We start from the raw sequence: 60,619 nt of genomic DNA, 5'->3' as shown, positions 1-60,619 counted from the left end.
ACCTCTCAAATCCTCTCATATCCGTCAACTTCGTATATTTAGTTCCGCATTCAATTTCTGTATTAGGCCATATCGTCAACGCGTGAATCACCGCCTTCATTCTTATTATTATCTTACTAATTCCGTTTGCTCATCTGATAAGGTGAGTATCACATTCCCCCTTTTTAACTCATTTTTGCTATTTTGGGGGCGTATGCGTTACTACATATTTTTCTATTATTTAATACGCAACTTGTAACTGTTAGTCATGTGTGTTTAACAATTTATGCATTATGTGTTATATGCTTATATGCTCTATTTGATTCGCATTCAAAGAGGTCCAACATAATCTCATAATAGTATGATCATACGACCGTCGTAATAGCCACCTCCCATTTCATCTGGCATCACACTCATCGACAACTTATTTACTTGCTCATTAGTTAAATTGCTTATCTCATTTGACACAGTTTGCACTTTTATTAATAATCTATATATTCACAAAATTTGGTGTTTTACTTATCAATCTAGTGTTGACAAAATTATTGTATTTTTAACGCATATCCTGGTTATCGTGTGATATGATTACCAAGTTTGTTTGAAGAAACTTAGGATTGCATGCTTGAGAGAATAAACAAGAACTTGAATTTTATTTTGTCTTTACTTATTTCATTTATGGATTATGTACTTTGGTATTTTATATTTGTTGGATTATTTAATTTGAAATAATATATATTATAGTTTTAATTATTGAATGATGGTACCTTGAGAGTTGTGAGCAATTAGCTCACGCCCCGGCATTTCTGCCGTAGGTTGGGGTGTGACATAGGCTTCCTAAGCTCTCCTTATAGACCAATATGTAGGGATGGCAACGGGGCGGTTTCGGGGCGGGGAATGCCAATCCCATACCCGCCCCGGTTTATAAAACTCATTACCAAAACCGTCTAAAAACCCGCGGGGACTAAACGGGGAATCCCCATCGGGGATTCGGGAAAACCGCGGGTATTCGGGGAACCCGTCTAGCATAAATGGTTTTTAAACGGGCTAAATTCCCCGTGGGGATCCCCATTTAACCGTCGGGTTCACCGTTTAAAACCCGATTGTAAGAAAATGATACAAAATTACAATACAATATTAATACACAAAAAGTTCAATATCCAAACACATTACACATACAAAAGACATTATTAATACATAAAAATGTTTATTTCTCCCATCACAACGGAAATTAACTTCATGATTGATCCTTCTTACACGTCCATACCGCACCCATTCAACCATTCAAACACTTGTCACGCCGGATTGCTATGATAATCAAACATTAACATATTAATTGGAAACTATATAAGAATCAATGTTAAACCATATTAAAATGTAAACGATAAACCATATATATATGTATTACCTCAATACCATCGTCACAATCATATTCAATAGTTTGGCAATATGCCTCGGATTCTTCTGAACAAGTTGCTATATTCATATCACAAAAGTCAAAAGTTTATATAGTAGCTAAGTTAAAAATAAAAAATAAAATGTTCTTTTATTGCGGGTATATTGGGAAAATAAATAATAAATAATATATTATATATAAATATAAAAATTATATTTAATTAAACGGGTTTTAAACGGGTATACGGGGCGGGTATACGGGGCGGGTACAGGCTATACCATACCCGCCCCGAACCCGATTAACTTAAACGGGGAAAACCCGAACCCGGACCCGTCCCCGATTAAGTGTCCCCGAACCCGCCCCGTTCGGGGCGGGTTTCGGTTTTCCCCATCGGGTTTGGGTTTTTTTGCCATCTCTACCAATATGCAAAAATGAGTCATAAATCATGAGCTAACACATTAGGAACGAACTTTGCCAACTTTTTCTAAGTTGGGCGTTTTAGACAGACTGTCACAAGAAGATACGACTCGTCTCATCATGTTGTCGCAAAATTGTAGACGGATGAGACACCCGTCTCAAAAGATAAATTAATACCCATGTTAGCTTTGATAGGAAACGTCTAACAATGAGACGGTCCGTCTCATGTGAATTTTGGAAAATTACAAATTAGCCACCTTTAACTTTAGCTTAAATACATTTTAACCCTTCAACTTTTAGAGTCGACCAATATGACATGAAAATTTTCACGGGGTTACATTTACACACAACACGTTTAGGTATAATTGTGTTTTTTAAATATATAAAATATGTACTCAAATTAAAGAAAATAAACTGCTCGAAGTTATAATGTGTTTTTTTTTTTTGTAAAATAGTATCATATTTACAAAGTTATCAAAGTTTTAAAAGTGAAGGATTCATGCCTAATTTAGGTTCTTGTATGAGAATAAAGTTTTATTTTACACAAAATTTAAGAGTTAGAAGTAATTATAAGTGTTAAAACACATTATAAATCTTATAAAAACATACAATAATTATTTTTTTGACAGAATTACAAATATTGTCCTTCAGATTCAAAATTGATATGTTTTATCCTTTATGTTTACATATCCAACAACGTTTGTCCTTTAGCCTTACACAGTTAGTTTTTCTCGTTAAGTTAGAGTCATGTGCCTTGCATATGAGAGAAAAAATTTCACTTATTTATTTAAAAACATTTTAATAATTGAAATTAAAAGATTAAATACTTTAGTATTTAAAAGAATTTTATATATATATATATATATATATATATATATAGGGGAGGGTTATCCTAAAAACAAGTAGTTTCCTAGGAAGATGAGGAATAAATCATAGCCATTGGATCATATCAATCAATGATTGAGATTTAAAATTACAAAAAACCGTCATAGTTTCCTACAATTACTCTTTCACCATTATAACCGACATAGTTTCCTAGGATTATTCTTTCACCATATGTTTTAATGCCAAATGTCAAAATTTTATTGGTTCTTACCATTCCTAGTAAACTTCTTATTCTTATTTGAACTCTTATCTATATATATATATAGGGGAAGGTTAACGTACAAATGAAATTAACATAATTACTCTACTTGTATATATAATTACTCTACTTGATTCTCACATTTAGCACGTTAATTTCATTTGTATTTGATCCATACCTTTATGTATATATATATATATATATATATATATATATATATTCTTTACATTCCTTCCCACTTCCCACCCCATACCACCCCATACCACCTCTAGCACCACCCCTCCACGGTCACCCCTTCCTGCTACAACTGCTCCTACTAGTCACAATTAATCACAATCTCCAACCCTTGACAAGTCTGACAAACAAACGATCTCCATCATCTGTTGATGCGACGATGGCTTATCCCCGTCATCGGTTTTTCTCCGACCTTCATCATCACAGGTCTACGAGCATTCAATCAATTTAGTGAATATGTTTGGCGAATACATACAGGTCTTCTCCATCAACTTCTTTAAAAATTTATGAGTGTTATTAAATTGATTTAAAAAACTAGGGTTTTATAGTGGTAGTTGCAAGTGGTGGCTGATGTGTAGCGGTGTTTGTCCCTGGTGTGCGCGCACAGAACTAGGGTTTAGATATAAGGCTGAGGGGTGTGGGGCTTCAACGGGGGCGCTAGAGCCCCTCCGCTCGCGCCCCCAGGCGCTAGCACCACACCCCCGGGGCGTGAGAGGGGCGCGAGCACGAAAAACAAAGCAGGCGCAAGCACCTTCGCGGGACGAATATGGCGTAAAGGGGCATGGGAAAACGTGAAAGAGCCGTTGGAGCTTAAAAATGTGCCGTTGGGCTCTTATTTAATAAAAAAAAAAGTTTTTTCTTTCTATATATAACCCATTTCAACTAAAACAATTATCACAACTTCAAAAAAAAACCCAAAATCAACCCATCTTCCAAACTTTTTTTTAAAACATGGCTGGAAATTGGTACCCAAACCTAGATTCAGATTATATTGACGACGATTTATGGTCGTCACCGGACCAACCGATGTTTTATTCGGAGCCGCAACAATCATCCGGCTTTCAACCATCCAACATACAACCGTCTCCTAACTTTGTTGTTCCGGAGACACAAGAATCACACGGTGAAGCTACGGGACAAAGAAGACGCGTCCACCGGAAAAAACAAGTTGCAACGGACGGGTCGGGACCGGCTTCGACTCCGAGGACGAAACGGAAAACCACTCCGTGGTCATCGGATGAGAAGGAAGCCTTCGACTCCGAGGACGAAACGCCGATATGATTTCGGGTCGGTGGTCCGAAATCAGAAAATTTGTCGGCTTGTTTACTAATCTTTTCAATAGGAACAGCGGTCGTATGAGACCAAGTGGCAGTGATGATTTGGCGGTTTACAATTTCACTGTCGAAGAGTGGAAGCAGGAGTGTTTGCGGAGGTATGGGACGGTGAAGACGTGGGACGATGTAAAGTTGTGGGAGAGGTTGAAAAGGTGTTCCAAGTGGGTTGAGCTGGTGGCGCCGAACCTTGATGCGGAAGTAGGGCCGAAACGGACTAAAACTAGTTCGTCTGGAGCGTATAGCACTTCCGCCGGGTCGGATTGCCGCGTTGGATTCGACCTAAACATTGCGGGGGAGGAAACGTCTTCACCGCCGAGGAGGCGGCCATTGGGACAGGACGCCAAGGGGAAAAAACCGGCTGAGGGGGAAGCCGTAAACATCGCCAATCTTGTTGAATCCCTCAATAAATTCAACAAAACCATGGAGGTGGTCTCTAATGACAAAAAGGAAAAAAGTCGAATGAGAGATTTGGACTTCCTTACTAGAGACTTCAGTAACCTAAATCCGGTCGATCAAATGCTAATGGAAAAGCAAAAGGAACGTATCCGAAAGAGGTTGATCGAAGAAGACCAAGCCGAAGAATAAGAATAATGTTTTTTTTAGTACTTTTATTTTTATTTTATTTTTAGATATTAATGTATCTTTTTTAATGTGTGTTTTTTTTAATAATTTATGAGTTTTTTTAATAATACGTTTTTTGAATATATTTATAAAAAAATAAAAAAAAAATCCGCTGGAGCCCCTGCTGGAGCCCCTCCACACCAGGGCCAGGGGCTCCAACGGGGGCTCCAACACCCCCCTTATCCAGTTTCTCTCTCTGCCACACGTCACAATATTATTGGCTGGAGCCCCCACTCGCGCCCCCATTAGAGCCCCCCACACCCCTCAGCCTGAGGATGGGGAGGTTGGTGGGTGTGTGTGGTGGTGAATGTGTTGTGGCGGTGGTGGTTGTAGATGATGAAGATCGGTGGTGGCTGGTAGGAATGGTGGTGATAGGAAGGGGTGGGGGTGGCAGTGGTAAAGAGCAATGTTTTTAAAATCGAATCAGCACCTGAACCGGTTTCAAGAACCAGATAACAACAATTTTAATAATATTTAAAATATACGAAAGATGTACATTCCATTTCTCTTTATCATCGAGTCAGTGGCTCATTTTAGTCTTATTGGGCTGGCCATATTCAATTCAACTAAGCGTTTTCAGAATTCAAAATCCACTCCTTAGGGTATATGGAAGTTTATTAGGTTTGTCTTCACCCAAGCCGTCGCTTCTCACAACCATTACCATAGAGAATTCAAAGTTCAACACTACACACGATCTCGTTATGCCTCTCTATGCGATCGAAATTCATATATAGATCGAAGGTGAGCCGTTCTATTTAGGCCGAACCACCATTTCTTTCTCGTCATCTCTTGAAGTTTGATTCTCCATTTCCGGTCAAACCTCTGATCCGGTTCTCCGGTTTGATCGCAAACCGCCCTTAATCGGCTGATTTTTTTTGTAAAATGAGCCAACTATGCATAACCAGGACTGCTTCACTTACTGATCTCCGGTACAACTGGTTTGACCGTCCGGTCTGATCCAATCGTGAAAACATTAGTAAAGAGAGAAGGTCCTTACGGTGGGTAGATACCCCCCCAATTTGACGTCACTTAGTTTCAACGAAACCCCCAATTTCACATTACCGTGAATTCCGACGATGAATTTGGTCGGTCTGCCTCCAATACTGATTATCAAAATTGTCTTATTGTAAATCGGGTGAAATTGTAAATCGACTGGAGGATTCGCATATGTGGTTGTTGAACGATGATCTTGTAGATGTGGGTGGGAAGCTATGGCGATGGTTTCTGGTGGCAAGGTGGTGATTTTATTCATCGGAGAAGACGGTGGTAGTGGCATGTCGAAGAAAAAGCTATGGTGGCAGTGACGGTGTGGGGTGGGTGGTGGCGGTGTTTGAGAGAGAGAGAGTTTTCTTGTGATTTTTTTATTATTAAAATATTTTCAATATGTTAAATGACTAATTTGCCCACACGTGCAAGGCACATGATCTGACTTAACGAGAAAAACTAACAAGGTAGGGCCAATGGACAAACATTGTTGGATTTGTAAACGTAAAGGATAAAACATACTAGTTTTAAAGATAAAAGATAATGAATGAAATCATATGCAAATATAAGAGACAATATCTGTAATTCTAACTTATTTTTTTGTTAAAGTTCAAACATTACTCATTGTTACTTTGTTGTACCAAATCTATGAAGAAGCAAAAGTTGAGAGACCATCTAATCTATAATGTAAGTTAAGTCATTGCAAGAATTAATTGTATAATTTAGATAATCATTTGACTAAGTAAGTTTTCATTTTTAAATCCTCGGCAAAAATAAGTTATATGGTTGGCTCTTATGGCAAATAAGTTGTAATGTCAAGTCAAATTTAATCGATCGAGCCAGCTCGAGTTTAATTTAAAGCTTAGCAGAGCCGATGTGAAATAAAGTTTGAGTCTCAACTTATTTGAAAGATTTAAGGTTTCTCTCCTATTTTATTGTTTGAAAACCTCTGGATCCTCTAATCTTGTTATAAATAAATATAAAATATATTAAAGTTTGTATTATCCAATACACCTCGGAGTCAACATATCTCAATTGAATCCCCCAATTAGTGTCTCCTCCTTTGGTGCACGCCTTTGTCCCCACAAAAAGGCAAAATAAATACTTATATTTGAATTAATTTTATAAACTAAAAACTTGAATTTTGGCAAACGATTATATAAGTAGTTACAGCAAAGGATAAAGTTAAATATTTAATTAATTAGCACATTGAACACGCCTCACCCTTGTATACGTTAAGGAGTATCATGAACTTCTTAGTTACAGACACACACATATATGCTAATTATAAAAATTATGATAAATTGTATTATTAGGCGTTTAAGAAAAAGACTTCAGCCTACAGCTTTTTTTCTTTAAAGTAATTTAGGTGATCAGCAAAAAGGATAATGCATATTAATCTCTCATAGAGGAGTCATTTTTACAGGAAAGGAGCGTTCAATTTTAAGATTGTGGAAGATATTAAATAGGAGTCGATTTTATTGGTGAAAAATAGTTTCGATTTCAGCGTATTGATTGACCTAGTTTCAACGTTTAGATGTTAAATCTGTTTGTTGGCTTTTAGCTTCTCGAAATTTGCTTAGTTTTAAAAAATGTTGCCGTTAAAAAAACAGACAGAAAAAAGAAGCTAAAATGTGTTTTTATATACTTTCATAAATATTATGTTTTACAAAATGTATTATTTTAAATTCTATGTCGTTGATCTAGTAAAAGCATGTGATGTTTTTAGGGAGAAGGGGGCGCCTGTGGGTACCCTCTTGCGGGTAAAATACTCTAAACAGAGAACACCACCACATGTTTAACCACAAATTAGAATACCTAAATATGTGTTTAGTCTCCTACACTCAGGATCTTTATATGCTTTTACATAAAATAAAAAGACACATTTTAAAATAACCAAAGAAATAATATATGTAACTTATATCATTTTTAACTTAGAGAAGATTATATATTTTATATATAGTTTATGCATTAATTTTAAAGTAAAACTAAAATTTTAAATTGTTATTTTGGCCCTAATTTATGTCACATATCCCATTCAGATCAGAATGGAATTTTTGAACGAATGAGATCTTGACGTTTAATTTTATTGGAATAAATGGTAAATTTTCATTACTTTTTTTAATTCATTTTCTTTTATTTATTGTTTTTATATCACTTTTAATTTATAATTTATAAATTTATTGAAATTTTACTAATTAATTAAAAATACGAGGTAAAGTTAAAATACAAATGAAGACAAAAATGAAAACCGTGAAAAAGATTTCTGACTACATAAAAAACCACTTAAAACTAAATTCCAAAAAATAGTAAAAATTCATAACTTTAAATATAAATAATAAACGGAAAAAATTAAAAAACTAAAATGTTTCCGCCATCATTCCCGGTAAAAAAAAGTAAAAAATACAAAAAAAATAATAAAATAACGAAAAGACACAATGACGAGATCAAAGACACAAAGACAAAATTGAACAAAATACACAGTTATAACTAAAAAAACACAATAGATCACAAAATATAACACATATATAACACAATGTTGAGTAATATAACATAATATAAAGAGAAAAATACACAATGTTAAGGAAAAAAGACACAATCAATGACGAAAATAAACACAAAACACAATGATAAAGAAAAAGACACGATTTTTTTCACTTATCACTGTGTTGTTGTTTTTTTAGTTATAAATTTTTTTTTGAGAGGTTTTTTGTATGGCTAAAATTCCTTCTCATACTTCTCAATTACTTTTTTATAATTAATTAAGAGTAAAGTGTCATTTTCATCATTTTGGTTTGGCAAATAATGAGAATTTAGTTCGAAAAGTTTATTTTTTTGCATATGAACCATCCACGTTTCTCAGTTCTTGCCAGTTACATCCAAATTACTAATCCCATTAAATTTGATCTTTAAGTCAGGGGTAGACATGTCTTTTCACTATTTCTTTATTATAATACTTATTTTAGTGAACTGCGGTTTTCGTCTTTGTGGTTTGTCCAAATATGCGGTTTTAGTTCAATAGTTTCAAGTTTGCAATTTTCGTACTTGTATTTCATTTTACTTGCAATCAAACCCGAATTTATTAACCTCGTTAATTTTGGTCGTTAATCCATTTGTGCGCCCCTCACGTGACGACCAGTTTTGTCGTTTCTCTCCCTAAATAAACTTCAGTCCTAATTCGTAAGCCCCCTCACGTGAGGGGCTGGGGTGTATTTGGTGAAAAAGAAAAAAAAACAAGGAACAAAATTGCCCCTCACGTGAAGGGCACACTGATGAGTTTAACTACCAGACTTAACGATATTCGAGAATTCGGGTTTAATTGCAAGTGAAATGAAATCATAGGGAAGAAAATTGCAAATTTGAAACTACTGGACTAAAACTGTATATTTGGACAAACTAGAGAGACGAAAACCGCAGTTCACTAATATAAGTATTATAATAAAGAAAGGGTGAAAATACATGTCTAACCTTGACTTAACAATTAAATTTAACGGGATTAGTAATTTGGATGTAACTGACAAGAACTGGGAAACACGAAGAGTTCGTATGCAAAAAAATAAACTTTTCGAACTAAATTCGCATTATTTTTGCCAAACCATAATGATAAAAATGGCACTTTACTCGTTAATTAAAGACAAAACAAGAATATTGGAATTAATAAAATAATAATAAAGCGAAATATATGGAGAAGAAGTGAGAAAATCTAAACATCCGGATCTTTTTTTGCTTTTGCTTGCTGCTGCTTCTTCTTCTTCTTCTTCTCTCTTGGCTTTCACTTTTTATTAATTTATATGGTTCCCTTTTAAAGCAATACAATATAATATAATTTAATTTAATGGCAGCTTTTTGTGTATATCATCTCATCAAGCTGTCAGTCACGGAGATTGAGTGTAACTGACAGACAGACAGACACACTTTCAATATCCAAAATAATATTTTCAAACATCTCAATCTCCTTCCGAACATACATAGAGATATATAGATAACTGATCTTAAGTTAATTACTTGTTGATCTGATCGTTAAGATCAAAGGTGGCAGGCAGCGTATGTGAATGTTTATGAAAAGAGATGGATAATAATAATAATAATAATGTTGATATTGAATCATCATCATGTGAAGATGGTGGAAAGATGGAGACCAGACAACCGCTTCTTCTTCTGTCCAAGAACAGGATCAATACCTCCTCATTGTTGGGGCCAATGTTTGTCCGATCGAGTCTCTAGACTACGAGTACGCAATATATAATGTTTTACGTTATGATTATGAATACAAATGGACAGATCTATCTCATCAACTACTGCTGTTGCTGTTGTTCGACCATTGGGTTTACACATTTTTGTTAACTTTTACGTATTTTTCCTTTACAAACTACTTGGATAGTTCAGTATTAATATGATTAAACGCAACAACATAACTCTTAAATTAGTAACTTCATGTGTATTTGATAACAGGCCAAAAGTTGAACGCAACGGTCTAACTGATACTGGATCCTAATAACAATACGTTTAATCGGTTTTTGGGTAAAGGGCTGGGTTAATCATGTACACGTGTAATCAAGTGTCGGATCGGTTTAATCGGATTTTGGGTTAACGGGTCCGTGATACACACGGCCCTAATAACAATCAGTTTTGCGGGTTCGGGTTTTTATGTTTAAATGCCTAACTGATACACGGCCCTAATAACAATCTGTTTTTGGGTCGGGTTTATCGGTTCAGGTTATTCGGGTATGTTTAAAGGACAAACTGCTATATCTGATCCACTAATAAAAGTCGGTTATCGGGTGCTTGGGTAATGGGTTTGTTCGGTCCGGGTTAGTTAATCAGGTACAAGTAAAATTGGGCCCAACTTGAATTGCACATTTGTTTGTATTATCTGTTTTGGTTCATGAGCAATTTGCTGAATATACTTTTTGCAGGATTCTCGAAAACGAACTGTTTAAGCAAGACTGGAGGTCAAGGAAGAAGGTGCAGATACTACAATATGTTACATTGAAATGGACACTAGCACTTCTTATAGGTTTGTCTACAGGGCTAGTTGGATTCTTCAATAACCTTGCGGTTGAAAACATTGCTGGCTTCAAACTGTTACTTACCAGCCAGCTTATGATTCAACAGAAGTAAGTTGAATTTGAATTTGCATCTTCATTGTGATATATGTCGCAAACATGCTTGAATGATTTGTGTTTCAGCGCAGATATTATCAGGCATTTCTTGCATTTGCTGGTATAAACCTGGTTCTTGCAACTTGTGCTGGTGTACTTTGTGCATATATTGCCCCTGCAGCAGCCGGATCCGGTATACCAGAAGTTAAAGCTTATCTTAATGGAATAGATGCACATTCTATTCTTGCACCGAGTACTCTTTTTGTAAAGGTGTGAATCAGATAACTGTTATGAGCGGGATTTTACCGAGTATGCTTGTGTTATTGTTAGTGATATTGTTTATAACCGTTGTATTAATCGAATAGATATTTGGATCGATACTTGGAGTGGCTGCTGGGTTTGTTGTGGGGAAGGAGGGACCGATGGTGCACACTGGGGCTTGTATAGCCAACTTACTTGGTCAAGGAGGCTCTAGAAAGTACCATTTGACATGGAAATGGCTAAGATACTTCAAAAATGATAGGGACCGAAGGGACCTAATCACCTGTGGCGCTGCTGCTGGTGTTGCAGCCGCCTTTCGGTCCCCAGTTGGTGGTGTCCTCTTTGCTCTTGAAGAAGCAGCCTCATGGTCTCATCTTTTATCTCTCTCATAAATACTTGTACAAAAATTGTCATGATGTTATTTAATCGTGTAGGTGGCGGAGCGCTCTTCTATGGAGAACCTTTTTCACCACGGCTGTAGTAGCCGTGGTTTTGAGATCTCTAATAGAATTCTGTAGAAGTGGAAAGTGTGGCTTATTTGGCGAAGGGGGTCTCATCATGTTTGATATCAATAGCTCAATACCCGATTATAATGCGGTAGATCTTCTGGCTGTTACGTTAATTGGAGTTATCGGTGGACTCTTAGGAAGCTTGTATAATTATCTCGTCGATAAGGTCCTGCGCACGTATAGCATGATCAATGAGTAAGTCTTCTTCACACTGTTCATCTTTAATATTCACAAATCCATCATAGATACCAATCTGTCTGTCTGATGCTACCAAAACTCAAGAAAACAAATTAGAGGGTGTTTGGATTCTGATTACTCAAATCAGTCAATGTCACATAAATAACATACATCCAAAATCCAAACATCTCCTTATTCAAATATTTTATTTGGCAGTTAGGGTGAGCATAAAACCAAAAAAATAAACGATCCATAACCAGAAAACCTTAACCAAAACAACCGAGCCCAAACAAAAACTGAGAGTTTGGTTTTACATTTTGCATGTAACAAAAGCCAAAAAAATCCAAACCGCCCATGCACACCCGTAATCCGGATTTTGCTTAACGCGTTGACTATGGATGAGAACCGAATTCAAATTTGTGAGAATCTAGTGGGCAAAGTAGACAGACAACAGTGGTTGGTATGAGAGTTCGTTCAGATGTCACAAATACTTGGATCATATTTATTCATTTTTGCAGGAAGGGTCCCGCTTTCAGGGTGATTTTGGTCATTATAATCTCGCTCATGACATCTTGTTGTGCTTACGGCATTCCCTGGTTCACAAAATGCATCCCATGCCCCCTTGGGATGGATGTAGAATGCCCAACAGTGGGCCGTTCCGGAAGCTACAAATACTTCCAATGCCCACCAGGCCATTACAATGACCTTGCATCCCTTATGCTCAACACTAACGACGACTCCATTCGCAGCTTATTTAGCTCCGTTAACGCAAACGAGTTTCGTATAACCACCCTTACTATTTTCTTTATTTCCATGTATGCCCTTGGCATCATAACGTATGGCATTGCAATCCCATCGGGACTCTTCATTCCCGTTATTCTTGCGGGTGCATCATACGGTCGCCTCGTTGGCAGTCTCCTCGCGTCGTTCTCAAATCTTGATGTTGGTCTATTTGCCCTCCTCGGGGCAGCCTCTTTCCTAGGTGGCACAATGAGGATGACGGTCTCGTTATGTGTCATACTTCTTGAACTCACTAATAACCTCCTTATGCTTCCATTGATGATGCTGGTTCTCCTAATTTCTAAATCTGTTGGTGATAATTTTAACAAGGGTATTTATGACCAAATTGTTAGAATGAAAGGATTGCCTTTTCTTGAATCACATGCTGAACAATACTTTAAACAGTTGGTTGCAAGTGATGTTGTGTCTGGACCGTTGATCTCGTTTTCGGGTGTTGAAAAAGTTGGAAACATAGTACAGTCTTTAAGATTGACCAGTCATAACGGATTTCCAGTTATCGGTGAGCTGCCTTTTCTAGAAGCACCCGAGCTTTGTGGGCTCGTGTTGCGGTCTCATTTGATTGTTTTGCTTAAAGGAAAGATGTTTACTAAAGATAGACGGTTAACCGGGGTTGAAACGCTGCAAAGGTACCACGCGTCTGATTTTGCAAAAGCGGGTTTGGGGAGGGGGCCAAAGTTGGAAGATCTGGATATTAAGCCTGAAGATATGGACATGTATGTTGACCTTCACCCGATTACTAACACGTCGCCTTACACAGTTATTGAGACGATGTCTCTTGCGAAAGCTGCAGTTGCTTTTAGAGAGCTCGGGCTTCGGCATTTGTGTGTAGTGCCAAAGACTCCTGGGGTAAGCTCGTTTTCTTACAATGTAAATTAGAGACGGGTAATGGGTCAAAGCACAATTTTGGACGGGTCAGGTCAACGGTCATGTTGACCTGAAGCACTTTGTATTCATTTTTTCGTTTTGGTTTTTAAATGATTATTAGTGTTAACTAGAGCCGGGTAATGGGTCAAAGCACATAGCTGTGTACAGATTCGGGTCATGTTGACCCGAAGCACCTTATATTCAATGCTTTCTTATGAATTTCTAAATCATTGTTATTCTCAATTAGAACCAAGTAACGGGGTCAAACCACGTAATTTTTACAGATCGAGTCGTGTTGACCCTAAACACTTTTTATCTCATTTTATTTTTTTGGCTTTTTAAATAAATATTAGTGTTAGTAAGAGCTGGGTAACGGGTCAAAACACATAGTAATGTACAGATCTGGTCGTGTCGACCCGAAGCACTCTTTATACAACTTTTTGGGTTTTTCAAATATATTAGTTTCAGTTATAGATGGGTAATAGTTTTGCACAGTTTGAGTTGTGTTGACCTGAAGTTCTTTTTATCCATCCGAATATTTTTATAGTTTTTTAAATGAAGATTAGTGTCAAATGTGATTGCAAAAGTTAACATTACTTCAATAATAACCTAAATAAATGATTTAAATTAAACTCGGTTTTTGTAATGACTTTGCTGCAGAGGCCGCCGGTAGTTGGTATTTTAACACGTCATGACTTCATGCCGGAGCACGTTTTGGGACTCTACCCGGGAATTGACAAACAAAAATAAATGGACAAAGAAGTAGTTACACACGATGACCCGCCATGCGCGGATGGTTTAGGTATTTTTAGTTTTTATATATGTAATCTGATTGAGGTAACAGAGATTATTATTGATTGTGGAATGCAATCAACATCAACATTGATGATAGTTTAAATGTGAATAAATAAAAGAAACAAAGTATCTATGGATGTTGATGCTCATGTTGATGTGGGCAATTGACAGGTTTCGTATCACCAGTGCTAAATAATTTCATTTTGTTTGGATCTAATAGTACTTTTTAGTAACCTAAATATCACAAATATAAATACAGGAGGTATCCGATTGCGCCCTCCCAAGAGAAAGCCAACGAAACACATTTTATTTTTCAACCTTAAAAGTATAACCCATGAACATCGTATAACCCCGAATTTTTCCCTTAGCTTGCTGCTGATCAACCAGCTATCAAACTCCTCAATGCTTGGTTGACTGAGGAAGTGATATCAGTCACCATATGTTCAAAATCTTCTGTGACCAACTCCGATTAACCCAAAAAGGTGACAAATCATTATAGTCAGGGCTTTTAAGTCTGTTTGTGATCATTTAATTGCTATTGGGCACCCGGTTGAACCACATGAGCAACACCATCGGTTCCTATGTGGTTTCGGAGAATTTTTCCATAACAATTCGAGCCTTACACGCCCTGTACCGGGTTGCTAGAGCAGAAAGTAATGAATTATTTATCAAGGCCCTCCATGGACCTACAGCTCCATCCGCGGCTTTTTCTGCTAAATACTCCAGGTCCGGGTCGCGTCACTTTAACATTAATCGTGGTCATCATAATATGTCAAATTGTGGCCGGTTCAATTCTTCAAACCGTGACTCATTTCGTTCCTCGGGTTACAACTCCCATCCCGTAACCGCCAGTCACCCCCCTGTCAACTTTGTCAAAACTTTGCAGACAGATGTCCTAATCTTCCTTCGTATGTTGGTTCGGCTCCTCCTTTGGACGAACAACTGGCACGTGCCTTTCATGCTCCATGCAAGTTAGTTATGGTTGAATCTTTAAATATTAGTTACAATTGACTATATGTTCTTTTATGAAATTGTTGAAAAAGTCAGATCATACATTAGCTTAGAGCATTTTAAGGCTATGTGTAGTGGACACGGATTTGGGCGATTTTTGGGCGTGAAGGGGCGCGAACACCGCCCCCCTAGGCGATATGTGGCGATTTGGGGCGGGGGCGAGGTGATATTATCGCCTGAAAGAAGAATTATTATTATATTATATGTATGTGTGTGTGTATATATATATATATGTATATATGTTGTGTGTGTATATATATATGTATATGTATATATATATATATGTATATGTATATATGTTGTGTGTGTATATATGTATATGTATATATGTTGTGTGTGTGATATATATATATGTATATATGTTGTGTGTGTGATATATATATATATATATATATATGTATATGTATATGTATATATGTTGTGTGTGTGTATATATATGTATATGCAAAATGAATCCTGGAAACAACCGAACCAACCGAACCACCCATTCCCTCCTTTCGGTCAACACCATGGTTCGCAAAACCAACCGAACGTGAACTTACAATGGAACACGATGAACCTAAACCAACCGAGCTATCCGTTTCAATTTCCCGACCCGAACCTAAACTTGTACGCCAACCGAGCTATATGTTTTTTTATATTTTTAGTTATATATTTTTTTTAGTTATGTTTTTTTTTTGTCTTTCTTTTTAATTTTAATGCATTTTTATTTTATTATTTAAATAAATTAGTTTTATTTTATTAGTTTAATTATAAAAAGAAAATAATAAAAAAAGATACTGTGGGCCCAACTTGTAGTCCCTACACCATTACACCCCCAAAACAAATTCGCCCCCTTTGCTGACTGGGCGCCACGTGTCACAATTCGCCCCCATTTGTAGCCCCTCCACTACACATAGCCTAATGGGAGAATGCTTAACCATATTATGTCCTACTTGGAGGAGAGAGAGAGTCTACATGGAGGAGAGAGGAGCCAAGTGGAAGAGAGAGAGGGGGAAGGGTGTTGGAAATTCAATACGGTTTTGTAAAGAAAAAGTAAGAAAAAGGAGAGAGAAAAAAGGTTTGAGTGGGGTAGTGGATGAGTAGGAGAGAGATAGAGATGGTTTGTATTTCAAACATCTCCTTTCCATTGTGGATGCCCTTAGTTTGTTAACCATGTGGTTATTTATATTTAATACTATGTTATTAACCCGTATACGACACACGTGGAAATATTGAATTTTTCGAACAATTACATGTCATTTGAAAGGACAACATAAGTTGTTATATGTTTTTCGGTACGACAACATACTTTAAGTTGTAAATAATATTGGTACGAAAACAAATGATTGTGAAATACAAAGATACACACAAATAACATTCAAATTACAATCTTTGAAAACATAATCAAAAGTTGAAAATGTAAAATTCATAAGCTATTAAAAAACCATATTTATTCTTTATTTGTAACTTTGTCTTCCTTGTTTAATATAAGAATTTTAACACCACACTTCGCTCTTAATAAATAGAGTTAAACACCGAGTCTCTGAGATATATGTCAACTCTTGCTAGAGATTGACATTGACTTTTGTTAATGGTCATTGCAAAACAGACTACAACTGGAAAAAACTGCATTCTCTTCAATTTAAACGAAAGTTTCTTATCTGAAGGTGTTAGCCCACTACGAATTAAGTGCGATATCAGTATTAGTACTAACATTTACTTCAACAAAACGCCTACCGATTAATTACTCGCGATCTAGTTCCGTTACCCAAACCGTTCTTCTGATCCATATTCCTTAGTAACATTATTGGCACACCGACTTGTAAAACCAATTTATGAGTCTAAATAATTTTGGTCTTTTTGATTTTATTTAGCACAATGTGTTTATGAAAATTTTAGTTCAAATTTAAATATAAAAAAATAATTTGTATGATCTTACTTAAAACCAAAAACTGATTTTTTATATGGACCAAATCTAAAGTTGTGAATTTTGTTGCTAAGTAAGGAAACAATATAAATTGAGTAAACCTAATATAAGTACAAAAACCGTGGAGAAATATCTTTGCGTCTCTAATTAACATAAATTGATTCGTATACACATCTTAATTAAAACATGTATTTTAATTGGTTTTAAGAAAATAAAATAGTATTGGATACATGAAAATTATGTTTTGTATCATTTCTAAAAAAATACAAAAAAGAAAGTGTAAACATAAATTCGGTGTTATTAAAAATTGGTTTATCAAAAAGGTATAATGTAGTTCATAATAAATATATTAAAAATCATTTATAATTTTGTGTTACAAGTGCCTAATTTCTAGTTAATAACAAATTAGTTTTTATTTTAATTATTTAGTTAATAAAAAAAAATATTTTAATGCAATATTAGTATTAACATGTTTACAATAAAATATTACCGTTCAAAATGCTAATAAGTAGTTCTCTTGACGTTGAAGCTGCACATTTACAAAAAAATGTGTTCTTAAAAAACATTTAAAGGGTAACTAAAAAATATTAAAATGACTAGCCGTTTGAATTACCCGTTTTATTAGAAGACGTTGATTGATCAAAATTATTTTTTCTTTAATTTTGAAGACATCTATAATAGAATATAATATGGTTAGTATATGAAAAAGATGAACAACATATATATAAAAACAAAATTTTATAGAACATGATTTTTAGTTTTGCTGACTTAATGAATGATTTTTAATACACAAAACAGACAAATTAGAAAACCAGGAAACCAAATACTATTAACTTTAGTGACAATTGTAGGTTATTTATATTTGGTATTCATAAAGATATTAAAGACATGAAAATTAGAAATATTACACAGAAAACAATAATAACACAACTTACTCTACTGGATATGAAGACTGTCGGCTAACTTGAACCGACATAGATTATCAGAAACTCATTTATGTAAAAGTATCTAACCCACCAATATTGTGTATTGCATATGATTCTATAAAAGGTGTAAACTTATATATATATATATATATATATATATATATATATATATATTATCCACCTTTCCGTACTTGAATTAGGAAACTACAAAAGACGTTGATTGGAATCGGCTAAAGAAAGTAATTAATAAAGTTTACATTGCAATGAAAAGTTGTTTGAAATTATAAAGAAAGTAAATAAATTTATTCATATGATTAGATACATATGTTGTGCCTTATTTTTTCTAGAAAATATATACAAATTGCATTTACTAATTAATTGAATATATAATTTTATTTGACAACACACATTGGACAAATGAATTTAGAAATTGCATTTTGACAATTATTTGTATATTTATGATTGTGTGAATTTACTAAAACACGTCAATACATTTGATAATCTACTTTCATACCACTTTTGTGGCATAATTATTGATAGAAAATGGTTGAATTGATTTCAAACGCTCCAAAATGCATTTACTGCTTATTTATGATTATCCAATGCAATTGTATTATCAAATGAATAAAACAAACACAAGTTATTATTGTAAAACAGTTTTGCAAAACATAACAGAAGATTTAAATTATTTGAATTTAAGTTTTGAATACATTTTAGCTTTAAATTGCTTAAATTCCAAGAAAATCGAAGAATACATAGTATATATGGAATATATATGAACCGATCAATAGAAAGAAGACAAGTGTCCAAAAATCTTATTGCTTTAATAATATAGGTAGATAGTTATAAATCATTATTGATGGCAACATGTAAATAGGAGCGTCATTTATCCTAGGTTCATTACAGTGATTCTAAACGACCAATAAAAAAGATTGAACTGATACAACCCATCTCAAAATATCAAAGACCAACTGATGGTAAATTGAGACTTAATAGACCCTAATCTTGAGTTATGAACCATTTAGATGAACAATATTGTTAATTCTGCTATGTAATCCAAAAGTTGTCAGTATTTTCAAAATTGCCTAATTGCATTTGAAAGGAAACAAATCAAATGATGTAAACTACAATATTAACTAATTCTTAGTCAAACCTTAATTTTCAACTAAACTTTGAATGTGATCAATTAACCCGCATTTACTTGATACATTTAAAATCAACATGTAACCTTAACTTTTTCAAAAATACCAACATTTCCTTGACTAAAATAAACACATAGTAAAATTTCTTTTTCTAAAACCAACCAATATCTAAAATACTTGTAACAAAAGTTTTGATATGTGTCAAAACTTACTCGTTTCATGTTTGTTCATCATCAACGTAAAAAACATCGCCCATTTTCTCTTTACCATTAGCACAATTTTGTTACCTTCATTTACATTAATATTTATTATCAAGAATCAAGATCAATTCATTCAATAAACATTTAATCACTTTTAAATTCACCTACGACAAGCAGTCCAAAGATAAACACAATTCCTCAATCCCACAGCCAACACATTGTGAGAATACCGATCAACGTATCTGAATGACTGCAAACATGATATTGAAGATAAGTTCGTGATTTAACAAACACGCTTAACTACAAAATCACAGTATTAAAATAACAATAATGGTGAGATGCTTAATTTCTAAATGAAGAAAAAGGAAAGACTATGAATATGAAAGATCTAACCAGCTGTTGGAGTTAACAATAAATAGATTGGAACCATAGTTAGCAGTACATATGGCATGAAAATTTGACTTCACCATATAATATGATAATAACTACATTTCCTGCGCAATAAGCAAAACGTTAGTACTTAATATGTACAACTATTATATAAGTTTTTTTTATAATAAAAAATGCATATGATGAGTACACCGATCATAACATAACATAAACATAAAGTACAATATTTAAACATCATTTATAAACTCCCAATTCCCTAAATGTTTTGGTGGCGTTGTCCCACTAAATTGAATTTCTAAAAAAAAAAAGAAAAAGAAAGTAAAAAGGGAAGTAAAACATATCAACAAAATCAAGACTTAAATATTCATAACATTTTTTATTTGCATCCAACTAACAAGTGGTTGGATCAAAATCCACGCAAAATCAAATCAACCATAATAGTGAACTACTAAATAATAGTGAACTAACCTTTGAAGAACGTTTATTTTACGATTGATAAAACTCATAATGTAAGCTGTCAAGATTGAATAAGTAGTGACCGACTTTTATAGGAAGCGCTTAGATGTTATTTTGGAAAATTAACATAAAAAAATAAATAATTATACTTAATTAAGAACAAATTGAAATAAAAAACTAAATCAATTAATGATTACAAATTTACGAAAAAATATTTTGAATATATATAACAGAAACATATTTAATAATTATAGTAAATGTATAATATTTTGATAAAAGTATTATCAATCAATCAATGCAATTAATGAAAATAAAAGGTTTTGGAAAGTAGATAGTTTGTAACAGATTTTTAAATATAAATACTATTTTGACTCTTATACTGAATTCAAATTTTGAGACACTGAATGTGGTAAGAATTCAAATTATTGAGTGATAATTTTTATATCATAATGCATGTTGATGTGCGAAAATATATAAATAATAAACACGAATCACAACTAAGCTTTAAAAACCAAACAATCTATCTTAGTTCACACAAACGGCAAGTGTACCGGTCGTGTATAGCAAAGATAAGGAAAGTTCGGATATCGAACTCGAAGACACGTGAGAATAGCTTAGATTATAAACTCTAATCCAAGTCCTACCTTAAAATATTTAATTGATTTTATCTTATTTTATTTTAATTAATTTAAAACTAACTTAACTTAACTTAACGAAACTACTGGAAAACTTAACGGCACTAATGGGATTTTAACAAATGTGGAGAAAGGACTACCTAGGCAAGAATCCTATTAAAGGTTCAACGGCTAACGGAATTAACTAATCACACGACACCGGGATCTTAAAATAATCAACTAAGGCTCATTAAAGTTCGCTAGATCACCTCTCGGTCTCACCAACTAACCCTCACAAATCTAAGAAGATTGTATAAATGCACTGGTAAAAAGATTACTAAGGTACCCTAATGACGCATCTCCTCTCGGACTCAACGACAAAAAACCCGCTAAAAATTGGTACTAACAATTCTAGGGATAAAGGGGTAACAATATTTAACTCAATCTAAGACAAATATTTGCACGCAAAACTAAACCGGACAAGACCAAAACTCGCTCTCGCGCAATTCTAACTTAACCGAACAATGACGCGAGACAAACCGACTCCCTATTACCTCTCGGTCGCATGGAAGGTGAAACTATTGAATTTTAATAATTAAACACACTCAAGATTCCTATGGTCGCGCTAACCACAAACATATCAAAAACACCAAGTGTAACGATTCCGGCAAATCCAGGTATACCCTAGCCGGAATATACTATTTACGTGTTATTTAATAATGATTATATGAGTTATAGCACATTGATACGAATATATATGGTTCACAGTATGAATCATACTCAATTATATAGTGAATCGTATTGGAATTACAATTAATCAATGATCGGTTATTGAAACCCGAACGAATCGGGAATTTCATCATAGACGAAGTATATAATGTTTAGTGATATTTACGAAGTATTAATGCTTCGGGATAGGTGAATTATAGCACAGAAAAAGGATTTCGATTTAATGGTACGTCGGTACGCTAAACGAAACCTTTAACACCAAACCAAGCAAGAGACGATCAATCAAGCCGAAAAAGATGCGTAATTATTAATAATATGATGTTTTAATGTCATGGGCTAAGTTTTTAAATCAGTTTTATGTAAATTTCATTTTGACCCGAAAAACGACCATTTTAGGCTCGTTTTAAGCCGAATTACGTGTTTAAACGAGAAACGAACTGAACCAGATTATCCACAACATTATCTGGATTGTGTAATCCAAATATGTGGCCTAGAATTGATGAGAGGGCCCCACCCCCCCACCACAACTTGGCCGGCCCTATGGTTATACACACACACATCACATTTTTCTTTTTTCTAAACTATCTAACTCCAAATCCTCTCAACATTCATCTTCATCCATCCCATTCCCTTTGATTTCTACCAAAATCTCCAAGGTATATACATGTTTTGAAGCTTGATTCTTGTTCTAATTTCATAATTCTTGAGAAAAGGAGGTTTTCATATGAAAAATGGGTGAAAACCCGAGATGAAACCGATTCTCGTGTGATCAAGGGATGTATACAAGTTATACAAAGGATCTTGATCCAAGTAATTAGTTAAAAGTGTTTAGAATGAATTTTTACGGTTGAAATCTTGTCAAATGAGTTTTCCATGTGAAAGACGGGTGAAAACCCGAGATGAAACCGACTCTTGCATGATCAAGAGATGTATACATGTTATACAAGGGATCATGGTCCAAGAAATGAGTAAAAAGAGTCGGGAATGGATTTCTACGGTTAAAACCTTTGTTTTTACTTAAAAACCGACACTATGAAAGAAATGGTTTGATTGTTGGTATAGTTTGCTTGGTATAGTGTTATGGGGCTTGTAAGTGTTGTGTCTAGCGGCTAGCAAAGGCTAGAAACCGAGATCCTTGCGATCTAAAGCTAGAAAACACAAGATAGTTCGGTTTTAGTGCGTATATGAGATTTGGACAGATTTTCGTGTGCTTAGAGTCGGGTCACGAAATTTCACAGAGATGATCTACACATGAAAATATGAGATCTGTGAATTTTTGGTAATTTTTGGATAAAAGATGAATATTTGGTGAATTTAATGCTCGGTTTTGGCCAAAAATAGTGAAAAATAGCAAAACATGATGAAAAATTCCGGAAAATTTAAGATAAGTTTTTTATAACATATAAAAGTCACCCACAAAATTTTAGCTCAGTTGGAAAAGTCTAAGTAGGCTTTTCGGTGAAACGAGTTCTAGGGCTTTCTAGCTCGGTTTTGGGTGAAAATGGCTTGAAAAATAAGTTTTAAAATCTGGAAAAATTCCAGAGAGTTATGAGGATGATAGAGATCATCCCAGAAAAATTTGGGATTTTTCTAAAGTGTTTTGGTATTTTTGATATATTTAGTGTTTTAATAAGATTTAAAAATAGATAAATAAATGTAAATATAGGAAAATAAATCTGGAAAAATTCCAGGAAGTTATGAGGATGATAGAGATCATCCCAGAAAAATTTGTGATTTTTCTAAAGTGTTTTGGTATTTTTGATATATTTAGTGTTTTAATAAGATTTAAAAATAGATAAATAAATGTAAATATAGGAAAATAAATCTGGAAAAATTCCAGGAAGTTATGAGGATGATAGAGATCATCCCAGAAAAATTTGTGATTTTTCTAAAGTGTTTTGGTATTTTTGATATATTTAGTGTTTTAATAAGATTTAAAAATAGATAAATAAATGTAAATATAGGAAAATAAATCTAGAAAAATTCCAGGAAGTTATGAGGATGATAGAGATCATCCCAGAAAAATTTGGGATTTTTCTAAAGTGTTTTGGTATTTTTGATATATTTAGTGTTTTAATAGGATTTAAAAATAAATAAAAAAATGTAAATATAAGAAAATAAATCTGGAAAAATTTTACAAAATTCCTTACTGTCAAATTAAGTTTTGTGCAAAATTTCAAGACCCGAGACTAATCGGGTAATTATTTGTGCTAAAAAGAACATAAAAACAAGTTTTTAAAGCTTAAAACGTGTAAACCGGCAAAGTTCGCATAAGCGAGCTGACTGGTACATGAAAACTCTAAAAATGGACTATTTCATAAATCTAAGTAATTTAGGTAAAAATAAATCATCCGAAAATAATTCGGATGATTTGGGTAATTTTACCCGATTTTACCGTTTCCGGCACCGAAATACCGGAAACGGGCCCCACGGCCAAACGGGGTGTCAAACCGAGCTATAATTTCATCACCTTAACTAAATTGACTGTCAAACTCTAAGCAATGTCACAATCTGAGTCCTTAGAAGTGTCACGGGGTTAACATTGTCCCCGAATCGAGTACAGTACTGGGTTAACAATGTTCCCAGATGTACCGATTGATACGTATTTAAGTTATGAGAATTATATAGTAACGACTAGATATTATATTACAGATCCAGGCACGTAGCTGTTCCTTATATTACTCACCGACTCACAGAAAGGTGAGTTTTCACGAGCCCCTTTTAATGAATTGTTTTAATTATATTTTCCCGGGGCGGAAAACATGTCTTATTTAAAGTATTTAAGTACATACCGATCGTATGGAAATACTTGTATATTTATATATATATGGTTTGATGCACAGAATAAATAAATTGTTTATCAGGGGTTATTATTGTTCTGGGGTAACATAGTTCCCAGGGGTATTTATTGTTCTGGGGTAACATAGTTCCCAGGGGTTATTATTGTTCTGGGGTAACATAGTTCCCAGGGGTAGTTATTGTTCTGGGGTAACATAGTTCCCAGGGGTTTTTATTGTTCTGGGGTAACATAGTTCCCAGGGGTTATTATTGTTCTGGGGTAACATAGTTCCCAGGGGTTATTATTGTTCTGGGGTAACATAGTTCCCAGAAAGTTAATGGAAATGTTCTGGGGTAACATAGTTCCCAGCATGATTATATTGCTAATAAATGATTATTAAAATGATTTGTCAGTGTTTATTTAAATTAGTGAAACTCACCAACTATTCGTAGTTGACCCGTTTTCTTTACATGTTTTCTAGGTATGCCCAAGTTGGATTGATTGATGTGTGCTTAACTATCTGTGCTACCTGTTGGAAGCTTGCTGCTCTATGTTTTGTAATGAATTTATTAATGTCTTATCGGTAAAATATGTGTGTAACACCTAGACAGTAATGAAACTCGCAACAATGTAATATGTTATAAATTAATGTAGTGGTATTTTCTTTATAAGCAATGCTGTTGATATCAGATGTGTCTGTTGCATCCCGTGTACGTTTCCGCTGCGGTTACGGGGTGTTACACCAAGTCTATGACCTAACCGAATAACCCTAACCAGATGATACAAAATCAATCAATCAAGGCAATAAGGGGAATCACATGCACAAATTATATAAAAACAATATTTTAACACATCAAAAATTAAATTAAATAAAGCTTTTCAATAATAATACGTCATGTAATTAATTAAAACCAAATAAACCGTCAAACAACATCAATATTCATCTCAACCTAGGTAGTGCAAAAGATTTAGCCAATAATCATAACCAAAGAAAACTTAATAGATTCAAAAGTCATAATCATCATATCAAGAAATATGGAGATGAACTTATAAAATAAATAATGCAAACCACTTTGAAGAAAAATAATGTTCCCTATTGCGTTGCCGTCCCGACTCCCCTTGGCTCTCAGAACCTTCAAAAATAATATTCTCTCCTTTTGGTGTGTTGTCCACCTTTGTTGCTTCCGTGAAATAAATCATAGCCACAAACACAAAAACTTTACAACTCTTGCTACAATATTAGCCGCCCACCTTATTTGACCAAATCTCCAAGATTGTTGAAAATTGTTTTTTTTTTCTTTAAAACCTACTGCCGATCGGAGATGTATGCAAGGGTGTAGGGTTTTTTTTATGTTTTAATATATAATATGCATGTAAGGGTTTACACTAATAGGATTTTGGGTCGGGCTTTAACTTGGTTATTCAAACATTGATCATAAAGGCCCATTAAGTCTTGTAAAAACTTGGTTCTTTTCTTCTTTAAAAACGCAACCTACAAAATATATAATTATGTAAGACCATACTAAAACAAGTTAAGAAACATTAAATATTATATATAAAAACGACTAAAACCATGATAAATGATGCGGAAAATAAGCGTGTTTTATAACACATCAAACATCCCCACACTTAAGACTTTTTCGTCCCTCTACACAGGATCATAACCAAGTGAAAACAACAAACTCCCATATTATTTAACATTACTAAAGCACAAGAAACAGCTCGACATATTGACCGCGATTGCCAGTATTGTTGTCCACTTAAACCCAGCCACTAACCTATCAAGCCCCCAATTGCATTAAGCGTTTTAAGTCCAAAAATTAAGGCTACACCTACCCCATCCCAGATAAAGAGAGCTAGAAGACTAGAGTCGAAGAATACTGCTCCGACAAATCACCATAAGCCAAGGACTCGTTGATGGTACTAATTAGATGCACTAGGTGAAATTTGATGGATGAATGGTCTTGTGGAGGTCGTAACTCGTACGAGCTATTCCTAAATATTATTGGAGTTTGTCCTATAAATTCCTAATTTGATATTTATTGACTAAGAACCTTCGAGCCCCAATAGTGTATCCTCAGAGTCACTATCCCCTTGGTAACACGTAAATTCTAAGTCCCGTCTAGTATGTGCATCTTTGGCCTCATTTACTAACTTTAGAGAATGCTTCTTTGGCATTTTACAATACATAACTTTCTCATAAGCATTTGTTTTCTTGGAATAACTTTTCATAATACACATAACTTTCATAACATATTTTTTTTTCTTTTTTTTCCCTCTTTATCTTTCTTTTTTTTTATATCACCCTAAAGTATATAACTATTTCTAAGCTCGTAAAAAAGTGGACATGTGATGGTGTGCTGGTTTGAGTGCATCTAAGTCTTACCATCTCAAAGTTTCAGATTATGGTAATCCTCCCTAAGCATCGAAATTTGGTTTCACTATTTTCAAATTATTATATATATAAAAACTGCTAAAGAGGACTATCAAAGCTAGTTGGGCCTACCGACACATCCCAAATCAGATATGCAAACCATTTCTTTTTTATTATTATATTATATTTTTCAAAAATTTCGAGAGTTTGTTAACTCAACGGTAATAATATCATTTCCTGCTTAATGTAAAAGAAAAACAATTTTCAAGGTACATTTTTACTCTAAAACTTTTTTTTTCAATTTTTATTTTTTTTATTATTTTTTCTTTTGTTTTAAATAATTTTTTTTTCTACAACTAAGTAAAATAAATTCTCATCCCCACACTTAGAACGAAATCGTCCTCGATGAGAACAAGGAAAAGAAATAAAATAAAAATAAAACTTAAAATTTTCAAAAGTAAAACGGAGAACAGGTTACTCCCCTGGTTTATATGCAGAATCTTCACCAGCTCTGTATGAATCGAACGACCGTATAGCATTTCATTCGCGGCCGCAACCTCGGGAGAACCAGTTCCAAAACGCTATCAGAGCTACAATGCGCATAATAATACCTGCAATATCTCATACTCGCTCGCATGTAGCGGCGTACAAAACAGAAAGCAAAAAACATAAGAAATAAACATTTTTTTTGTGTTTTTGTATTTTTTAATTTTTAATTTATTATTATTATTTTTTATTTTTTTATAATAATAAAATAAATAAAATAGATAATAATGAAAATCATAAAACACACTCTACAACTCGGGCCATCTCCCGAGTGATGCATCCAACATGTCTACACCTCGGTGAGTGAGTCAAGGTAGAGCACCTCGAATGTCTGATTAGCTACTGACTCGCCTATGTAGTGATTCAACCTCTGACCGTCACCTTAAGCTTCCCGCTTTCATATTCAATCTCAATTGTGCCATACGGGAATACCTCAGTAATGGTGAACGGGCCTGACCATCGGGAATTCAGCTTTCCCTGAAATAATCGTAATCGGGAATTATATAGCAAAACCCGATCCCCACACTTGAACTGTTTATCACCTCTCAACTTCCTATCATGCAGCTCTTTGGTTTTTAGCTTATATTTGTACGAATGTGCATAGGCATGATCCCGAAGTTCCTTTAACTCATGTATCTGATGGAAACGGTGAAATCCAGCAGTCGAAAGATCAAGGTTAATTGTTTGAAGCGCCCAAGAAGCACGGTGCTCCAACTCAACAGGCAGATGACAGACTTTCCCATAAATAATCCGAAACGGTGTGGAACCTGTCGGAGTTTTGGACGCTGTACGGAAAGCCCACAAAGCATCATCTAATTTTTCAGACCAATCCTTCCAGTTTAGCCTAACCGTCTTCTCAAGAATGCGTTTAATGCCTCGGTTACTCACCTCTACCTGTCCATTAGTCTGTGGATGGTAGGCAGTCTCAAGCCGATGAGTGACCCGATAGCGTTGCAACGCCTTCTCCATCTGCGCGCTACAGAAGTGAGTACCTCGATCGCTGATTAAGGCTTTCGGTACACCAAAACGAGAGAAAAGATTTTTCAGAAATCTCACTACAACTAGGGCATCGTTAGTGGGCAAGGCTCTAGCCTCGAGCCACTTGGAGACGAAATCAACTGCCACAAGTATGTTCTTTTTCCCTCTAGACGACGAGAACGAGCTCATAAAATCAATACCCCAAATGTCAAAAACCTCGCAATCCTGAATAGTATTTTGGGGCGTCTCATTTCGGGATGAGATGTTACCGACATGCTGACATCGGTCACAGCTTTTGACGAACGTATGAGCATATTTGAAAATCGAAGGCCAATAGAATCTTGAATCGAAGACCTTCTTAGTAGTAAGAACGGCACCATGGTGACCTTCTGTCGGTCCCTCATGACAGTGGCTCAAAATCCACCACCCTTCTTCAACATCCAAACATCTCCTCAAAAGCTGATTATCACCTATACGAAAAAGAAATGGGTCGTCCCAGATGTAGAACTTTACGTCAGCAAAGAATTTCTTCTTTTGCTGGTGAGACATCCTCCTAGGGAGGGAACCATCGACGAGGAAGTTTGCGATATCGGCAAACCACGGGTAGCCGTCATCCTGGGCTCTAACAAACATAAGATTCTCTATCGGGAAATGGTCATTGATGATGACCCCATCATCTCCAATCTCGGCTCTTACAAGTGATCGGCTGCTACATTCTCGCCCCCTTTTAATCACGGATTTCGATATCAAACTTCTGAAGCAGCAGGATCCATCGGATGAGACTAGGTTTAGCGTCCTGCTTGCTGAAAAGATAACGAATAGCAGCATGATCCGTGTAGACAACTGTTTTGGACAGAACAAGATATGACCTAAACTTATCAAATGCAAACACCACAGCTAACAACTCTTTTTCGGTGGTGGTGTAATTCTCTTGAGCAGTGTTCAAGGTCCGGCTTGCATAGTAGATCAGGTGGAAGTGCTTCTCCTTCCGCTGTCCAATCACTGCTCCTACGGCATAGTCGCTCGCATCGTACATCAATTCGAATGACAAAGACAAGTCGGGAGCAATCATGATCAGGGCGTTAACGAGTTTGTCTTTTAGAATATCAAACACCTCGATCTTGCAATTTTCAGAGAAGACAAATAGAGCGTCTTTCTCTAGTAGCTTGGTCATCGGTCTTGCAATTTTCGAAAAATCTTTGATGAACCGGCGATAGAAACCAACATGACCTAAGAAGCTACAGATGGATCTCACAAAAGTGGGCGGGGGGAAGATTAGAAATGGTTTCAATTTTAGCTCGATCGAACTTGACCCCCGCACTTGAGATCCTATGTCCTAGAATAATGTCCTCGCGTACCCTGAAGTGAAACTTCTCCCAGTTGAGGACTAGGTTGGTATCGACGCAACGAGCCATCATCCTATCAAGGTTGGAGAGACAATGATCGAAAGAATTCCCGAAGACAGAAAAATCGTCCATGAAGACCTCCATGGAATCCTCGATCATGTCGTGAAAGATTGCCAACATACATCGCTGGAAAGTAGCTGGAGCGTTACAGAGTCCAAAGGGCATACATTTATAGGAAAACGTGCCGTAGGGGCAGGTAAATATGGTTTTCTCTTGATCGCCGGGAGACATCGGCATTTGGAAATACCCGGAGAAACCATCCAGAAAACAGTAGTACTGCTGACCCGCCAAACGCTCAAGCATCTGATCAATGAAAGGTAGAGGAAAGTGATCTTTTCTAGTGGCATCGTTCAGCCTGCGGTAGGCGATGCAGACTCTCCAACCAGTCACGGTCCTAGTGGGAGTAAGCTCGTTCCTTTCATTGGTGACAACAATCATACCACCCTTCTTCGAAACCACTTGGACCGGACTCCCCCAGGCGCTATCAGAGATGGGAATTGATGTGCGAAAATATATATATAAATAAAACACAAGTCGCAACTAAGATTTAAAAACCAAACAATCTATCCTAGTTCACACAAACGGCAAGTGTACCGGTCGCGTATAGCACAGATAAGGAAAGTCCGGATATCGAACTCGAAGACACGTGAAAACGTTTTTAATTACGAAACTCTAACCAAGACTCACCAAAATAATATTTAAATGATTTTTAATATTTAGAATTAATTAAACTACTTAACTTAATTAAATGAAAACTTTTGACAAAATACTTTTAGAAAACTTTGATTGCAGTGATAAAAACGTCTACCTAGGAATGAATCATGTTGACAGAAATAACAAGACAATGGATTGAAAATATTCACGACACCGATTATAAAAGATGACACAACTAAAACTTGTTTAAGAAAGTCAAATTACCTCTCAGTCTCTCTAACAATCTCTAACTTATTTTAGTTGATTTTAAAGCATAAACCGGAAAAACAATTATTAACGTGTTCAAATGACGACTCACCTCTCGGTCTCACCGACACACTAGCCTAATGGAAACGAATACTACGAAACCAAGGATAGAGGAACAATTTAACTTAACCCAAATTAAACCAACTAATGCACATAAACACTCAAACTCGACAAGACAAAAACCCGCTCTCGCGCGGTCTTAATTCTAACAAGTAAAAGCAACAAGACAATATTACTTCTTATCACCTCTCGGTCTCAAAGAAGATGTATTTTAACTGATTTTAGATGATGTATATTACCCACTTATCCCTACGGTTGTACACCCCGCAAATAAACCCGAAACACCAAGTCAAGAGTTTAACAAGCAATCAATTAATCAAAACTAATTCAATTAACTAATGCAAGAGGATTATAAGTAATAACAAATAAAACACAGCCATCACACACAATCTAATTCATGGTTTAGTTAAACTTTACATCAATAATTTAAGTCTTGAACATTAACAATCCATTAAACAAGTCAAAACCACTCAACAATCATCTATCATAGATAGAACAAACAAGTTTAGCTACTCATTGATTTTGGACAGCCATGCATACTCAAGAAAAACATCATAAACATCATCATAAACATAATCAAACTCATTCAAGATCCAAACAATATCAATCACAAGACAAACTACCAATCAATTGCAAAACAATTCAAAGCAAAAGACTAAATCAACAAAGTTAGGGTTCTTGAACAAAAAGTAAAGTTTATGAATGTTTTACTAAGTATTATGGCTGAGATTTATGCTTATTATTGATCCCTAGCTGCTGCCCCGATGTTCCTCTTCCTTCTCCAGCCGCCAACAGCCCCTCAACAGCCGCCTCTTTCTTTTTTTTCTTTCTTCTTTTGCCGGCTGACTTCTGATCGGAAGTTGGCTGATGTTAGGGTTTTAGGGTTCTTGGCTGTATTTCGGGATTATGGACTAGATAATGGCTGGTAACAAGTGTTATTAACTTAATATAATATTATAAAAGGCTTTTAAGAAGTGGGCTTGGGTCGGGCCTTGACTTATAAGTTTGAAAGTTGCACAATTAAGCCCCTAAACTCTTCAATTTAACTCTTTTTTCCACCAAACTTCATAACCTACAAGTAAACAATCATCTTTGTAATAACAAGCATAAACAAACCATAAAACTTAATAATTAAACTAAAAAGTAATTAAAACATGATAAAAATGATACGGAAAGTAAGTGTGTTTCACTACACATCAGGAATAGTGATTCCCGCATCAAAGAGTTTGATGATTTCTTTCTTAACGACCTCTAGCGTCTTCGGATTAAGTCTCCGTTGAGGCTGAATGACGGATTTGAAATTATCCTCCATGAGGATTTTATGAGTGCAGAACAAGGGATTAATCCCTTTGATGTCTATAATTTTCCATGTTGTCGCCTCCTTGTGCGCTTTCAGCACCTTCAACAACTTCAACTTCTCGACCTCCGTCAAGGCAGACGCGATGATGACGGGTAGCTTCCTCTCTTCGTCCAGAAATGCATACTCTAAATGATCGGGTAGATCCTTAAGTTCTAAGGAAGAAGGAGGGCTCTCAACAGAGGGTCGATCCCTTGGATTGTCTCGCACGATCTCAACAGCTGACTCTAACTCTAGGGGTGGTGACGTGGCGTCATCTATCAATGGTTGAGTGGTCAGGGCAACCATCTCGACCTCTAAAATCTCCCTATCGAGGATCTGTGGGTCTAAGGTAGGTCCTCCACAGATGTCAGCGAAAAACTCCCGCACATGCGATACGATGGTGTCAACGAAATACAAGGAGTCGTCCGTCGACTTGGGGTGCTTAAGTGACTGTCTTACGTTAAAAGTGACGTTATCATCCCCAACTTTCAGAATCAATTTTCCTTCACGGACGTCGATCAACGCCTGTGCGGTGGTAAGGAATGGTCGGCCTAAAATGAGCGGGACACTATCATCGTCATTCATATCCAGAATGACAAAGTCCACCGGGAAGATGAACTTGTTGATACGAACAAGCATGTTCTCGACCACCCCTCGCTGATATTTCACGGAACGATCAGCAAGTTGGATACTCATTCGGGTTGGCCTCGGTTCGCCCAGACCTAACTTACTGAATACAGAATACGGCATGAGATTGATGCTGGCTCCAAGATCGGCCAAAGCATGTCGAACCGTATCGTCGCCTAAGATGCAGGGAATCGTGAAACTCCCAGGATCGGCCATCTTTTCAGGCAACTTGCTCTGCAACACTGTAGAGCACCCAACACTTAACGGAATAGAAGAGACCTCAGCCAGCTTCTCCTTATTTGAAAGAATGTCATTGAGGAATTTGGCATATTTGGTCATCTGAGTAAGCGCCTCAAGGAAAGGAATGTTTAGGTGAAGCTGTTTGAGAAGTTCGAGGAACTTGAAGTTTTTCTCCTTGTCTCTTCCCGATCGGAGTCCCCCCAGGATAAGTCAATTTGGGTTTGTAGACTCTCAGATGTGGGTTAGTTGATGATGAAGGTTTATCGGCCGACTTTGTGCTCGCTGGAATAGTCTGCTGGTGTGCCTCGGCCGGAGGAGGCTCCATCTGGATATCCTCATCCACATGCTTGTAACACCCCGACCAAAGGCGGATTATACATCGGGGCGCCACATATTGTTTCATTACTCGTGACACTATTGGATGTCAATATTTAATAAATATATTCATTCGCGCACGCGCAACGTAAACACAAGATAACATAAATCAACATAAATCAATATATTATAAGACAAAATATTCGAACAATAATAACTTGTCTTGTTACATTTTAATCTAGGTCCAAAAGTAAAAACGTCCTACGTGTCCACAAGCTCCAAATGTAGCTACAGCAAACCTGAACATGTGTTAAAATAAAACGTCAAACACTTGCGTGTTGGTGAGAAATCAAGTTTAATACAATACATAGATAACAATAAATCTGCGCGCAACACGTGTATGTCTGGTGTTTAACAAGGGTGTAATCAGATTGTGATCAAGCCTAAATAGATCATAGTTCATAGTTCAATCCGTGCTCCCAAATGAGCACAAAAACGAGAAAACATCTGTGCAAGTGTAAACAAAGAAAACCGTAAACGATAGGTCTCCCGTGTTCATCCAATGGATCCATGAAAACTTCGGAATAGGCCGAACAAAGCGGTTAATGATACACACATACAAATAAACAGCCAAGTAAACGTCCTCAACACATGGGCTACTGCGCGACTAAAGTTCATAAACAAATTTAAGACTCTAAGTTTGTACGAACACATGAACATCCCAAAACATTAAAAATAAAAAGGGATTAGGTACGAGATTACTCACTTGATAAACGGTGCGGTGAAAGATAAAGCAAGAACCAACTTTAAACAAGCACAAGTTAACCTATAATTAAAGATTATTGTTTTAATGATTTGATTTAAGTCTTGACTATAAGTTAGCATAATTAATAAGTAACTTAAACAAATTATTATATATTATAGATTACCGGAAAACAGGGCAGAACAGGAGAGAGGACGGAGGCAGAGAGAGAAGGCGGCAGAGGGAGAACAACGGCAAGGAGCAAAGGAAGAGAGAACAGGAGAGTTTAAGTGTTTTGTGTGTATAGTGTTAGGAAAATAACATTATTATTTATAGGGAAACCCTAGGGAACACAATCCCTAGAAAAGGGGAAAAGATCTCAAAAAGTAAAAGATTCCAAAAGCAAAAGATATCAAAGAATATGGCAGCTGCAGGGGGCAAAGGAAAAGCTGACAGGTAACAGTAAACAGGCATGGGAGGGTCAGATAAAGGTACTGGTCAAGCATGGAAAAGCAGATCTCAAAAGATAATGTCAGTCACTTTTTCTGCCAACCAATGGGGTTGGTGCGCATGCTGCGCCGAAAGTAACTTTTCAGACATAAGATAGGTCAGGTCAACAGCACAGAAGATAAGACATCACAAAAGTAAACGACTAGATTAAACAGAAGAAGAGACTCAAAGGGGGGTTTAGCGCGAGAAGGCGTCGAGCGCACGCGCGAGGGCGAAGGCAGACAGAGAACAGTCCACAGCGCGCCGCGGGAAGGACTGTTCTCCTTAGCGCGCCGCGGGAAGAATTACCATTCTTAGCGCGCTGCGAGAAGAACTACAATTCTTAGCGCGTCGCGGGAAGAACTACCGTTCTTAGCGCGCTGCGAGAAGAACTACCTTTCTTAGCGCGCTGCGAGAACAGTTCGCCTCGCGTATCGCAGGAACAACTGGTCTTCGCGCAGGCTTCCTTGTAAGGAGTCTGGCGCGTGGAGCTGCGCAGACATCCTTAGGCGGGAAGAACCAAAGGACAAGCAAAGAGTTAAGAGAAAAGGAGGTTCAAGGCGTAAGGGCGGAACGACGACAAGAGAGAGAAAGGGGCGGGACGGCAACAAGAGGGAAAAGAAGGCGGAAAGAGAGAAGAAGAGGGACGGGACGGAGGAAAGGAAAAGAGAGGAAGAGGCGGGAAGGAAAATATATTATTATTATTAAAAATAAAGTATAAGTATAAATAAATATTAAATCATAAAAGAAAGAGATCGGATCGGAGAAACGGGTACCTGGGTCGGATCGGATCGGGTCAGATGTCACAGTCTCCCCTACTTTAAGAAATTTCGTCCCGAAATTTATCTCGAAGTAGGTTGCGCAGAGAACAGGTGCGGGTACTTGATCTTCATTTGATCTTCCCTTTCCCATGTAAACTCGGCTCCGCGCTTGGACTCCCGGCGAACTTTCACGATAGGGATGCGACTGCGCTTGGTTTGCTTTACCTCGCGATCCATAATCTCAACAGGCTTCTCAACGAAATGCATAGACTCATCAACTTGAACTTCATCAAGTGGAATGTGAAGGTTCTCGTCGGCTAAACACTTCTTGAGATTGGATACATGGAACGTTGGATGCACATTGCCGAGCGCGGGCGGCAGGTCAAGTCTGTAGGCAACTTTTCCCACACGCGCGAGAATCTTGAATGGACCAACATAACGAGGAGCAAGCTTACCTTTCTTCCCAAAGCGGACAACACCCTTCCAGGGCGACACTTTGAGGAGAACAAGATCACCAACTTGAAATTCGAGAGGCTTTCGCCTGCGATCTGCGTAACTCTTCTGTCGGCTTCTGGCAGTCAGCAGATGATCACGGATCTTGGCGATTTTATCGGTTGTCTCTTGAACAAGTTCGGGTCCTGTGATTTGAGCTTCACCCACTTCGCTCCAACAAATCGGGGAGCGGCACTTACGACCGTAAAGTGCTTCAAATGGGGCCATACCGATACTGAAATGATAGCTATTATTATAAGAGAACTCGATCAAAGGCAGGTGCGAATCCCAATTACCTCCAAAATCAAGAACACAAGATCGGAGCATATCCTCAAGAGTTTGAATAGTTCGCTCAGACTGACCGTCAGTCTGAGGATGATATGCCGTACTCATGTCCAAGCGAGTTCCTAGCGCGGATTGGAGAGATTTCCAAAAGCGAGATATAAAACGGCCATCGCGATCGGATATGATGCTCAAAGGAGTACCATGGCGGCAGACAATTTCCTTGACATATAGCTGCGCGAGTTGCTCAACACGGTAGTTTTCACGAATGGGCAGAAAGTGAGCAGACTTAGTCAAACGATCCACTATTACCCAAATGCTATCATGTTTGCTTGCTGTCAAAGGTAACTTGGTAATAAAGTCCATTGCTATGCCTTCCCATTTCCACGTAGGAATTTCTGGTTGTTCGAGCAAACCAGATGGGCGTTGATGTTCAGTTTTCACCTTAGAACAAGTCAGGCATTTAGCTACGAACACAGCAATATCCTTTTTCATTCCGGGCCACCAATAAGTAATGCGCAAATCCTTGTACATCTTATCAGCGCCGGGATGAATAGAATACCGAGATTTATGCGCTTCACTCAGGATATCAGCGCGAAGATTTTCATCAAAGGGAATCCAGATGCGATTGAGATAGCAGAGAATTCCACTCAGATTAGGGACAAAGTGCGCTTCCGCGCCACACGCTAACTCGGCGCGAAGGTCACCATTACTGATGGATGCGCGCTGCGCGTCGCGAATGCGTGATTCAAGATTGCTCTGAATCGGCGCAAAGTGAAGCTGCGCGCGCGGCAAGATACAGTTAAGCTGGCTGGGTTTACGGCTGAGCGCATCAGCTACCACATTAGCCTTACCAGGATGATACCGGATCTCACAATCGTAATCGCTGATGAGTTCGTTCCATCGGCGTTGTCTCATGTTGAGTTCCTTTTGATCAAAGATATGCTGAAGGCTTTTATGGTCAGTGTAGAGGATACACTTAGTACCATAAAGGTAGTGTCTCCAGATCTTCAAGGCAAATACCACTGCGCCTAGTTCGAGGTCGTGAGTTGTATAATTCTTTTCATGAACCTTGAGTTGCCTTGATGCGTAAGCGATAACCTTGCCTCGTTGCATAAGAACACAACCGAGACCTTGGTTGGATGCATCGCAATACACGACAAAATCTTCATTACCCTCAGGTAGCGCAAGAACAGGAGCTTCACACAACAAACGCTTGAGCGTCAGAAAGGCTTCTTCTTGCTTCGAGCCCCAAATATACGGTTTACCTTTGTGCGTTAGAGCTGTTAAAGGCAATGCGATCTTTGAGAAGTTCGAAATGAAGCGCCGGTAATAACCAGCTAAGCCCAGAAAGGAACGGATCTCGGTAGGAGTGGTCGGCGTAATCCAGTTCTTGATTGCTTCAATTTTGGATGGGTCGACATGAATCCCCATCTTGTTCACAACATGGCCAAGAAACTGTACTTCATCAGACCAGAATTCACACTTGGAGAGCTTAGCAAAGAGCTGCTCGGCTCTAAGCTTGTGCAACACCAACCGAAGATGTTGCTCATGCTCGGCCTTGGTCTTAGAATAAATCAGAACGTCATCGATAAACACAATCACGAATTTATCCAAGAAAGGCCTACACACCCGATTCATTAGATCCATGAAAACGGCGAGTGCGTTGGTTAAACCGAAGGACATGACCAAGAATTCAAAATGGCCATAACGAGTTCGAAAAGCAGTCTTGGGAATATCTTTATCGCGGATGCGCAACTGGTGATAGCCAGAGCGGAGATCGATCTTGGAGAAACAAGAGGCACCTTGGAGTTGATCAAAGAGGTCGTCAATACGCGGTAAGGGATACCGGCTCTTAATGGTGAGTTTGTTCAACTCGCGGTAATCAATACACATGCGAAACGTACCATCTTTCTTTTTAACGAACACACCGGAGCACCCCAGGGCGAAGAGCTAGGGCGAATGAATCCTTTAGCGGTCAACTCTTGAAGTTGACTTGCCAATTCTTGCATCTCAGCGGGCGCAAGACGATAAGGAGATTTGGCTATGGGGGAAGCACCAGGGACAAGATCAATACGGAACTCGACTTCACGAGCGGGAGGGATACCATGAAGATCATCGGGAAAAACTTCTGGGAAATCACGCACAACAGGGATATCGCGAAGCTTCTTCTTTCCTTCATCGGGTTTAACCACATGGGCTAAAAATGCAATACACTTTTTCCGCATGAGCCTTCGGGCTTCGGCGCAAGACATAAGTTTAAGACCACTGGAGGGTTTCTCGCCATAGATATGAAGATCACCATTTTCTCGAGGAATGCGAATCAACTTCTTGGCGCAAACAACTTCGGCGCGATTCTTCGAGAGCCAGTCCATACCAATAATAACATCAAAACTTCCAAGAGGCATGGGGATGAGGTCGATCAGAAAATCGTTTTCGTTAAGGTTAAGCGTGCAATTTTTAATCACTGAGTTAATTAAAACAGTTTCGCCATTAGCCAATTCAACTGAAAAATTTTCTTTTAAATCGTTGCGCGGTCGCGCAAGCTTCTGCTCAAACGCGCGAGAAATAAAACTTCGATCGGCGCCAGTATCAAAAAGTACAGAAGCATAAAATCCGTTAAGCAAAAATGTACCATTAACTACGTCATTATTCGCTTGCGCTTGGTGCGCGGTTATGTTAAAAGCTCGGCCACGCGCCACTTGGTTCGAAATTTGGTTCACCGGATTCGCTTGTGTGATCTGAACTTGTAGTCTCGGGCACGCGTTCCGGAAATGACTGGATCACCGCAGTTAAAGCACGTCTTGGGTCGTGGATTTTGGTAGGCTGGTTGTGGGTTTTGCGGGTAGGTTGGTGTTTGTGCGATTGGGTTGGCGGAAGGGATTCTACAGTACTCGGCTGAGTGACCAACGCGGCCACATCGGTTACATTGTCGACACGGGACTTGAGGTGGGTGGTGAAATCTACAGGTTGGGCAGAAGTGTTGGGTTCCTGTGTAAGGTTTCTTAGTTGGTGGGGCAAGGAGTGCGGGATTGGTTAAGGCATAGTTGTGGACTACAGGAGGTGTTGGGTAAGTTGACAGTGGGTTAGGCGCGTAAACTGGAGGTTGGTAGGTGGGTTGCTGGACAATGGGCGGGTTGGTAAGCGCATAGGCTTTGCGCCTGCGCTTGAGGTTGTTACGGTTTGAGGGTTCTGGTTTGGTTTCTGTTGGTTCAGGGGCAGTCTTGGTGGGTTTGGTCTTCTCAGCTCCTCGCAGGAACAGGGTTCCTGCTCTGACATGGTTGTCGCTGAGCACAGCGGCCAACTCAATGGCGTCAGAGAGGGTTGCTGGGTTTCTGGCCCATACAGAATCTTGAATTTCCATGGGGAGACCCCCAAGGAATTTCTCTATGGCTCGGCGGGAAGGGGTAACAAGGTGAGGGACAAGCAGGCTTAATCCATGGAAGCGCGTCGCGTACTCGCGCGCTTCACCGCTGTATTGCTTAAGATTCCAAAATTCTTCCTCCAGGCGCTTTACCTCGTTGGGAGGGCAGAATTCTCGCGTCAGAATTTCTTTGAATTCCTCCCATGTCATGCTAGAAGCAGCTTCTGCGCCACGCGCATGAGCTACTCCATTCCACCATGTAAGCGCTCTAGATTCCAGGACACTGGAAGCATATAGGGTTCGTCTGTCTGAGGGGCATTGGGTGTGGAGGAAAGTGTTTTCAATCTTCTCGAGCCATTGGAGCATCACGGTGGCTCCTTCAAGCCCTGTGAATTTCGGAGGGTTACCCGCATTAAAGGACTTAATGTTGTAACCGGAGGTATTGTTTTGGCTCAAAGCTTGGGCTATTGCGGCGGCCATTTCCTGGGAACGTTGCTGTCTACGCCTGCGCGAGGCTTCTCTTCTCTGAAATCGGCGAGATAGCGGAGGCATTCTATAAAAGTTTTAGTTTTGTTAATATCTTAGCGCAAAGTTTAATCTTATAAAGCTTGGTTTCGCGGAGTCAGTTACTGTCAAAAGTTAAAGTAAAATAAATGACCCTAAATGCAGACTTAATATAGGTAACAAATTCGAATCAAGAATCGACAATTCATGTATCACCATGACTTTCCGAATTCCCAATTTAAAATGACGAGTAAACGAGTATTGGAGATTGACGATTCATGTATCACCATGACTTTTCAATCCTCTATAAAATATACAAGAAAATGAGTATTGGAGGTTGACAATTCATGTATCACCATGACCTTTCAAGTCTCCAACCTCAGAACATAATCGTAAATGGAAATTGAAAATCAACTATTCATGTATCACCATGACTTTTCGGATTTTCAATCCTAACAAACGAATATGTAAGTAAAATCAGTAAAAATCGAAATTCAGCAAAAATCGAAATATCGCGAAATAAAACATAAAACCATACGCTGCGTCTGCGCAAGCATATTTATAAATAACGAGTAATTAACAATAAGCGCGCAAACATGAGATTTCTCTCATGCGCGAGAAGGGACTCTTAGGTATTCTAGGCCGTTACGTCTAACCACCTATCCTAAAGTCAACGAGCTCTGATACCAATCTGTAACACCCCGACCAAAGGCGGATTATACATCGGGGCGCCACATATTGTTTCATTACTCGTGACACTATTGGATGTCAATATTTAATAAATATATTCATTCGCGCACGCGCAACGTAAACACAAGATAACATAAATCAACATAAATCAATATATTATAAGACAAAATATTCGAACAATAATAACTTGTCTTGTTACATTTTAATCTAGGTCCAAAAGTAAAAACGTCCTACGTGTCCACAAGCTCCAAATGTAGCTACAGCAAACCTGAACATGTGTTAAAATAAAACGTCAAACACTTGCGTGTTGGTGAGAAATCAAGTTTAATACAATACATAGATAACAATAAATCTGCGCGCAACACGTGTATGTCTGGTGTTTAACAAGGGTGTAATCAGATTGTGATCAAGCCTAAATAGATCATAGTTCATAGTTCAATCCGTGCTCCCAAATGAGCACAAAAACGAGAAAACATCTGTGCAAGTGTAAACAAAGAAAACCGTAAACGATAGGTCTCCCGTGTTCATCCAATGGATCCATGAAAACTTCGGAATAGGCCGAACAAAGCGGTTAATGATACACACATACAAATAAACAGCCAAGTAAACGTCCTCAACACATGGGCTACTGCGCGACTAAAGTTCATAAACAAATTTAAGACTCTAAGTTTGTACGAACACATGAACATCCCAAAACATTAAAAATAAAAAGGGATTAGGTACGAGATTACTCACTTGATAAACGGTGCGGTGAAAGATAAAGCAAGAACCAACTTTAAACAAGCACAAGTTAACCTATAATTAAAGATTATTGTTTTAATGATTTGATTTAAGTCTTGACTATAAGTTAGCATAATTAATAAGTAACTTAAACAAATTATTATATATTATAGATTACCGGAAAACAGGGCAGAACAGGAGAGAGGACGGAGGCAGAGAGAGAAGGCGGCAGAGGGAGAACAACGGCAAGGAGCAAAGGAAGAGAGAACAGGAGAGTTTAAGTGTTTTGTGTGTATAGTGTTAGGAAAATAACATTATTATTTATAGGGAAACCCTAGGGAACACAATCCCTAGAAAAGGGGAAAAGATCTCAAAAAGTAAAAGATTCCAAAAGCAAAAGATATCAAAGGATATGGCAGCTGCAGGGGGCAAAGGAAAAGCTGACAGGTAACAGTAAACAGGCATGGGAGGGTCAGATAAAGGTACTGGTCAAGCATGGAAAAGCAGATCTCAAAAGATAATGTCAGTCACTTTTTCTGCCAACCAATGGGGTTGGTGCGCATGCTGCGCCGAAAGTAACTTTTCAGACATAAGATAGGTCAGGTCAACAACACAGAAGATAAGACATCACAAAAGTAAACGGCTAGATTAAACAGAAGAAGAGACTCAAAGGGGGGTTTAGCGCGAGAAGGCGTCAAGCGCACGCGCGAGGGCGAAGGCAGACAGAGAACAGTCCACAGCGCGCCGCGGGAAGGACTGTTCTCCTTAGCGCGCCGCGGGAAGAATTACCATTCTTAGCGCGCTGCGAGAAGAACTACAATTCTTATCGCGTCGCGGGAAGAACTACCGTTCTTAGCGCGCTGCGAGAAGAACTACCTTTCTTAGCGCGCTGCGAGAACAGTTCGCCTCGCGTATCGCAGGAACAACTGGTCTTCGCGCAGGCTTCCTTGTAAGGAGTCTGGCGCGTGGAGCTGCGCAGACATCCTTAGGCGGGAAGAACCAAAGGACAAGCAAAGAGTTAAGAGAAAAGGAGGTTCAAGGCGTAAGGGCGGAACGACGACAAGAGAGAGAAAGGGGCGGGACGGCAACAAGAGGGAAAAGAAGGCGGAAAGAGAGAAGAAGAGGGACGGGACGGAGGAAAGGAAAAGAGAGGAAGAGGCGGGAAGGAAAATATATTATTATTATTAAAAATAAAGTATAAGTATAAATAAATATTAAATCATAAAAGAAAGAGATCGGATCGGAGAAACGGGTACCTGGGTCGGATCGGATCGGGTCAGATGTCACAATGCTCCTCTTCATCGACCGCAGGTGAGTCAACTTTCAAAGGATCAGCTTCTCTCTCTCTTCTTGCATCGCTCCTAGTAGTCACCGCTTTGGCGAACCCTCTCGGATTTTTCTCAGTATTACTTGGTAGTGAACCTGGTGCTCTCTCGGATAGCTGGCTAGCGATCTCTCCGATGTGACGCTCAAGATTAGCTAGAGACGTGGCTTGGTTCTTCAACATGGCATCGTGTTCCGCAAATTTCACCTCATTTGTCACTCGGTTCCTCTCATCACGCTTCAGCAGCTCTGCCATCATTTCCTCCAGTGAGGCTTTCTTCTCCTCTCTCCCCACTTGTTCCGAACTCTCTTTACCTGAATTCCCTTGCCTGAATAGATTCTCTCGATGTTGGTTTTGGTATTGGGCTTGGTATCCACTGGCTTGTCCTCCTCGATAGTTATTCTGATTTCTCCAGTCAGTGTTCCCACCGAAGGCGGGGTTTTGATATCTCAAGGGGTTGTTGATGAAGTCAACCTCCTCCTGATTGCTACCCGGGTTAACAGGACAGTCAATGGTGTCGTGACCCCCTCGGCAAACCTCACACTTCGCGACGCTCTTAACGGTAAGATCTCTAACGAGTTTGTTCAAAGCATCAATCTGCGCCTGCATGATGGTGTTCGAATCGACCTGAAGTACTCCTCTTGATGACGTGGAAGAATTTCTGCCCCCGTGCCCCTTGTAGCTCGCTGCTAGATCATCAAAAAGGACGACGCACTCATCGTGATCTTTATTCTTAAGGAGGTTCCCGTTAGCAGTTTGGTTCAACATCTCTCTCACGTGTTGAGTGGCTCCATTGTTGAATTTCTCGATGAGCATCCACTTATCTAAACCATGATGAGGACAACTAAGAAGGAGCTCCTTGAATCTTTCCCAAACTTCCCAGAAAGACTCGTCGGATCACATGCGGAAAGAACAAATCTCCTCACGGAGTCGAGCGGATTTAGATGGCGGAAAGAATTTGGTCATGAATTTCTCTTGAAGGCCCACCCAAGTGGTGATGGATCCTGCAGGTAGTGACTTAAGCCATTTGTAGGCTTTTCCGGCTAGTGAGAAGGGAAAAATACGTAGATAGATGGCTTGATCGTTCATGTTGCCGATATTGAAAATTTCGCAGATTTGAACAAACATGTCGATGTGGTTTAAAGGGTCTTCGCTCTCTAGCCCTTAGAATTGGAGTGCGGTTTTGATGAGTTGCATGACGTGGGCAGGAATGGACCAGTTGCCAGCGGCTTCACCGTTCGGTAAGGTGATGCTCGAATGAGGATTCGTTTTCGGCCTACCATAGTCAGCTACTACTCTCCTAGGTGGTTGGTCACCCATGTTCTTATCCCTTGAAGATGCGGAAGAAGAAGAAGAAACAGAACCTATCTGTGAAACAGAACGCTCTCTCTCGGGCTGGACTTTTTCGGTATCGTCAAACGTTTCAAGCTTCGGCGGTCCTTGTGAGCGGGTATGACGCATACGACTAAAAATAAAAACCAAAATTAAACTAAAAACAAATAAAAATAAATAAGCAAGTAAAAAAGAAACATGTAAGTCCCCAAACTCGAGTCGTTCTCTAATCGCCTCAAACCGTGTCCCCGGCTACGGCGCTAAAAACTTGATGTGCGAAAATATATATATAATAAACACGAATCGCAACAAAGCTTTAAAAATCAAACAATCTATCCTAGTTCACACAAACGGCAAGTGTACCGGTCGCGTATAGCAAAGAAAGGAAAGTCCGGATATCGAACTCGAAGACACGTGAGAACGGCTCAGATTATAAACCCTAATCCAAGTCTTACCTTAAAATATTTAATTGATTTTATCTTATTTTATTTTAATTAATTTAAAACTAACTTAACTTAACTTAACGAAACTACTGGAAAACTTAACGGCACTAACGAGATTTTAACAAATGTGTAGAAACGACTACCTAGGCAAGAATCCTATTAACGGTTCAACGGCTAACGGAATTAACTAATCACACGACACCGGGATCTTAAAATAATCAACTAAGGCTCATTAAAGTTCGCTAGATCACCTCTCGGTCTCACCAACTAACCCTCACAAATCTAAGAAGATTGAATAAATGCACCGGTAAAAAGATTACTAAGGTACCCTAATGACGCATCTCCTCTCGGACTCAACGACACAAAACTCGCTAAAAATTGGTACTAAAAATTCTAGGGATAAAAAGGTAACAATATTTAACTCAATCTAAGACACATATTTGCACGCAAAACTAAACCGGACGAGACCAAAACTCGCTCTCGCGCAATTCTAACCTAACCGAATAAAGACGCGAGACAAACCGACTCCCTATTACCTTTCGATCGCAAGGAAGGTGAAACTATTGAATTTTAATAATTAAACGCACTCAAGATTCCTATGGTCGCGCTAACCACAAACATATAAAAAATATCAAGTCTATGACCTAACCGAATAACCCTAACCAGACGACACAAAATCAATCAATCAATGAAATAAGGGGAATCACATGCACAAATTATATAAAAACAATATTTTAACACATCAAAGATTAAACTAAATAAAGCTTTTCAATAATAATACGTCATGTAATTAATTAAAACCAAATAAACCGTCAAACAACATCAATATTCATCTCAACCTAGGTTGCGCAAAAGATTTAGCCGATAATCATAACCAAAGAAAAATTAATAGATTCAAAAGTCATAATCATCATATCAAGAAATATGGAGATGAACTTATAAAATAGATAATGCAAACCACTTTAAAAAAAATAATGTTCCCTATTGCGGTTGCTGTCCCGACTCCCCTTGGCTCTCAAAACCTTCAAAAATAATATTCTCTCCTTTTGGTGTGTTGTCCAACCTTGTTGCATCCGTGAAATAAAACATAGCCACAAACACAAAAACTTTACAACTCTTGCTACAATATTAGTCGCCCACCTTATTTGACCAAACCTCCAAGATTGTTGGAAATTGTTTTTTTTTTCTTTAAGAGCCTACTGACGATCGGAGATGTATGCAAGGGTGTACGGTTTTTTTTTATGTTTTAATATATAATATGCATGTAAGGGTTTACACTAATAGGATTTTGGGCCGGGCTTTAACTTGGTTCTTTAAATATTAATCATAAAGGCTCGTTAAGTCTTGTAAAAACTTGGTTCTTTTCTTCTTTAAAAACGCAACCTACAAAATATATAATTATGTAAGATCATACTTAAACAAGTTAAGAAACATTAAATATTATATATAAAAGCGATTAAAACCATGATAAATGATGCGGAAAATAAGCGTGTTTTACAACACATCACATGTTCCCTATATTGCCATAAAAACATTCGTAATTATAGTGGGATTCAAAAGTATTAAATCAAATAATAAAAGTAGTACAAAGACAAATTTTAGTAATTAAAGGTCATGTTTAAGTTCTAAAGATGATGGAGAACCCTATTAGCTTAGTCAACAACCATTTTAGTACATTTGGTATATTATTTTAATTTTGAATTATTAAATTAGTAAAAAATTATGGAAATGCTAGTTATTTAAGGAAGTTAGCAAAATTGACCAATAATATATGGCCTATTGCTTTAATATTTGCACACTAGGTTATTAACCCGTGTACGACACGGGTGGAAGTATTGAAATTTTCGAACAAACACACGTCATTTGAAAGGTTAACATAAGTTGTTATATGTTATTACATAGAGGACATTCCCTAATTAAACTTTTATTAAAGTGACTACAATCTGCAGTAAATTATATTTCAAACTCTTTAACATCATTACCTTATTTAAAATTAATTTTATTATATAATTCCTTTTTTTTATTGTATACAATAATCTTGACATTTATGCATACAAAAAAATTATTTAGTACAGTTGTATTGTAATAGATAATTTCAACATAATTATAAAAATTTTATAATCAAATAGGTTAATTAGTCAACTTCCAAAAAATATGAAAGGTTTTATTATTTTTAAAATAATAAATGGTGTGTTTATTTTAAACATTAATTTAGGTCAAATATAAGAAAATGAAAAGGTTTGTTGAGATTGAAGAGTATAGAAAGCTTTAAAAGTTTGTTGCTAATTGGTCATTTTCCGTATTTAATCAGGTTTAAACATCTTATGAATATTAAGAAAAAATTAAGATACAAACGTCAAAAAGTGTTAAACTAAAACTTAAAAACAAACATTTAAATAACCTCTTAATGAATAAGATTTAAAGTGTCTAGTTTTAGGATCATTGATACTATGTGTCTTTGCCCATTCTTTAATTTGTAGACAATCATCAAAATTTAAAAAGACAAATGTTATTTGCTTCCCTTATAGCTACATATCCACTCTTAACCTCATAAACTTATAGATCATACTTCTTGTTTATTAACTTTAAACATGTTTTGGTGACCTTAATTAAAAGTTTAAAGTACGAATTTATAGGATTGTATAAAAAACGATAATACATTAACTAATAATTAATTTTTGCTTACATTAATAAAAACATGAAAATTATAGAACTTTCAATAGAAACAGAAATACATTATTTAATAATTAATTCTTGGTTAACCTAACTAAAACACGTATTGTAAGAATCTTTATAAAAACATAAAAACATTAATTAATTAATAAGAATATTTATTGGTTACCTTAATTAAAACACGGCAATTAAAAAATTATAATAAAGAAATATTTGTTAACTTAAATGCGCGTTTGAACTAAAATCATTTTACTCAGAACTCGCATTTTCCCTAACATGTTTCGATATGTGACCCAAGAGCCTGTTCTGACAAACATTTTTAAATAATACTACAATATAATCATTCAAAGTTTCCATATATACTTTGAAATTGCTTACTTTGGCATTGCCAATACAACATGTGAATTACATATGACATTGATACATTTGAAAATCTCATGCTCTTCAAAATAGTTGGTTGTAACCTGATAAATTATATCTCACATTACATGAATACTAATATCATATCGTATTAAACACTAAAGAAATAATATTAAACATTAAACGTAATTCATAATGCATGATTAAATGTGACTTTTATTATTCCATAGTTCAAATAACATGGGTGTTGTAGAAAACATTAATAGTCAATCATTTAAATTTTAAACTATTTTGAAAAACATTAATATAGTCAAATCAATTAATTTTTTATAATTGCTGGAAAACATTAATATAGCCAAATGAATTAATTTCATAACTGATTTGGAAAACATTAATATAGTCAAAGCAATTAATTCCATAACTGTTTTGGAAATAATAAATAAACAATATAAGATTGAGTGAAATAGTTCACAAACCTTTATAAATAGACAATATAAATGGAAATGAGAATAAATTAATAAAATTATAATAATGTCCAAGTTTACCAAAATTTGAGTGAAATTATATTAATACAAATAGTCAAACTGAGTCAAATGATTAATTTATTCAAATTCGGTTTTTTAAAATATAGTCAAAGTCCAACTGTATAACATATTTTTGTAAACTTCATATAAATGTTGAGAATTCGAATTTGAAAATCGTTTAGATACATATAACTTTACATCAATATATAAATTAATGAGAACAATGAGAACAAATGTATTGATTATATAGAAATGAGAATAAATTAGAAATGAGAATAAATTATTATTATTAAAATTATAATAATGTTCAAATTTACCAAAATTAGAGTCAAATCATATTAAAAAAATAGTCAAATTCAGTCAATTGGTTAACCTCTTAAAATTCGGTTTGTGAAAATATGGTCAAGAATTCGAATTTTAAAATGGCTTAAATTAATATTTTTCACTATTCACTTAAGGGATTTAGTTGAAATTGACATTAAATTTATGATAACTTGAAGTATTTAGAAGAAACTATTTTTTTTATTTAAGGCATGAATATTAAATAATTATGAAATGCGTTTATAATTATGGATGGTATTCAAAAAATTAAAAAGGGTTGAAAAAAATTAGCAAAATTAGGAATGGGAGTTATGTTTAAATATGTAAATGTTATTTAAACCTATTCAATATAAATGGTCAAATAGTTAATTTATTCAAATTCAGTTTTTTAACAAATGGTGAAAGTAAAATTCTATAACATATTTTCGTAAATTTCAAATAAATGGTGAAATTTGAATTTTGATATTTGTTTATATATATACATATATGTATGTATGTATGTATATGACATTTGAATGGGGAAAATCGGTTTCTAAAATGCCATATTAAATCTGTATAAATCTAAAAATGGAAAGTAAGATAATATTGGAAAGTATAATAATGTTTTAAATTGCGTTGACATTGATGATTTAATTGAACTTTGACCAATAACAATATAAGATTGATTATCTTACTGTAGATAAGTTAATATTTTATAGAACAATCAACTAAATTTCATTTACGGATTTTATAATAATCAATTGAATTACATAAATTGTGAAAAATAAATAAATACATGAATACTAACAGAAATATACATCAATATTAAAAATAAAAGACATCATATCAAACAATCCTCAATCCATGAAATTAGCTATATCAAGTTGGGACAATAACCTGAAATGATAAAATTAAATATTAATATTAATATCACATAATAAATAAATTACAAATTATGGAATATTTGAATCATGTGAAAAAATGTAAAATTGATGTTATGATTTACAACCGGAAAAATTGAATCACGTCACCGGAAAAACGAAATAGTGAAGTTCTCCATTGAATATTCGATTTTGATATATAACCTAAACAGATTATAAGAAAAAAATCATATAATTATTAATATAAACACAAAAAAAATAGAAAACAAAAATAATTATAACTGATATAAAACCTTACTGGAATAATATGATAAGAATATCAAATAGAATATGAAATATAACTACCGGAATAACATTAAGAAATTTATGATCATGTTTTGTCAAATATTTCTTCTTAAAGTTTATCAATGATTCTATATAAGAATCATAATTTATGGCAATGAAATTATCATGTACCAAGAATAATTTGTTGGTACATAATATATATACAACAAAAAAAATAAAATAAAAGATAACGTCCTCAAAGAAAAAAATAACAAATTAAAGAAGTAAGTAGTTAATGTAATAATAAAAAAAAATGAAATGAATGGTAAGAAATAAAAAAACTTACAAATGTTTGATATAGAGGATGTCAGATGAACGATAGTCAGAAAGAGAATGGATGCAAGTATGAAATTAAATTGCATGAAAATGAATATAAATACAATATATAAGAGGCAAATTTTTGAATTTATTTTACATGTCATTTATTGTTGATAAATGAGATGAAATGGAATGTTTGACTAATCTTTTGAAAAATAGCTAATTTAGACATGATGCAATTAATTTCAAATTAAAAGCTGTAACCTTGCTATTTTAAAGAAGAAATCGAAAGTTGCTAAAAAAAATAAAAGATTTCCAAATATATTGACCTACAACTAATTATTAGTAATTGAATTTATTTTTGATTTATTTAATTGTTAAGAAAATTAGAGAAGTGAAAGATATATTTGGAAATAAAGGGAATTGTCCAATAGAGAGGAGCCATGTGGAGGTAAACTAATTTGTTTTAATAGTATAGTAGGATGATTTTTAAATATTGTTTCCAAAATAACAATAAAATTTTAAATATGGTAAAAAAAATTAAACACTTAGAATTATGAGACAAATTTAAATATGTTTTCAAAAACCTTATTTAAATTATAAGACAATTATGGTAAGAATTTAAATATTTGACACATGATTTTTAAATCACTTAGCTATTCCGTTGTATTACCAGAAATGTAAATAAAATGTATATAAGTAAAAGAATATCATAGCCAAAACCAACATAAAAATTTAGACACTAATATGTTTTGTTAATGTTTATCAAATGTGCATGATTGTGATTATATAAAATTTTTTAAATAATAGCACGATTACAAATATACCTGCTTTGGACCAGCCGTTCCAAAACCAGCTAGCATAATGGTCATAACCTACAAAACCATTACATATAAAATGATAAGAAACTTTAGCTTAACTTCTATGTTTACAACCACAAAAACCATCTTAACATCTTTGTAATTAATTCTTAATTTAATTATTTATATTTAGTTTTTAATAAGACTCATAAAGGTATATAATCAACAATTTAGAACAAATTTAAGAAAAAAGTCAAAACCTTAACTGGAAGCTTCCCACCAAGCTGCTCAAATGTAAAAAATAACTTGCCTTTCGCGTACTACTTTCTCATGTTTGAATTTTCAGATATTGAAAGAAAATTAGGAGATATAGTAAATGAGGATTTATAATGAATCGTTTTTAACACGATTAATTACAATTTAATTACAATATATATGTTTAAATCTAAAGCATGAAGTTAGTAATTTAGAGTTAGTAATTTATTTATTATCATGAATATAATTAATCATATCAATTAAATAATTCTATAACTGATATGAATTGTAGTAATTGGTATGAATTATCATTTCCCATACATCTAAAATTAGATCCAATTATGATATATTTAAATCCGTAATCATTGGTTTGGTTTTTTAGATATCAGTCAATTCCTATACATCTAAAATTAAACCCAATTATGATATATTTAAATCTGTAATCACTAGTTAGGTTGTTTTATATTAAATCCGATGGATCAAATATCAATTAAACCATACTAATATAAAGAAACCAAATGACATTTGATCGAACACCTGGTGTGTGGCCTAAAAAAGAGTATGAAATCCCAAAAATAAAAAATAGTTTCATGTGAATCAACATACCAAAAATAATATCTGATGTTTTAAGTGACTAGTATTAAGGTTGATCAACGGTGAAGATAGTCATGGGTAGGGTGGCATGATTGTAACATCCCGTTTTCTCGTTTCGGTTAATAAAATAAAAATATGAGTTACTATGAGTCGGGCTAGTGTTGGGTTAAACAGATATGGGTTATGAACTTGGATTAAAAAGGAAGGAAGAAAGGACTATGGGCTTAAGCCCATGACCCATAATATATAAACCATACTTATGCATTAATCCATTCATTTTCACTAATTTCATACACCATCAAAAAACACACACTTAAGCTCTCTCTCATATTTCTCTCTTTTTCTAATCGAAACCAAGAAGAAGAACCGATTCCGACCCCAGGTAATGATAGTATGATATTGTACGGATCCAAACCCGCTAGATCTAGTAGCGAAACGACGAGCCCACACCCTCAACCGTTAAAGTCATGAGATCCGAATGGAATCGGGTATAAACCGGTCAAAAGATGAGCTTAGGGGTTACCCTAGCTCAGATATGGATCGAACGGGACGAAAAACGGTGAAAACGGTGCGAAAATACGTGTTTCCGGCCACCGCCCGTTTTTCTGGCGATGACGGTGCCGGAAAAGGTGTACGAGGTAAGGGAATGTCAGAGAATGTTTCTGACATTCTCTGACCTAAAACTAATTCGCTAACGGAGAAATAACGAATTGACAACAATTCGTTATGTCAATTCGTTAATGAAGAATAACGAACTAGCTTTATTCGTTAAGCAATTCGTTAAGGAAAGAATGACGAACTAACCCCAATTCATTAAGGCCATTCACTAAGTAAGGGATGAATGAACCTAATTCTTTATAGAGTTCATTCGTTATCCAGACCAAATGAATGAGTCCATTCGTTATGAAGATCAGTTCGTTATAAAGGCCAATTCGTTATAAGGGTCCATTCGTTAAGAAATAACAAAGGTGCCTCCTTCGTTAACGAACTGAATGACGAACTAAAGTTTGAAATAATGACAGAAAGTTCCCTGGACTTAGAATAAAATAGATTAATTACAAAGAAGCCCTCGAACTTTATGGGTTTGCAAATAAAATAATAATTAAGAATTCTAATGAAAAATGTGTTAAGAATTCCAATTCGACACCAGCAAGGGGCTCTGCCCCTTGGACCCTGTTAAGGGCTGCCGCCCCTAGTACCCCGCTTCCAGAGGCGCTGCCCCAGGACCCCCGTTTGTTGAGGGTTATAATTAAACAAGAAACGTGATATGGGTAGTGATAGTTAATTGATACGCGTAATTGTTATACAGTTATTCGCGCACAGCTAAAGAAAGGAATAACCATTAACGGTGAACGTAACGCATTAAGGTGAGTTTCTAGCCCCACTACCTTGTTATGTTTTCGGGGCTGTATGCATACTCAATGTGAACGTTAATACACTTATCTTAAATGGTATGTGTATGCCATAATGATTGATGTGACAGTATGTATGAATGTTATGAATGAATGCTTGTTGGTGCGTGAACGATCTTCGGATATTGCATGTATCGACAGGGAAAGTAATATGTAGAATTTCTAGTATGAAATATGTATGCATGAAAGTACATAATGAAATGATTATGTACGAAAGGACGATTATATAAAGCAAGCTGCGTATGGTTATATGACGAACAGAAGGTATAGTTAGGAATGGAACCGGCCCTAATAATATCGGCGAATGTAGGGAACCGACCCTAATAATATCGGCGAATGTAGGAAACCGACCCTAATGATATCGGCGAATGTAGGGAACCGACCCTAATAATATCGGCGAATGTAGGGAACCGACCCTAATAATATCAACGAATGTAGGGAACTGACAATAACAATATCGACGAAGGTTATAGGGCGGAATGCTCTTTAAAACGTATATGTATGAATGAAAGTATGTATGTAAGTTTGAAAGAAATAATGAAAGTACGTATGCATGTGAGTATGTAAGTAAATATGAAGGTATGTACCATCGGGTGCATATGTAAGTATGTGAATGTATTTCATGTCGTCTGATTAACTAGAACTCACTGAGCGTAGCTGACTTTTAGTATGCACGCAGGTTAATCGACTGAGACAGCTGGCTTGAGAGAGACACATGACAGGATTAGAAGAGACTGACATCTGAAGATCTGTTATGATGTTTGATATTATATGTTAGGTTATGTTTATAAAAGACAAGTTATGGATGTTTGTAATGAATGGTTGACTATTATTATTATTCCGCAAAGTTTTTAATTAACTCTGATATTTAGAACTGTGTTTACGAGTAAATCCAACGCTAAAGTAGGGCACCGAGATCGAGGCCTTACAAGTTAGTATCAGAGCATAAGTTCGAGAGAATTAAGCATCCTACATGCTTAGACTCGAACAGAGAATGTGATTTAAGTAATAAAGGAAAGAAGATGCCAGTTCAAGATAGCCATGTGTCACTCAAGCAAGCTCAGTAAAGGTAAAGTGTATGGTTAAATAATAATGTATATTGATGCTAGCTTAATTTCTAGAGAAAGAATGTATGAATGCTAGCTTAATTTCTAGAGAAAGAATGTATGAATGCTAGCTTAATTTCTAGGATAGGAGTATATGATGATATGAACTGTTTGATTGTCTAACTGTTAGAAGTATAATTAGCACAAGTTAACTCACAAAGAGAAGTGTATAGGACACATAGAGTAACGTGATCAGCTAATCACAGCTGGCCACTATTATTACATGTTAGCCTTACTATCCTTGTACTAAGTGGTTCCTTGAATGATGATGTTTGTGTTTCCTTATAGAATATCAATGGATGGAGCAAGAAAAGTCGCCAGACAGGGAGGTCACACTGGGCGTCGTGGCATGCCACTCATTGTCTGAGAACCTTCTGTAAGAACAGCCACTAACACCGGGGAAGAAGGAAGTGCCGCTGGACGTAATCCGAGCAACAACGAAGGGTATCAACTTGACCCTGCTATTCAGGCTGCCATTTCTCAAGCTGTAGCAGCTGCTGTGAAGAACTTGAACCCTGAAAAGTCTGCTGGAAGTCATGCGGGAACTGCTAAGAGGTTAGGAGAGAATGGTAAGAAGGATGACGAGAGAGAGAAAGGCGACTCGAGTGAAGTTCGGTCTGTAAGGGTTGATGATAGGAAGAGAGGCCGAGGTGGGTGTAACTACAAGTCGTTCAAGGGTTGCGACCCGGCGAAGCTAACTAGCTTGGGAGATGCAATCGCTACTCTCCAATGGATAACCGCAATGGACAAGGTTATCCGAATTAGCGAGTGCCGTCCCGAACAAGCAGTAGGTTTGTCACTCTGTCGTTTGGGGATGAAGCTATGTACTGGTGGGAAAGTGTGGAGCAGAGGAAGAGTCGGTAAGAGATTAAGGCCTTGAAATGGGATGACCTGAAGGAGATGGTTATGAAACGATTCTGTGTTGATGCTAAAGTTAAGAGAGCTGAGATGAAGTTTTAAGTCTGAAGGCGGGTAAGATGACACACCGCGAGTACACTACCGAATTCAACTTCATATCTAGGTTGGTGCCAAATATGGTAAACACTGAAGTGAAAAGGATTAAATGCTACCTCAGAGGACTTCCACAGAACGTCTGCACCTTAGTCAGGGCAAGTAAACCTGCTACCTTTGACTCTGCGGTCGAACTCGCTGAGATGGTTTACGATGACCTGGCTGTGGACGAAATGGTGTTAGAAGAGAAGAAAGAGAAGAAATGGGTTGTTCATGCCAAGCGACACGGTACTCAAGCATGGAACCCTAGAGATAAGCGACAGAAAGTGTGGGAGAAGAGGTCAGGTAGGACCTGCGGGAAGATGCATGGAGAGTGCAAGTGGGGCATTGGGTCTGATGTGTGCCATAGGTGTGGAAGTCCCATGGTGGGGAATGCAGATCAGGGTCAAATTCTTTTTTACAAATGTGGTAAGATGGGTCACTTTCTCAGGATTGCCATGCAAAGCCCACGTGCTATAAGTGCGGACTGATAGGTCACTTGGCGAAGACTTGTACGAGTGGTGAAGTTGGTAAAGGTGAGAAGAAAGATGCTGAACAAGGGAGGCCAAGGACTAGGGCCTATATGCTGACTCAAGAACATGCCAGACAGATTCCTGATATCGTGACAGGTACGTTTCTAGTTAACGGTATTTCTGCTTCAGTACAGTTTGATTCGGGTGTGAATAGAAGCTTTGTAGCAACGAAATTTAGTAAGTTAGCTAAAATGAAATGTTGTCGTGTGCTTGAAACTTTTAAAGTGATCTACCAAGGTTTGTGTTTCCCGCCTCATCGTGCGGGAACCCGTCTAGTGTGTGTGTGTGTATGTATATACTCCTCCAGTCCCGAACATAAGACTTCCTCCGAATATGTAAAATTAAGGAGGTTATACATCATTTTGAGGGGTATTGATCATGACTCATGAGACAAATACAGTAATACAATGCACAAATAAGCTGCAATTTAGGGTTTGGAGCGATTAAGGGTTGATGACAGTTGATATCGATTGTAGTTTGGAGCGATTTGTTTGCGCCGATCGATTTGTAAGTTCTGACTTTGGAGCGATTAGGGTTTGAGTCAACAATTTTTATGGTGGACTGGATTGTGGTCATTAAAACAACTAAAATGGGCCTCACATACATTAATCAATTATCAGTGATATAACCGATATTAAAAACATAAAATATCGGCGTCATATCGGTAATTATCGCCGATATTATCGGGACCATTATTTTGACCGAGATATGGGACCGATACTACACCTTATGACATATAACCAATATATTGGTGATATATCACCATATCGGCCGAGTTAACTGCATAGCTTATGATCGTTAACATATACAGACACATACCAGTAATATTATATTCAAAATGCGAGTTTCATTGGAATGCCCTTTTTGTCCAACCCCAGATGCTCTTCGTCACTCGCTACAGGACAGGCTTAGCAAAATATCAAGCAAAAGTCGCGATGAAATATATTTAAAGCTTAGAACAAGTTCAGGTGAGTTTGGATATGTTTAGAATTTAAATCCTATAAGAACCTTCAACCTTGCATTTGAAGAATTGGTTCCCTAATTTAAGCTATGGTTTACAGCTCCTCCTTTGAAACTAATTGATCTGCCCGGAGTTGACAAGGGAAATCTTGATGGCTCTTTGGTGAGTAACTGCAAAAATGTTGTTCTGGTTACATCATTTGTCTAATACCTTACATGATTCTCCTTTATAGCTTACATGACATTATACTTGCAGAGTGAGTATGCTCAGCACAATGATGCGGTTCTGCTTGTTGTAATATCTGCTGCTCAGTTACCTCTGCAAAAGCCCTCAGAGCTGCAAAGGAATATGATTCAGAATGTGGGGTTTTAAATTTCTTCATCTGCTTATGATATTCAACTATTCAAGTTGTAATTTTGTTCTTTGCTTTATGTAGCAACAAGAACCATTGGTGTCATTAGTAAAATAGATCAAGCGTCTTCGGATCCCAAAATCCTTGCTGCTGTTCAGGCACTTCTTTTGGGTCAAGGACCACGAACCGCAGCTGATAACCCATGGGTTGCTCTGATTGGTGAGTCTGTTTCCATTGCTTCATCACAGTCCGGAAATGTGGGATCTGATAACTCACTAGAAACTGCTTGGCGGGCTGAGAGTGAGAGTTTAAAATCTATATTAACGGGATCACCTCAGAACAAGCTTGGTAGATTAGCCTTGGTGGAAACCCTTGCTCATCAAATTCGTAGCCGAATGAAAATTAGGCTTCCAAGTCTTCTATCAGGGTATGAAATTTCCTATACGAAACATTTTTCTGCAAAACATACTGCAAAAATGTTCATTTTTGTGCTTTAATTTGCTATATAACGGTTTACATGCCTTTCATGGATATGGATGCCACAGTCACACTAGCAAATGCTTCATTTTGTGGTTATGCTATGTTTTTATGACCTTCAGTCATTTGTTTCTGTTATTATTATTTTTTTCATGCAGGCTTCAGGGTAAGTCGCAAATTGTACAAGATGAGCTGGTAAGGCTTGGGGTATCAATGGTCACCAGTTCTGAAGGTACACGAGCTTTGGCTTTGGAGCTTTGTCGTGAATTTGAGGACAAATTTCTTCAACATATTATGACTGGCGAGGTGAGAACGGACGCAGAATGAATGTGTGATGTGTGTATAATGTAGACTAGTCTTTAATAAATTTACCTACTTGCATGCATTTTTCTCAGGGTAGTGGCTGGAAAGTTGTTGCCAGTTTTGAGGGTAACTTTCCAAGCAGGATCAAACAGCTTCCGCTTGACAGACATTTCGACCTACAAAACGTTAAAAGGGTATGGCTTTCTATAATTTGGGTTCTTTCAAGTTATTTTTGTTACTATACGATGACTGTGGAATCGTTATCAGATTGTTCTAGAAGCAAATGGCTATCAACCTTACCTTATATCTCCAGAAAAAGGTTTACGATCTTTAATAAAAGGTGTATTGGAGCTTGCAAAGGAGCCATCACGTCTCTGTGTCGATGAGGTAAACTGCACATAACTTTGCTTCCTTTTTAACCATTTATATTTGTTAACTTACAAGTTTATGTTGTTTTACAACTTTTTGCTCATGTTCCTTATTCGTATGATTCCATATGTTTGCTTACATCTTTATTTATCTCTCATTATATGTTTCATTGCGCATACTGCTAAAATTAAGTTGTTAATACCTCGATTTAAGCATGTGATTCTATCCTGTGTTCTTTTGACGATTGGTAAATACTAGAGACATTAGTTGTTCTTCTTTTGGACATTTGTAAATACTAGAAGACATTATTTGTTACTTTTAAGATTCACAAAAACTAGAATTTTGTAATTAGTTATTATGAATACAGGTTCATCGAGTACTTGCTGACATAGTTTCAGCATCAGCTAATGCACACCAGGGCTGGGTAGATATCCATCATTCAAGAGAGAGGTACTTGTATACAGTATTTTCAACATAAAAGATTCTTCCTATTTACCATCTACAATGTTTGCTGCTTTTAAATTGTGTATTCTAACGTGTGTTCTATTGTTTCAACTACAGGTGGTGGCAATTGCCACTACTGCTTTGGAGGGGTTTAAGAATGATGCAAAGACCATGATGATTGCACTTGTTGACATGGAACGAGTGTTTGTTCCACCTCGAGCATTTCATTCGTTTGGTGCAAAGAAGGTATGCCGATAATAACTTCTAAGTATATATATATATATACATATATATTGTTTTTTTGTTTGTTTTAGAATGCATTAACGAGTTTCTTAAATCTTTTTTTGTTTTTCTTGTAACCTTTAGTTCAATGATGTAAAGCATATGAAATTTTTGGTTATCTGTTTAGATTTTATTACGGGCGTGTGCAAATAGATAATTTTTTTGTTATTTCTCTCTCTCTTATCTTGTTTCAGGATGGAAAGGCAGAGACGAGAGGAAGAGATTAAAACCAAATCTTCCAAGAAGGCTGTTGATGCAGAACAATCTTTGTTAAATAGGGTAAATAGTGCTTGTCATAGATGCTGTATTAATTGGATTTACTTCATTTTATTTTGCATAAATGATTCCATTTCAACCAAGTTTTTTTGTTTTTTTTATATGTTTAGGCAGCTAGTCCTCAAACAGGTGGGAATTTAAAATCCCTGAAGGATACCAAGCAAGTTAAGAATGTACAAGAGGAATCTACTTTAAAGACTGCAGGGCCTGAGGGGGAGATAACAGCAGGTTTATCACTTTTGACATCTTCCTCAGTTCTTGTTTTTACCATCCATTGTATAAAACATTTGATGGTTTACACTTTCACGTCTTTCTCATATTTCACTTGGTTTTACCGTTTATTATATTAAACATTTGATGGTTTTTATTTCAAGCTGTCGGCATGGCTTTATGTGTTTGTTATTTATGTGTTATGCTAGATACATCGTATGCATTTTGTAGTAGTTTAGGTTGTTAATTAAGGCGATATGGATTGTTCTAGACAGCTTTGTGAATTTTGTTTGTTTTTATTGGTTTGTTCGTTTAGGTTTATTTTGTTTTCTTAATTAGCCTGATGCATATAAATTAAGGTGATTACCCTACATTGCAAATACTCAAATAATATCCCACACACAATTACATGCTCTTTTCACTTCTATATTGACCAAATGATGATAAGACATATCTATGTATATCTAATTGGCTGGTGGTGAGATCTTAATACATAGAACATCTTGTGTTGTGTGGTTTATACCGATTTGTCTTTAGTATCGGGGATATCCATATTTGCAAGCAGTTAAACTTGACTAAAAATGATCTATGCTTACTCTGGCCATCATAACAAGTAGCATTTGGTTAGGTGTTATTTATTCTCTCCTTGTGCTGTTAATTACAAGTTTATTTTAATCACTTTATACATATGTGTTATAATGATTTCTAACAGGCCAATGCATCTTGTATCTTAACATTATTCAATGAATTACTCTTTGGGTATTATGATTAAAATGGTTGTGTATATTAATCTTATGAGCATTTATAACTTTTAATTCTTTTCATGCAGGATTTTTGTTGAAGAAAAGTGCAAAAACTAATGGGTGGAGCCGAGATGGTTTGTTTTAAATGAGAAAAATGGGAAGGTTAGTAATAGGCATGAGTTTTAATATACTTCAAAGCAGTGTCTAAATCATGTTAAACAATCTAATACACTTCAATTCCTATTTCAGATCATAATTTTGGTACAAATTGATTGTGTTATTTATAAGATAAATGCTTTCTATTTCATGTAATCAAAACAATTTATGTTTTTTCTTCAGCTTGGTTACACCAAAAAACAAGAAGAGAGAAACTTCCGTGGTGGTTATCACTTTAGAGGTATGTGCTGGCAGTCTTCATTAAGGAATTATTTGATAACATTAAAATATTATAAAGTAAGTATATTAGGCCACATATAAAAGTTAAAAACGGTGGATGTGCATTATCAGGAGTGTGCTGTAGAAGAAGTTGAAGAGGATGAACCCCCATCGAAAAGTTCAAGAGATAGGAAGTCAAAGGTAGAAGAAAAACCACCTAGTTTGGTCTTCAGGATAACAAGTAAGGTTGCATACAAAACCGTGTTAAAAGGTAACTTCTTAGTTGCAACATGTTTGCGTTCATGTTGATTACATATAGTGTAATCATGCTGTTATG

At 36.4% G+C, this 60,619-nt stretch overlaps 1 protein-coding gene, 1 non-coding gene and 2 pseudogenes across 4 annotated transcripts; 3 read left to right on the top strand and 1 right to left on the bottom strand.

Moving 5' to 3' along the window:
• The first annotated feature begins 9,911 nt into the window (after nt 1-9,911).
• Nucleotides 9,912-14,482, top strand: LOC143605276 (chloride channel protein CLC-c-like; annotated as a pseudogene). The gene is made up of 7 exons (XR_013148488.1): nt 9,912-10,058; nt 10,744-10,944; nt 11,022-11,199; nt 11,295-11,557; nt 11,625-11,894; nt 12,395-13,523; nt 14,202-14,482. The product of XR_013148488.1 is annotated as a chloride channel protein CLC-c-like (transcript).
• A 13,293-nt stretch (nt 14,483-27,775) lies between these two features.
• Nucleotides 27,776-28,381, bottom strand: LOC143605274 (uncharacterized). Its single transcript, XM_077081446.1, has 2 exons — nt 27,955-28,381; nt 27,776-27,864 (listed from the first exon to the last, which is right to left on the bottom strand). The coding sequence occupies exons 1-2, from the start codon at nt 28,379-28,381 to the stop codon at nt 27,776-27,778; spliced, it is 516 nt and encodes a 171-aa protein (XP_076937561.1).
• A 15,150-nt stretch (nt 28,382-43,531) lies between these two features.
• Nucleotides 43,532-43,638, top strand: LOC143605277 (small nucleolar RNA R71). Its single transcript, XR_013148489.1, has one exon. It is a non-coding gene; the product is annotated as a small nucleolar RNA R71 (small nucleolar RNA).
• An 11,363-nt stretch (nt 43,639-55,001) lies between these two features.
• On the top strand, nt 55,002-60,553 carry LOC143605273 (dynamin-2A-like; annotated as a pseudogene). Its single transcript, XR_013148487.1, has 15 exons — nt 55,002-55,263; nt 56,369-56,458; nt 56,552-56,613; nt 56,707-56,811; nt 56,888-57,230; nt 57,439-57,586; nt 57,676-57,777; nt 57,851-57,970; nt 58,320-58,402; nt 58,514-58,642; nt 58,873-58,957; nt 59,065-59,182; nt 59,994-60,069; nt 60,247-60,304; nt 60,415-60,553. The product of XR_013148487.1 is annotated as a dynamin-2A-like (transcript).
• Nucleotides 60,554-60,619: the final 66 nt, after the last annotated feature.

This window comes from Bidens hawaiensis, unplaced genomic scaffold, assembly GCF_021521415.1.
Source record: "Bidens hawaiensis isolate Kalapana, Puna unplaced genomic scaffold, B.hawaiensis_p1.1 tig00068866_1, whole genome shotgun sequence".
NCBI classification, from domain to species: Eukaryota; Viridiplantae; Streptophyta; class Magnoliopsida; order Asterales; family Asteraceae; genus Bidens; species Bidens hawaiensis.
Note: the sequence above shows the minus strand (reverse complement) of the source record. Positions and strands in the feature narration are given on the sequence as shown.

Bases quoted from the DNA above. Each gene is read 5' to 3' on its own strand.
- LOC143605274 (XM_077081446.1), bottom strand. From the start codon at position 28,381: ATGGAGAAGGCGTTGCAACGCTATCGGGTCACTCATCGGCTTGAGACT. The intron at 27,865-27,954 runs GTGATAAACAGT...CCCGATGGTCAG, and splicing joins GCATGATAGGAAGTTGAGAG to GCCCGTTCACCATTACTGAG.